Consider the following 72,089-nt stretch of genomic DNA (forward strand, 5'->3'; position numbering starts at 1 on the left):
TAGCTTTAATTAGTTAGTTAATTAGCTTAGTTCATTCGGACTCTCCTTTGTGAGAGCGCAATGTAATAATGTGTATGTCTTCCAACCCCATGCCTTTTTTCTTTTTATTTAACTACTTATGATGGTTAGATTAGGGACATCACGTTTTGTTTAGCATTCTCCATATTTGCATCCACTTGTCTTGCATGCACCGAGGCTCAGCTCATCATTCTAATTGCATCGTTAGTTTAAATACATTCTTTGAATACGTGCTTAGACCGCATGCTATTTAATTGATTCATATGCCATATTAGTAGCCGAGCCTATTAGTTACATTTTCGCATGTGTTGCATTTAGTCATATTACATTGGTTAGGATCATGTATTTTTCTAACTCATGTTTTTCTTGGCTTGGAATACCAGGTGATCCTTTACTCGCTTTAGCATTATTGCGTAAATGTGATTGTTTCCATGTCTAGCATGCTTGCCATGAGGCTAAGTGCTTAATTGCTATAAATTGCCTGAATGCCTGTGGATGAAGCCTTATTGCTTGGATTGGAATAATTTGAGTAATGTTTATATGCAATCACTTTTGCAAGTGATACATATTTCGAAACAATTTTCAAAACAAACATGACTCGAAATATTCCAATTCTTGCGAGTTAGTCTATACTTGTGTGTGCGCATCACATAGTAAATACTAACTTAATTACCGGAACAAGAGCATATAATGTATATAAAATTCATATCATGATTAGTAGAAGCTGATCTTTGATTGGGCGAGCGGGGGTGCTCAAATGTATTCATGACCTTCCCCTCTCGTACCTAAGTTCCCAAGCTGAGATAATCTTGGTCATGATGGACACGTGGCCTTTGGCACGAGTCATGGGTTTCCTCAATTTTTCAAAAAATATTTAGGTGGCGACTTTGTATTTGGCATAGCAGTCCAATTTTGACATTTTTCATTCAAAATCAATTTTTTGAACGATTTTCCGAATTTGGACTCTTTGGTATTTATCAATTTCAGATTGCACTTATGAGATTAGATTCAGAACTGCGGGAGTCCAAACTGTGGGACTTATTTCGACCTCTTGAAAGGGGGGGTGCGAAAAAGTCGGGCTACAGGACCATACAATGCTAAATGGTTTAATCTCTTCGGGGGTTCATTACCAAGGCATTACCTCTCTTTCATGCCCAAAACAACTTCTTGTTTGACACTATTCTCCATTTAACAGACTTAACTATCATTTTTGGATTAAAATGACTAAGGAATAGAAAAGTAATTAAAAGACGTAATCAAATTGGAATAAAATGGAGTAAGATAATAAAATGGTTTGGGGTTCAATCGGGCGTTAATTGAACCCATTGAGTCTTGAGTCATTTCATACTTGTTAGTGATAAAAACGGTTCAAAAGTTGATGTCAACCGCATCCATTGATCAATATCATGATAGAGAGAAGGTTCATGAGTCTTTCATTGTGCATTTATTGAAATTGTATCCCTTGGTTCATAAGTCATCATGTAATGAATTTGCGCCAATTGATGGCTTGCGAATTGAGCCTCCCCCTCCTTTGAGCTGTTTGATGATAAGGAGAGGCACAGTGGACAAACATCTCCTGAGAATGCTCTGTTTGTGCTCTGTTTGTTTTCTGTTGCAACAGGAGAAACAAAACATTAGTGGCCGAGAGGCCACCTTTACTGGGCAACATGCCACTACTAGTAGACACATGGCCACCACTTCTGGCCTGCCGGCCACCTTCTTTAGCCAGGCAGTGCCACTTCCTTCACAGAGCAGAGCGGAGGTTGAGCTGTAAAAATAGTGCAGAGGCATTCTCGGGGAAGAAATTCATGTGCATGCATAAGCCATTTCCTTGCTCCTCAGGACCCATTACATTTGTTAATAGTAATATGTTGTATAACTTGTAATTAATTACTTAGTTAACTGGTTCTTTAATGTAACTAATTAGTTAGTTTAGTTGGTTAATTTGTATTTAATTAGCTAGAATAGTTAGTTAAATGCGGCATTGTAATAATTAGTTAAGTAGCTCAGCTAGTTCATTTATTCGGACCCTCTTGTGCGAGGGCCAATATGTAATAATGTGTATGTCTTCCAATCACACGTCTTTCTCCCTTTTATTTATTTGCTAATGATGGATAGTATAGCACATCACATTTTGTTTAGCACTTTCCATGCTTGCATCCATCAGTCTTGTATGCATTAGGCTCGGCGCATCATTCTAACAAAGCATTGTTATTAATTACATCTTTGAAAATGTGCTCAAACTGCATGCTATCAAATTTATTTACATGCCATGTTAGTAGCCAAGCCTATTGATTGCATATTGCATGTGTTGCATTGGTCAATATAGTTAGAGCATGCATTTTTCTAACTCTTTTCTTTTAGCTCACCTTGGAGTACTAGGTGAGAACTTATTGCTTTAGCATATTGCATGTGTGTGATTGTTGCCATGTCAAGTATAAATACCATGAGGCTAAGTGCTTAATGGATATACTTGCTTAAATGCCTGTGGATGAAGGCTAATTGCTTAAACTGGCATAATTTGAGTAATGTACATATGAGATCACTTTTTCAAGTGGTAAATATTCAAACAAACATGAAATCAAAGTGTTCCAATTTTTGCAAATTAATCTATACTTGTATACTTCACATAGTAACAATAGCCTAATAATCAGAACAAGAGCATATAACGTAAATAAGAATCACATCATAATTAGTAGAGGCCGATCTTTGATCGGGCGAGTGGAGTGCTCAATTCATGACCTTCCCTCTCGTATCTAAGTTCCTGAGTCGAGACACTTTGGTGATGACAGACACGTGGCCATTGGCACGAGTCATGGGTTTCCTAAATTTCCCAAAAACATTTAGGTGGCGACTCTGAAATCTGACAATGCAGTCCATTTTTGGCATTTTTTTATTCAAAATCGATTTTTCAAAAGATTTGTCGAATTTGGACTCTTTTGTGTTTCTCTATTTCACATTGCACTTGTAAGATCAGATTCAGAACCACAGAAGTCAGAACTGTAGGGCAATCGTATCCGAAAGGAGCATGAAAAGTAGGCTACACCCATGTCTTGGGTAATTTTAGACCTTGAAGAACATGAACTTGCGTATTATTTAAGAGTAACGGTGAGTGGGGTTGAGTTGTGTTAGTGCGCTTTGGTGTGAGGTACTTAGTTTGTTATTCTTTTTAGTATTTTTTTCATTAGTAGTGATGTGTAGTTTTCATACTTAGTTCATGACACTAGTTAGACTTTTTCTACTCTATTCGTGGATTACATTATTCCGTTTTCAGGTGAGCAGTTGCATGCTACATACTTTTATAAATGTTCCCCTACCCTGAACTGTTGGAAAATTAAATTGTTGTTTCAATACTAAACTATTTTGATAATTATTATATTATCAATGGAATTAAATTATTTTTGAACCATGTGTAAACTTGGCATACTGTGAACTATTTGTTATGGTCTCATGTTCATAATGGTGAACTACCATGTTTAGCGACAATGGATTGTATTGATTATTGGGACCATCTGTATTTAAAAGTCCAGGAAAATTATTCCACTGTGTGTGGTGACTCTAGCCACAAGGGAACAGATCCAGGTTGAGCTGTGATGACTCTAGTGCTCAACGATTGTAAAGAAACGATCTGGGCCAGGCTAGGTGATCTTCAATCGGATCGTCTTAGAGAAAAGGCCCAGGTTGCCACCCTAAGGAAGACTTTGGGTTCGATATTGGATCCAATAGGGTTATTGCCTTGAGAATTATGTGGTGTGTTACTTGTTATTCTTGATACCTAGAAAATTATTGATGATCATGTTGTAATCTGTTTTAAGTGAAGAATGTCATTTGTTATGTTCTTGAAAGACATGAGTATTTAAACCATTGAATTGTAGAACCTTCTTTTTGAAACATATTGCTTTTATCAAAACTGTATGCCAATCTAGTGTCTCTGTTATATATCTTATTTTGGAATTGAACCTTGTTTTTCAAAACTGTATTTACTATCCATGCTTCTACTCACTGAGTTATCAACTGACTTAGTTGTTTATCATTTCCAAGTGATAGAAGGACTTAGAGTGGACTCATGGCGTAGCAGGGACTCAATTGTAAGGACCTCTAGGACATTCATTTATTTTGTTTTAGCTTGTTATGTCAGTTTTATGCATACATTGTGGTTAGGTTTTATTTAGAATTATTTTATTTTGTGGGCAGTTTGTGTTCCATTTAATACATATTTTTGAAAGTTGGTTATGACTAGTTTTACCATTTATACTTGTGACATGTCACTGGATTAGGTTTTGATTTGTTTATTTCTGGACTATCGTTACATTTATTCTTTGTAATATTGGGTTTGTGTTTAGGTTTACATGTGCCTTGGGCTAAGTCCCTGTGGGCCATGGCTAGTAATGCCTAGATTTGGGGTGTGACAACATTCATCAATCCTAGATATTGAATCTATAGCATGTGACAGATATATAGGAACGAACAAAGATGATTTCATACCCTAACGGCTACAAATTTCCTAGACATTCCTTGGTTACAACAAAGCGGGTCGAAGCCCAATATAAATAAAGCCCTAGGCTTGTACAAAACGAATTACAAAACATAAATGAGTATGCAGCTCCACTGTCCTCCCAAGATATCCCCTTGGCGGAGACATACCATCAGTACCTGAAAGTTGTTTCCATATAGGGTGAGCCAAAGCCTAGTAGAGATAAGTTTAATGATCTGTATGATGCTTAACAAAGCCATATAATGAATGCACATGAACGCCAATGCCAAAACATGTGTTTTTTTCTTTTTAAAACAATGTAGTGCCATAGTTCAATTCACAATTAACAAACTATTGCTTCTAAAACAGAAACCAAGGCAGTAAATACACTCACTGAGAATCTCTAAGTACGTGGCTCCAACTAAGCTATACAAGAATTACCAAAACCATTTTATCGGTACTAACCGGAAGGATCGGTACCTAATCGCATGAGTTTCTAGACTTTCACCAAGGACACAAAGACTAAAATAAATAATCACACCCACACCCCCTAACCAGATTCACCAAAGTATTCACCATTTTTCTCAAAACAATTCTTTCCAATGCACAGGTAATAAGCCAACGACTTAAGTGTAAATGCATGAGTAAATAGGTTTCAATTAACCTAGTTCACGTGCAATTTCTACAACAAACAATATTATCATCCACTGATAGCCAAAACATATATCTCTATTCAAAAGATATATTACAAGAGACTAATATAAATTCCAGAATTTCAATACAGGAGTGACAATCACATGTTCAATCCTTTCTATCCAACTCAACAAGAACTATAACATTATTTCAAGATTTCATCAATTTCCTTTTTTGTCCAAAGCCAATAATTCCCATGAATTTCCATAATTTCAAAAAAGTTTTCAGAAGATTCTACTTTTTTATTTTTCATATTTTAATGTTTTCAATGAATTTTTTTAATATTTTAAGCATTTTCTTTAATTTTTAGACACACCTAACATTAATAAACTTAAAAAATATAATATTTGTGAAAAAACTCTTTAAAAAATACACTAAATACCAAAAAAAAAACTAAAATTCAGTACATTTTTCATATTTTTGTGTATTTATTAATTTTTTAAAATAATTTTTCACAAATATTTTACTATTTACATACATCTAAGTAAGGTGCATCTACAAAAGTAAAAAAATTGATTAAAATTTTAAAAATATTCACTACAAACAAAAAAAAATACGAAAAATAAAAAACTCAATTTTCAGAAAACTGAAACAAAACACTTTTTTTTTTTCAAAAAGCCTCATTTATGAGCAAATCCCATAATTGCCAATACTACTCATCAACAAAGCCATTCCAACAATATTTTAAAGAAAACCATTCCAAACCCCCCATTTTATAAATCAATTTAAACCTAAAACAATCTCAAATCAAACCCGAATCCCTCAAAGTGCTACACTATTCGAGGAGCACATAATGAAGCTAAATATCATGCAAAAATATTTTAAAAAATCCCTACCTCAAAAGTAGAAGAGAAGAGGAACAAATCCCAAAATTTGACGAAGACGAAACACAAACTTTTTCAAATCAAAACGACATCCTCTTCGTGCTCTATCTTTTATGCCAAAGCACGAATATCAAGAAAACCACGAATTGAGAGAGATCAGAAGTTTTGTGCAAGTTTGAGTGAAAGATGAGAGAAAAGGTGGGTTCGGCTACTTTATATATATAGAGAGAGAGAGATCAAAAAAGTGAGAAAAAAAACTTTTTCCCGTAGCTTTATACAAATAGACCGCTCAAGGGAACAAAACACTGCCCGAACGTCAGACACAACACATCGCTCGAGTGACCAAAACTAGGCTCGAGCAAAGAAACCAAATTCCCAAAAGACTATCCCTGCAGAACAGACCACTCGAGCGAACAAAACACTACTCGAGTGCAGAATACAAACTCTCAATAATTCAGACTACAAACAGACCGCTTAAGCAACCAAACCACCGCCCATGTGAAAAAAGCCCTACTCTTAGAAGTTCAGACTGCAAGCTCAGAATCTGGGAGATACGAAAGATCGCTCAAGCGACCAACCCACTGCTCGAATGAACCTAAGAACAAACAGACAAAATCTCCATAGAAATACTCAAAATCCCACATGTTCAAAACAACTCAAACAAATCCCAAACTCAACTCAGACTACACATTGACTAAAATAGATGCCAGAAATACCAATAGATACAAAACTCATAACCAAAGAGTGTAAGAGGATCAGATCTTAACCTGGGCCGTTATAAAACATTAAAGAAATCCCTACCTCGAAAACAAGAAGAAGAAAGGGCTATCAACATCCAAACTGACGGAGACGAAACTCAAACTTTTTATGATTAAAACGCTCCACTCCTCGAGCTCTACCTTAAATTCCGAAACACTATGGTGGAGAAATTCACGAATTATAGTAGATTGGAAGATTATGGAAGAAATCTAGTAAAATGTGAGAGCTTTTGTGTTTTAGATATTTGTAGAGAGAGAGAGAGAGAGAGAGAGAGAGAGAGATCAGAAAAGTGATTATAAAGTGACTTTTCCCGCAGCTTTATACAAACAGACCGCTCGAGCGAACAAAACACCACTCAAGCGTCAAACACAACATATTGCTTGAGTGACCAAAACTAGGCTCAAGTAAAGGAACCAAACTTCCAGAAGATTGTCCCTGTAGAATAGACCGCTCGAACGAACAAAATACCAATCAAGCTAAGAACCCCCTATTTCCAGAAGTTTAAACTGCAAACTCAGAAACTGAGAGAAATCAAAGACTACTCGAGCAACAAAAACACTACTCGAGCGAACTCACACTCAAACAATCAAAACCACCCTAGAAAACTCAAAACCAAACCTATTTGAACATATTCAAACAAATCCAATTCTCAACTCCCAAGACAATCTTAAGATGAAAATAAATTACAATAAAATTAGCAGATACAAAACCATATCAGAGAGTACAAAAGGATCAAGTCTTAACTTGGGCTGCTATAAACCATATCAAATCTAGTATCTATACCTAGTAACTAGTCAAAATTCTTTCTATCATGGTAAAAGTAAAAGATCATGGAAGGGAATATGATCCTACCATTGACAAAATTGATAGGCTCATGTTTTTCCATAATACATTGGAAACTCTTCTCCAACATTCAGAACCAGGAATCTTTTATGATGGGAAGAGAGTTATTGTGGTAGAAAGGAAAAAGCTTTAATTGAACCATCTAAGTTAGGAGAAGATAAAGCAAAGGAACTACTCAATATGCTTCAAGAAGAGATAATTGAAGAACCAGACATCTCTGTAGTCGTTTGGGGACGAACTCTACAAAATCAAGAGTAGAGCCTGAATTCATTATGAATCAATACAGGATATTGACTTTTGCATTTCTAAAAAATAGGTAGAAGTTCACATGACAAATCAAGCCAAATAAAGGCAAGAATCCTTCAGAATAGTCACATGGAGAACAAAACCAAGAAAGGCTCACATGACAAAAAGAAGAAACCAAAAGAGAATTCACATGATGGATATAGCCAAGCAGACACAACAAAGTGGATCTCATAATGAATAAAGACAAGGGAGTCACGTGCTGAATAAAACCAAAGTGGTGAAAATACTGCTACTAAAGTTGTTAGTTTCAATAAATAAGAACGTAAAAGGTTTCTTGTCTTGTTATAAGAATTTTATCTTTTAATTTTATGCATTTTAATTTCGCAATTGAAGTCCACTCTTTGCCTATAAAAGGGTGTGGCTGCGACTTGTAGAAGTAAAGTCAAGAAGCAGAATTTTGTAAGTGAGCAAGAGTGTTATCTCTATCGTACTTATAATCTCTGTAGTTTTTCAAATATTCAATAAAAGTTTTCCATTTCTATATACACTTTTTCTACTGTCTTTTAATTTTCTGGCGGTCTAAGAATAATGATACAAGCAGAAGTAATATTCATCAAGAATAAGAGATTACACTTTCTACTCGTTGAAAGACTTGAAAACTATTCGCAGTAGACAAAATAAGGTGAGTATGAAAAAACAAAATCTTAAGATAATTTTTTAAATAATCAATATTTTGTATTTTAATTTCAAATATTATTATTGTGAAAAAAAATTCACGTCATTTATAAAAAACAAATATATATATATATATATATATAATTTTATTTCACATCATCATGCCTAATCATTAATGCACCATTAGAAATTATAAAACTGGCATTAATGCACCATTAGAAATTATAAAACTGGTGGGATGTAGCATCACCCTTCTTTTATTTCCAATGTCCCAGCTATGAATCAAAATAGTATGAACTAAAATGGTGTCGGTTATGCCTTGAAGTGATCGTGGGATTGGTCTATGTCAATTGGCATAGGATTTTTTCAGAAAATTATAAAAAAGGAGGATCCTTTCCGATCACTATTTTCGATGGATGGGGTTGTTTTGATCTGTAGAGTCTACCACGGTTTTTTTTTTTTTTTTTTTTTTTAATACAAACGATCAATTTGTCAGGAATTTTGTATATTTTATTCACAAAAAAAATAAAAATAAAAATAAATAAATAAATTAGATCAATCTAATAACTATAACTAGTTCAATTTATCATATTTGGCATAAAAAAATATATGGTTATTTTATTTTATTTTATTTTTGTCCTCTATTTTTTTGTGAAATATGAAATAAATTGTACTAGCCATAGTTATCGGATCGACTTAATTTTTTATATAGATGAAATGCATGAAATACCTAACAAAATGAACAGTTCGAATTTTCAAAATGAGATCCATAATGAACCCCACAAGTCGAAACATTCCCGTCTGGTCCAAAACAGTGACTGGAGAGGATCCTCTACCATACCAAAAAAAAAAAAAAAAAACTCTTAAGATTTGAGTTTTGCAATAAAATAAACTTTAAATTTTAAATTTTAAATTTTATTAATTTAAATTTTAAACTTTTCATTGTCTTCAATTTAAACTATTTGTTATTTTCATTAAGTAAAATTGATAGAAAAATATATATATTTTAGTCATTAAAATCAATGAAAAATGCATTGGAGATATTCTATGTATATCTATATTACATTTAATGATTAAGAGCTCTTTTTTTCATTAGTTTTATTGAATAAAAATAGGCTAATGGTTTAGATTTAAAACAAAGTAAAAGATTATAGTTTAAATTGACAAAATTAAAAAAAATTATAATTTATTTTATTATAAAACTAAAATCTTCAAATTTTTTTTTTTTTTTTACTTTTTATCATAACACTTCTGATTTTTAGATTATTGTCGAAAATGTTATATGATTCAGTGATTATGAATTTTTTAAGATAATGAGACAAATAATCCTTAGTCGTGTTAAATTACGATGGATCAATCTTAATTATGACTTCTAGAACCGTTTGATTATAAGACGAATAAGTGGACAGTTAGAAGATCTTCAATAATGGCCAAGCTAAAAAGCTTGTCAAGTCAAAAAAAAATAATTAAAATTAAAAATAGGCCTTACAAAATGTCATCTCCAATGGTGAATTAAACCCATTACCAAAAAATGGTAAAATTAAACTGTGTCAAAGTTGGCTCAAAATTTGGCAAATTTATTTCTTGCCACATCAAATTTTATTTATATAATTCAATTGATTTATTTTATCGGAGTCGCAACTTTCACAAACCAAAACTCACAATAAGTTATTTTAAAACAACAAAAAATTCCACAAATTGCAAAACTAAATAATGTTAAAAAGTATAATTACAAAAGTTTAATTATATTGATAATCACAATTTATCTATCTTTAAAAAAATATATAAAAATATAAAAATATATATATAAAAAAGAAAAAAGAGAGAGATACTTATATGAATCAATGATAGGACAGGTTTTGATTGATCTAGAGTGGATTGTGCATAAATTACTTGTATAATAGTGACTTGGAATTTGATTTGTGCCGAAATAAAAAGTAAACATTGGAGGGGTATAACCAAAATATAGCTCTTTTACACAGTAGCCGCTAAAATATGACTTTGGCAAAATCATTTTAACTTTGACAAGTGAAGATGCTCTAAGAAGGTGATTATGAAGTAAATAATGATTTATTTATGAAAGATGGCGTAAGAAAATGACGACCAATATCAAATAAAATTTGAATTTCTCAATGCTCTTTCAGCACCATTTTATGTTTTCACAATTATCTTTGTCTTCTTTAATAAGAATAGTACCTCAATAATAATCACTAACCATCAGTTTAAAGGATTTCTTTTTTGAAATGAAACTTTCTGAAGTGCTTTTACAAGAAAATGACTACAACTGTGAACTAATCGAAATTACGAGATAAAGTGATCTTCTAATTATAACTTAAAATGATGTTAATTATGAGACAAATTGGTATTGTACATATCCTTTATCAATCACTTTTTAGATCAAAATGAACTTTATAGCTCACAATTTTAAAGTTGTGTTGTTAACCCTAGAAATTGACCTTTTTAGTAGAGTGGTATATATCCCTTACGGCTTATGGAGGGCTGGTTTGAGCTTTTCCCTTTAGACAAATAATTCAATACAATGCAATTTATATTTTGTAAGAAAGTGGAAATGTAGGTGCTTACAAAGTAAATCACTTGAATGCAATTTAAGAAAGGTGGTTGTGCCACCCACCACCACCACCGTGCATTAGTTTAACTTTATTGTACAACGTGTTTTAAATTTCTCAAAGAAATTGGATATCTCAATACTAAAAGGTCATGAAGAATCAAGTAATAGTGTTTTTTTTTTTTTTGTAAAATTTATAAATATATATATATATATATATAAGCAAAGATGTAAATTCAAGAAAATATTATGTTCTATCTTTATATTATGCTCTATCTTTATCATAATATATATATATATATATATTTTTTCTTGGTGGATTTACACGTCGATCTTATGAACTAGACTTTTAATAAGTCATACTTCAACTTATTTATCAATGTAAAATATATTTAAGAAATAAATTTCAAGTACTTATACTTCTCACATCAAATTTCAATACAAACTAATAAAAATAAATTTAAAATAAATCAAAATTCACAAATAAAGTCAAAATATTCTAATTATTTATCACTCTGATAAATTTCTCAATATCATGACTATCACCAAATAATCATTCTACAAACACAAAATATACATCTAAAAAGTCTTAAAAAAAATCCATTATTATTTGCCAAATAAATAAAAAAACTACTTTCGACTTATAAGCAAATAAGTCAAGTCTATGGACCTTGCTGACTATTATTTGTAATTCTTTCTCCTCTAATTTGACTCTGTGAAAAAGAATTGCCTTTGGGTTGTTGGTATAATAAACTGTCTATGGTATAGTCAATTTATGATTAACTTTATTGATGGACCATATCCTATAATATATATATATATATATAGGTGTGTATTATATTTAAATATATGAGATTTATGATAAAAATTATGATATTTGTAGGGTTGATTATCACAAATATCATACCTAAAACCTTGCTGACTCTTATTTGTAATTTTTCTTCCCTCTAATTTGACTCTATGAAAAAGAATTACCTTTGGGTTGTAGGTATAATAAACTGGGTGCTTACCCTATGTTTAAATTTTAAACGTGTCAGGAAAAAATAATAATAATAAAATAATAAATGTGATAAAAGTTAAAAAAAATTATTTTTTATTTTTTATTTTTAATTAGTTTTGTTACATAAATTTCTTAACATATTTAAAATTCAAAAACAATTTTTTAAGCACATAGATGTTAAGTTGTCGAGTGTGCTCGTCAATGTAAGGCCCTATTGAAGGAACTCCTTCAGGACAATCATGCCAATAAATTTATGATTCATTTTATTGATGGACCATAGCCTATATAATATATATATATATGTGTGTGTGTATTATATTTAAATTACCACATTTGTGATAAAAATTATGATATTTATAGTATTGATTATCACAAATGTCATAACTAAATCACTTTTAGTCATAATTAAATAAAACATAATTGTCCATAACTAAACACTCCAAAAATATAGCCAAAGACTTTACAATGAGTAACATCACAATAAGTCATAACTATCAATATAATAAGTAAATAGTTACACCACAATAAGTCATAAGTATATTGTAGAAATTCCCATTGGGACATGGGGATGCCTTTCCTACAAAACCAGTCTATTCCCCGAAACAAGAGTCGTGGTGCGAGTAAAATTTGTATTTTGAGTAAAAGAATTTTTATTTGGGCATTCCGACAAAAAGTATAAAGGGCAAATTTTATTTTACTTCTCTGTGATTTAGGCTGGGTATGATATACCCTCGTGACGTTTGGAAATAATCACATAACTCCCGTGTGATTTTTAGACCAAAGCGCACATGTAATTTCTATTAATTATAGCAGTAAATTGACAGTTATACTCTATCCTTTCATTTAAACAAAACCTACATATATTGTTCACAGTTCACAGAGCTCTAGAGAGAGAGAGAGAGAGAGAGAGCAACAATGATGAGGGGCCAATAATCAATAAACCTCAAAAATCAAATTCACAACTTTTTGATTAAACAAAATTTTTTGACAAAAATGGTGGAATTGGAGTGCCGTGTAAAGATTCAAGCGCTGAGGAACGATATCCAAATTCTCTTTCAATTTACTACTCATTCCAATTGGTGAAACATTTCTTCAATTACAATCCCTTTAAACTCAGATACATTTCGATATGGTTTGAATTTCATGAAAGCAAGGGCGAAAACGGGAAGAAGAAGAAGAAGAATAATATGATAGCCTAGCAAAGCTCATCGGTAAACACCACGAACTGGGTTGAATTGTTGAAAACCCCGAAGTAGGAGGAGTAATTGGAGAATCTAAATCAAACCTAGTGGGCAAGAGAAAGAAAGCAGGGATTCATCATTTGGGTTCATCATTCCAAGGTAAGAAAATTAATAGGTTTTTTTTTTGTTTGTTTGTTTGGTTGAAGAGAGAGAATCGGAAGGAAAATGTTTGAGTTTGGATGGGTAGAGAGAGATATATAAGGTGGGTATTGCTGACAAAGAGAGTTGGGATAAAAATCTTGAAAGGTAGCGGAAAGTGATTGCCTCTTCTTCCTCTCATCCGTTGTCCAGTTGGGCCATTTGTTGTTCACAACGCTAGAGTTGGATGCAAATATAGAGAGAGAAAGTGACATATAGATACATAGTTTTCCAAAATAGAAAGGAGAACAGAAGAGAAGAACAGAAAAGAGAAACAATAAAGAAAGAAGAAGGAAGAAGAATGGTATTTTTAGTAAATTTGAAGATGAATGAGGGGCAAATTAGTCTTAAAGATTCACTTACTCTCATTCTAGACACATGAGCCTCACCTTCTGTTAACTTAGATGAAAAAGCTAACAATGCGCTTTGGTTCAAAAACCACATGGGGGTTATATGGCAATTTCCAAATGTCAGGGGGTTAACCGCACAAGGCCCAAACCACAGGAGGGTAAAGTGAAATTTGCCCAAGTTTAAATTGGAATTTTTCTTAACCAAAGATTCAAACACTCAAATACTTTGTTCAAAGGAACAAGCTCAAGTAAAATGACTAAAGCAGCTTTCCTTATATATATATATATATCATATATTCGGTCAAACCCTAACAGTCTCTCTCTCTCTCTCTCTCTCTCTCTCTCTCTCTCTCTCTCTTCTCTTCGCTCTACCTTTTCTTCCCTCTACTCTCTCTCTCTCTCCCTCATTCGCCTCCTATGTCGTCGCCTCCTTCTCTGCCACCGCGACCACCATTGTCGCTACCGCTACCTCTGTTGCCGCCCTCTCTGTTTTTTTTCCTCTTCTATTCACCAATCTTCATCGGTCATTAGCTCTTTGTCCTCTCAAATTTCCAAACCATTGCCCTCACAAACGCCAATACCTCATCTTCCTCCTCAGCCATCGAAGACAATGTTGTCTTCCCTGTTAACAATAATCTAGGGTTTATGGATCACAACTTAGAGGAGATCCACATCATGCTCTCTCTCTCTCTCTCTCTCTCTCTCTCTATCACACACACACACACACACACACACACACACACACACACACACACACACACATCTGAGAGCCAGATTGTGTGGCAAATCTAGAAGGTAGGGTTTGTAGGCGATGAGAACAATGTATTAGAAGTCGGATGGCTCTGGTAGTGACTAATTATGAGCCTCATACAATCGAAGATTGAGAACAAAGAAACGTTGCTCCATCACCAATAAGGATTGTCGCTGTAGTCAAGCATGGTGAAGATCTGGTCGGAGACTCGCTGGTTTTGATGGATCTGGTCAGAGACTCGTTAGATTTGATCAGAGATCTGGTTCAAGACTCGCTGGGTCGAGCACGGCAGAGATCCGGTTTAGCATAGGTCTATCTTCACTGCAAACCCACTCCTTCTCGCCATTTCCCATGGCCTCATCTATTTCTCTCTCCTTAACTCGTCATCTTTCGATGTTTTCAACCTATTCCCTAGAACTTCAAGAATTATCAAATTCCCAACTCATTCATTTGCCTTTAAGCTCCTCTAGTTTCTACATGAACTGGGTACAAACTCTTCATGCTCTCTTCTTTTTATGGGTCATTGTAACTGGATTTTTATGTTCCTTGGAGTGGTTTAGTCTCCTCAGATACGATTCCATACCATTCAAACTCCCGTGGTTCTGAATCTGGTTTCACAGGTGCGATGTGAAATAGAAAAAAATGAATAAGAGTCCATATCCAGCAAATCATTAGAAAATCTATTAATCACCAGAGATGCCAAAACTGGACTGCATTGCCAGATTTCAAAGTCGCCACCTAATATTTTTAGTAGAATTAGGAAACCTGTGACTCGTGCCAAAGGCCACTTGTCTGTCATAACCAAAGTTGTCTCAATTCGAGAACTTAGGTATGAAAGGGGAAGGTCATGAATTGAGCACCCCACTCACTCGATCAAAGATTAGCCTGTACAAAATCATGATATAAATTTTATGGACATTATATGCTCATATTCTGATTATTAATATGCTAACATTACTATGTGAAGCAAACAAGTATAAACTATATCACTTACTTTGGAATGCTTTGATTTCATACTTTTTTTAAAGAAGTTTTTGAATATGTGCAACTCAAAGAAAAAGCGAGCTCATATGTACAATAATCAAAGTCATTCCAATCTAAGCAAAATAACCTCCATCCACATGCATTCTGTAGATATCTCATTTTTGACTGCCCGCAAGACGTAGGCGCTTGGTTAGATACACTTGATGATAAAAGTTGGATTGTGAATTCACAGCGATTCGGATTCAATCAGGCTCTCGAAATAACATCAAATTTTCAACATTTACCTTGTAAAAACTTGTGAGTTTCATTTTTGAACCTTTTTCCACTCTGAGTTGAGTTTGGACTAAAAAACAGGGGAGGCCATCAAGGCCCGGCTGTGACTATGGATGGCCGACCAGCCCTCAATGGCAATGAACACTATTCTGGGCGAGAGCCCACCAGTTGCCCATTTTTGAATATATTTATCGCCTTTTGAGCTCGAATTCTATAAAAACTAAGCTCTGAGATTGTTTTGAGGGTTGAACAAGAATTTAGAAACCATATATACACCTTGAGAGCTCCTCTCTCCTCCTTCTTCTATTGCAAGCAACCTTTTAGCTAACCTAGCTTCTTTGTATCATCTCTATACTCCATATACAACCTTGTCTTACCACCTTAGAGTCTTGGTCGATCTTGGAGAAGCATAATTCAAGCTTGAGAGTGAGTTGAAACCAAGTTTGGACCATCAACAACAACCTTATCCCTTGAAAGGTATAAGCTTGTTTTCTTCTCTCTTACTTTCATTTCTTTCATTTGCTTCATAGTTCTCACTGTTTTGTATTGTTTTGAGTCTATTTGAAGTGTTCAAGGTTGGGTTTGAAGAGCTACCTTCTACACCTTTACTTATACCTCAAACCCTTCTTTTTCCACTCTCTTTTCTTGATATTTGCACTGATTTTCAGAGTTTTAGAAAGGCTAAAAATCATGTTTTGAGGTTTCAAAAATGGAGGAGTTAGTCATCCCTTCTTTTTCTTGCTTACTAGCCTTCATTCCTCTCTTTATTGTTTAGCCTCTATTTTTCATGTGTTAAGGACTATTTTAGGGTTGTCCAAGCCTTTTAAATTGGTTCATACTTTGTTTAGTTCATTTGTGGTCTCACAAGTTAGGATACATAACTTTTTGCATGTTGTTCTAAGCAATCCTTTGCTTATATCCATGTTTAAGAGTCTAGGTGTGAAACCCCGAGTTTTTCGAAGGCAGTATGTAGTTGAATTTCGGGGATGAAATTGTTTTAAGGGGGATAGGTTGTGAAGCCCCTAAAAATGTATTCGCTTTAAAAAAAATATATAATGTTTAAGTATTTGCTTAAAGCCCCTCAGTTACTAGACTTATTTCGAACTAGTGTTCATTTAATCCAACTAGTGTTCATTTAATGCCAACTAGTGTCTTTTCATAATCCAACTAGTGTCTTTTCATAATCCAACTAAGTGTTTATTAGTGGGCTTTAATGAACCAATAAATCCTAACTTGTCTTTTCAATTCCAACTAGTGGGCTTTTATGCCATGTTACACCAAGTTTGCCTATAAATTTAGCTCACCTCTTAACTTCTTTCTATGGTTCTTCCCATATCTCTCTCCATTTGTTATATAGAGTTTAGATTAAGAATGTTTAAAGTGAGAGTAAGCATTTTCATAAAGGAGGAGAGTTGTAGGTTTTGTGAAACCTTACATACCTTATGGCTTAGAATTTGGAGATTCATGGAGAAAGGTCGAGATTCGAGTGTTGGAGACGAAGGAGATTGATTTGAGGTAATTTGGGTGGTATACAATATGCTTCCTCTAAATCTCTTTATAAAGAGTTTATGTTAATTACTTTCAATTTGTAATCCTCTTGATTATTGTGATCATTTGATAAATCCTGTGAATCATTGTCTGTTGACACGTTTGAGTACTCTGGTCATTTGATAAATTCTATGAAGTTGTTCTGTGTAGTTAATGTTGATTTGTCTGGCTAAATGACGCGGAAATGCTCCGTACATGGATCGAGTAGACCTTGCCAATAGCTTGGACCAATAACGCAGATAAGCATTTGTGCTTGGGTGAGGTGGGTGAGGCTGGTCATTGGTCATGTACCGAGTAGGACCGGGTATTTGGTTCTAGATAAATTATCATATGTCGAGCTGACTTGTTTGTGCCATTTGGTAAATTGTTTGATTACCGAATCTAATCGGTTGTGTAATTGTTGGATCTCTGCTAATTTATTTTCTGTCTGATCCTTGTTATTCCTGTTGTATTGTATACTTCCCGAATTAAATTATTTTTCAGGCGTGGAGCAAATTTAGTGGCGATTGGAGTTGAAGCATCTAAAGAGATTGTTTGAGTTGGAGATTCTTTTAATCCACAACTATATATTATTTTTGGAGATTTGTATAATTTATGTTTTGGAGACATTTGAGTTAATTATTTGTGGAGATGATTTGTATATTTGGGATTATGAGTTATCTACGATTATAAATTTGAGGTTGATTTGATTTATTAACAACCCGGAAGTCGGGGCGTTACAAATGGTATCAGAGCGTAGGGATTAGGTCTTACATGGGATTTGTTGGGTGATTATAATTGGGTTCAGTAATTGAGGTTAAAAAAAAACATGATTGATATTTGAGATAAAAAAAATAAAATAAAAAAAATAAATAAAAATAAAAAAATTGGTTGTTTATATCAAAGTGCGCAACGAAAGTGCATTATCTGAAGAGGTTGTAGTTATTAAACTTTGGAGTATAAGAGATTGTTAATTTCGAGGACGAAATTTGTTTAAAGGGGATAGATTGTGAAACCCCGAGTTTTTCAAAGGCAGTATGTAGTTGAATTTCGGGGACGAAATTGTTTTAAGGGGGATAGGTTATAAAGCCCCTGAAAATGTATTCGCTTTAAAAAAAAATATATTGTTTAAGTATTTGCTTAAAGCCCCTTAGTTACTAGACTTATTTCGAACTAGTGTTCATTTAATCCGACTAGTGTTCATTTAATGCCAACTAGTGTCTTTTCATAACCCAACTAGTGTCTTTTCATAATCCAACTAAGTGTTTATTAGTGGGCTTTAATGAACCAATATATCCTAACTTGTCTTTTCAATTCCAACTAGTGGGCATTTATGCCATGTTACACCAAGTTTGCCTATAAATGTAGCTCACCTCTCAACTTCTTTCTATGGTTTTTCCCATATCTCTCTCCATTTGTTATATAGAGTTTAGATTAAGAATGTTTAAAGTGAGAGTAAGCATTTTCATAAAGGAAGAGAGTTGTAGATTTTGTGAAACCTTACATACCTTATGGCTTAGAATTTGGAGATTCATGGAGAAAGATTGAGATTCGAGTGTTGGCGACGAAGGAGATTGATTTGAGGTAATTTGGGTGGTATACAATATACTTCCTCTAAATCTCTTCACAAAGAGTTTATGTTAATTACTTTCAATTTGTAATCCTCTTGATTATTGTGATCATTTGATAAATCTTGTAAATCATTGTCTGTTGACACATTTGAGTACTCTGGTCATTTGATAAATTCTATGAAGTTGTTCTGTGTAGTTAATGTTGATTTGTTTGGCTAAATGACGTGGAAATGCTCCGTACATGGATCGAGTAGACCTTACCAATAGCTTGGACCAATAGCCCAGATAAGCGTTTGTGCTTAGGTGAGGTGGGTGAGGCTGGTCATTGGTCATGTACTGAGTAGGATCGGGTATTTGGTTCTGGATAAATTATCATATGTCGAGTGGACTTGTTTGTGTCATTTGGTAAATTGTTTGATTATCGAATCTAATTGGTTGTGTAATTGTTGGATCTCTGTTAATTTATTTTCTATTTAAGCCTTGTTATTCCTGTTATATTGTATACTTCCCGAATTAAATTATTTTTCAGGCGTGGAGCAAATTTAGTGGTGGTTGGAGTTGAAGCATCTAAAGAGATTGTTTGAGTTGGAGATTCTTTTAATCCACAACTATATATTATTTTTGGAGATTTGTATAATTTATGTTTTGGAGACACTTGAGTTAATTATTTGTGGAGATGATTTGTATATTTGGGATTATGAGTTATCTGCGATTATAAATTTGAGGTTGATTTAATTTATTAACGAGGTTGATTTGATTTATTAACGACCCGGAAGTCGGGCCGTTACACTAGGTTTTAACAATTAATCCACCATCCATCTCTTCCATGCTTGAAAATGATTTCAACCGATCGAGATTGTTCAAAACATGTAAGAAAGACTCCTACTTAATGGCTTAATCTTTTCGAAGATTCATTGCCAATAGTATAGTCTTTCTCTCATGCTTTAGAAGAATCTCTCGTTTGACATTACTTCTTGTTTAGAGGACTTTGACATTACCATGGACAAATGGACTACAAAATGGCAAGGCTTAATAAAATTAGTTTAAAACTTGGATCAACACACATAAAGAACATGGCTTAAAATAGCTTGGACTTGGCCGGACGTTGTCCCAAGTAACTTGTGTCAAGAATTGTCACATGCTAATCCATGGCATTTTGATGATTCTTGACGCGTTGCAACCTCCCTCTTTGAGTTCATGCTATGACAAGATGGAGGGTGGTTTTTTTCTTTGCATTTTATTGACTTTTGTCCAAAATTGCATCCGAGACCATCAAGCAATCATGTTACTCATTGATGGCTTTAGAATCAATTTCAACCTTCTCTCGAGGCTTTCCCATGACAGAGAAGGAAGAAAGGACAAACAATGCTTGAGAATGCTCTGTCTGCACTGGTTTCACCTCAAAACACAAAAACAGAGCTTTGCACCAAATTGATGCATGACCGGCTATCTGTAGGCTCGGCCGGCCATCATTAATGAATGGCCGACCCTCAGTCTATGGCCAGCAGTGCAGTTTTGCAGAAAACAGAGGCAGTGGCTAAAGGTGAAACAAAGTTGGCTTGGGCAAACAGAGTAGTTTTCAGGCGCTGCACACGCAACCTTCATCCATCTTCCATTACGCTCTTACCAAATGCATTTAATTGTTTCATTAGTATTATTATCATAGTTGTGAATAAATCTTGTTATAATTAATTAGTTAGTTAATTAATTAGTTCAAATTCATTTTGTAATTAGTTAGTTAAACTAGAATAGTTAATTGATTCAATTGTTGTAAAAAAAAATTAAAATAAATAAAAATAAATAAAAAAAAGTGGTTAATTAGCTTAGTTAAGTTAATTATTATTCATTTATTTGGTTTTGTAATAGTTAGCTTATTTTGGACTTTCGGACATTAATTCGCACCCTCCTGCGTGAGGGATCAAATGTTGTAATAATGTGTATGTCTTCTAACCCCACGTCTTTCTCCCTTTTATTTACCGACTTATGATGGTTAGATTAGGGATATCATGTTTCAATTAGCATATCGCATGTATGCATTCATTCATTTGTCTTACATGTACTGAGGCTCGGTTCATCATTCTAACTGCATTGTCGTTTCAATACTTCTTTGAATACGTGCTTAAACGCATGTTATCAAATCGATTCATATGCCATATTTAGTAGCCGAGCCTATCTAATTGCATATCGCATGCGTTGCATTAGCCATCTTGTATAGTTAGATACCATACATATTTTTTCTAACTCTTATGTTTATCTTAGCTTGGAGTATTAGGTGAGTTTTTTTTTTTTTTTTTTTTTTGTGCTTCAGCATACTTGCATAAGTGTAAGTGACTGTCATGACTAGCATGTTTGCCATGAGGCTAAGTGCTCACTTGTTAAACTATTTGAATGCTTGTGGATGAAGGCTTGTTGCTTGAATTGGAATGATTCGATGAATGTACGTTTAAGCCCACTTTGTCAAGTGGCAAATTCACAAACTTTAAGCCCACTTTGTTAAATAGCAAATTCAAACTCTTTTTTTGAAAACAAACATGAAATTGAATTGTTCCAATTCGGGAAAACTAGTCTATACCTTATGTGCATGCGCATCACATAGTAAATGCTAGCCTAAATAAACCAAAACAAGAGTATATAATGTTGATAAAAATCATATCATGATTAGTAGAGGCCGATCTTTGATCAGGCGAGTGGGGTGCTCAATTCATGACCTTCTCCTCTCATATCTAAGTTCCCAAGCTGAGACAATCTTTGTGATGACGGACATGTGGCCTTTGGCACGAGTCATGGATTTCCTAAATTTTTCAAAAATATTTAAATGGCGACTCTATATCTGGCAAAGCAGTCCAATTTTGGTATTTTTGAGTCAAAATCGATTTTCCAAAAAGATTTGCCGAATTTAGACTCTTTGGTGTTTGTCAATTTCACATTGCACTTGTGAGATTAGATTCAGAACCGCGGGAGTCCGAACTGTAGGGCTTATTCTGAGCTTCTGAAAAGGGGATGCGAAAAAAGCCGAGCTACAAATTCATAGATATTTTAAGTAAGCAAGTAGTCTCATGGTAGTATGCTCGACATGGTAACAAAGGCACACGTGTAGTATGCTAAAGCAAAAATGCTTACCCAAAACTTGTCCGAGGCAAGCCAAAGAATATAAGATAGTTAGGACAATGCATGATCCTAAAGAAATGCACATGACTAATGTAACACATGCACGGTGCAACTACTTGATTCAACTATGACATGTCATATGGATCCACTCAAAGCATGCGGTACCATGCGTATTCAAGTAAGAAATAATCAATGATATCAAGTATGATGAGTCGAACCTTAATGCATGCAAAAATGGATACAAATCATGGTAGTGATAAAAGAAAATATGATGCTAAACAAACTATGGTAAGCATGTAAATAAAAGGAAGAAAGAAATGGAGGTTGGAAGACATACATCAACTGTTACAAATTTGCCCTATTACAAGAGGATCTGAATGTCCTAAATTAACTAATTATCACAAAACACAAATGAATGAACTAATTATTACAAATATGAATTTCAAAGTGATTAATTTAAAGGAATTGAATAAGAGACGAGGACCCACGTGTGCACAAGTGAGAACGTCCTCTAGAAACCTCTCTGCTTGCTGCCAGAAATTGCCCTGTTAGCAGTTAGAAAATAGTTCTGTTTTGACCTCAGGATCTGCTCTGCCTTAACTGAAAAACCACCACTGTCGTACAAAAGAGTTGGTCAGTCAGCCTGATTAACTGGTTGGCCACACAAGATGATGGCCGACCAGCCACTGCTTTTGGAGAAAGACCTATTGTAACAAAACTGGAACATAGCAAAAATAGAGAGTTTCCAAAGGATGTTCATCCCTCATGTTCCCTCCGGTTATGAAGATTTTCAAGGAGAAAGTAGGTTTGCTCTATAAATCATCAAACATCCCAAGGGTATTTAAATGATGATGAATGAAGCAACGATAGGGAAATTAATGAATACAAAGCTAAGGAAAATTAAGAAAAGGAAGCATTCAAAGAGATGACATGAAACTTATTCTATCTCATGGAAAATAAGACTAAGTGAGTACTCAAGTTTAAAGAGAAGAAAGCCATTCTTGAAAATAAAGCTTACGAACAAGAGGTTATATCATTGAGGGAAGCAAAGAGACTCTTTTCCTACTCATGGAAGATGGATTGAAATCCATTTCCATGCTTCAAAAAGGAACTAGAAGATAGTCTCTATACTTCCGATGAAAGAGCTCTCATATGGCTTCAAAGCAATATCAAAGCAAGACGTAAATGAATGAAAGCTATAAAAAGTTGTTGTATGCTCATCTTCCTACTCATAGAATATGGATGAGACATCCATTTTCATGCTTCAAAGAGGGAACTAGAAGAGAGCTTACAACAGCTTTAAAGAATAGAGATAGATTCAAAAATTAAGCTATCTATTTAAAGCTTTAAACACATATATTCAATCCATATTCACACAAAAACTACCTAAAACAGTGCTGAAATCAATCTAAATGGGCGAAGAAAAATATAAAAAGCATAGAGAAAAACAAAGAGAACAACACTAGTGGATAATCCTATAGAAGGGTGGCTAACCTTCTACTTTCAACGAGGTTTAAATCACATTTTAAGCTTAAAATAACTCTAAAAATCAGCATTTAAACAAAGAATGACGAACAAGAGAGCAGAAGAAAAGGTAATGGAAGGAATTCAAAGGTTAACCTCTTGAAAAGAGAAAGAGCTTCTTGATTTACAAACTTCAATCCAAACACCCTCAAGTATCTAAAATAAGGTTCAAAACTTCAGCAAAAAGCTTCAAGTTGGAGCTTTAATGATGTATCTATAGTATATCTACATTCAAGAGGGTAAAGAAAAGCTTTGGGCAATCTTCTAAGCCTTTGGGAAATTATTCTAACCCTAAACTCTGAGGTGAGGTAGTCTTTTTATAGATTTTCAATCGCCTTCTAATAGAAATATCTTCCAAAGAGAGCAGTTGGCCAAATCTCGTGCATGGAAGCAGCTTGTGCTACAAAAATATCTTCTTCGCCGAACATGGCTGGCCGGCCAAAAAGATATACAACTGGCCCAAATAATGTGGCATGCCGACCATCAGTCAGCATGCTGCTCTCTAAGTGGTCAGGTGAGAAAAAAGAGGTTTTGATCCAAATGGGGTGCAAGGTTTAGGTTTGAAGCTCAAAACTGAATTCTTTTGCTAAAGATTTGAAAGATTGCACAATATAACGTTTCATCATCGAGTGTTCGGAATGAAGCGCCCACATCTTAAGAATAGTCAAAAATGGAGTGTCTATAGTCATCAAACCATGCTTTTGTTTATGACTTTGGGCTTGATCTTTGGAAACAATTTTGGGTATTGATTATCATCAAGAAAGTGTGTCCTATAATGGTTTTGTGAGGTTCAATTCTACAAGTTACATATATATGGCTTGTAATAGGCAAGTTTCAAGAAAATATGCATGTATGACACATTCTTACTATATGAAAGCCACTTTTTATTATTTGATTATTTGTTATTTACACTTTTGCTTATTTGGTATTAAAAGCGCAGGTAATTTGGATTAGAATTTTGTTTTTTTAGCATCAATTTTGACTATATTTTATTTAATTGAAAGCCATTTTAATCTGCTCATATTTACTTTTAGGTCCTCCCCCAAAAGCTTCCATTGATGATGATGATTGTTAGGTTTTTATAATTGCAATCTTGTTTCACAAAACTCTTTTCAGTTGTAATTTTATTCACTCTTTTGTTTCAATGAGGTTATGAGTGTTTAGATGCAAATCCAACCTGAATTGGGCCTTGTAGAGGAGTTTGTGATCTTAATCCTTTCATGTTTGCTACCAAAGAAAAGGATCATCTTGTATTTTTGTAGATCGTCTGAACTTCTAGGAAAAAGTTTTACCGCTCAAGCAGTTAAAGTTGCGCTCGAGCAGTCAGCCTATATGTTTCGCGCTGCCTTTAGTCACACCGCTCAAGCAGTGAAATGTGCGCTCAAGCGGTCTTCACAATTCAGTTTACTATAAAGTGCGTTGTTTGCTTTGTTTTAGGGTTTGTGCTGTCCAACTTTTCAGAGAGGAAGAAAAACAAAGTATTTTATATTGGAGGGTGCTTTATGAGTATTTCTTTGATAATTTAAGAGTGATCAATGGATCCATGAACTTTATATAAACATCATCAAGGGGTTTGTTAGGTTTCTTTTATTCACAAAAGAGAGAGTTGTTCTTCGGTCTATTTAGGAGAACTTGGGCTTGAAGTTTTGATGGATTCCGGAGTGGCTTATCATCGTGGATTCAACATCGGTGTTGTGGATTCAACATTGGACAAGATAATTCCGAGGTGAAGACGGTGGTAGATGAGGCACATTGAGATCGATTTAATTCGGGCGTGAATTCGCTAGGTAATTAAGAATACACTTGTGTAATTCTTTTTTGTCTTTTTAGTGGATTGTTTTGTGACTTTGGCCCGTGATTTTTTTTATCACAATGAGAGACGCTCCAATTGTGATTTTTTCATGTTAAATCGTTATGTCAATTTATCTTTGATTGTTTGATTAAGATTATTATTTATTGTTTAAAAATTGAAACATAATCACAAATCAATATCTCAGAGACTTCTAAATTTTTCAATGATGATGATGAAGAAATAGAACCACACAAATGTACAACAGATAGAGAAAGAAAATAGGTTTAGCTCAGTATTGGCCTGTGTTAGATTTAAACAAATAGAGTTTGAACATATATAATCAAAATTTCAACAAATAGAATTTTGACAGATATAATTCAAGCAAAAAAATAATCAGATAATAAAATTTTCATAGATAGATCTAAACAGATAAATGAAAATTTTGAACAGATAATATAATTTGTATAGATATTTGAACATATAGTCAAAAAATTTAAACAGATAGAAAATAATTTAAACAGATAAATATAAATTTAAACAGATAAAAAAAAAGTCAATAGATAAATTAAAGGGTAAAATTAGGACTAAATATCTTTCAAAATAAACAAAAAGAGTTTTCATCAAACTATTTCAGATAGGGTGAACTTCGCACTAATAAAAAAAAAATTCACTATGCCTAATAAGTTGTACATCCTTAGTTTGGATTTATCACCAATACTCTCTTTTTATTTTTGTATATGTTATTTTTTTTATTATTATTTTTGTATTGTTAAAGTCAATTACAGCCTGTTTTTTATTTTATGTTTTCATTTTTTAGAAAATATTTTTCAAATTTTGGAGAAATTTCTTAAAAATATCCCAATTTTTAAGAAATGTCGAAAAGTCGTCTTTAAATTTTTTTAAATAGTTTAACAAAATAACAATAATGGTGCTTTTGAATTTTTTCATTTTTTTCCAAAAAAAAATTTCCACAAAAATAATGCATATGCAATTGAACTCAAGAAGATGTCCTTTAAAAAGTGTTACATATGCAATTCAAGCAATATTTATAAAACCCAACATTAAAACCAAGACCTTTGGATCCTATAAGATTGCAACATATCATCAAACTACAAAATCAACAATACATAAACGCCATCTTAATATAAGTTTTATTAACTTTCTGTTTGTAAATTAAAATCAAAATTTATTGATGTGGATCTTTTACCACCATTAATAGAATAACGGTATCCATTTAATTTATAAAATGGTGAGGATCTATCTATATCCATATTATAGGGACATTCAAGAATTATGACTAATTGAATTGAGTGTAAATTACACATTTAATCTTTATAGTTTGATAAAAAATTTACTTTAACCCCTGTAATTTTAAATTAAACAATTAGTTCTTTACATTTTAAATCTAATTTCAATTTTGTCATTATGTTAAAGTTGGAGGTTAAAATTAATTATTTTGAGACACTTGTTAATTTCTTAAGGTGTACGTATAGAAAATATTAACGAAAATTCAAATGAAATGATCAAATTAAATTGAATTTAAAATGTATGGATTAAATTATTTAAATTAAAACTGTAATGATTAAAGTGAAATTTAAGTCAAATGACATTAATATATATATATATATATATAGAGAGAGAGAGAGAGAGAGAGAGAGAGAGAGAGAGAGAGAGAGAGAGAGAGAGATTGTAGTTTACCCTTGAATTCACCCTAGTTGATTTGTTTAGTTATCTTCAATTAGGAGCCTTTGTAGCTTAACAGTCTGTTTGGATTGAGTGATTTGATGAAAATAATAATATAAGAGATTTTTTTTATTTTATTTTATTTTTTTATGTTTGGTTTACAAGTTAAGTGAGAAATTATGAGAAAGCTTTCTTACTAAACCTATTTCATTTCTCACCAAAAGTGATGAGATTTGATAAGAGAGAAACAAGTTGATTGGTTGCAAAAATATTTATAGGATAAATTACTATAAACTCCCTTAAACTATGACTCGTTTTCCCTTTACCCCTTTATTTCAAAACTCAATAATTAAGCTCCTCAAAATATTATCTCATTACAGTTAACACTTGTTTGTTAGGATTATATTAGAAATTTATAGCAAATCGGATCATGTGTAAAATACATGACACATTTATTGAATTTTTAGAATAATAATAACCGTTATTGATTGTTTTAAAATGATAATACTCTGCTTTAGTGATTTCATTTACACTCTATCTCTCTTACTTTAGTGGCAAAGTGCAAATAAGATCACCAGATAAGTACATTATTTCTCTAAAAATTTAATAAATGTGTCATGGGTTTTATACATTATTTGATTTTTTTATAAATTTCAAATAGAATCATAACAAAATGGGTTAACTATAATGAGATAATACTTTGAGGGGGTTACCTGTTGAGTTTTGAAATTCAGTAGAGGCAAAATGTAAATAGGTCATAGTTTAAACCTTTACTGTAATTTACTCACATTTATAATACTAAAATTGTCTCTTAAAATACAAAACAAGAAAAAGAAATTTTACTTATATTTCTATCTCACATACTTCACTTTCTTACTTATCTAAATATGAGAATGGAAAAATAAAACAACCCTTTCTCACCTTTAATTATTCTAAAATTAAACTAAACGAACCCTTTCTCACCTTACCATCCAAATGGAACGAAAAAAAATAATAATAATTTATTAATTAATGACTAGGTTTGTTTCCTTGTGAGCATTCCATACCTCATGGGAAGGTGCAGGACTAAGCCCACTCTAATCAACCAACTCTTTGAGAGTGAGAAAATTACAACAAAAAAACAAACATCGGAGCTTCAACATCGGACAATATTACACCCATGTGCTTCTGTCTGTTTTCTCAGCAAATTTTGAGCCGTTAATAAGTTTCCAAGAAAATTAGTCTGACATTCTCTGTGCTTCCAAACAATATCAATGTGATTCCTTTTTCAAGCAGTTCTCTTCTGTGGTGGTGGTGCATACTAGGCGATGATGATGTGCACTCTCTCTCTATACACAGGCCCTGATCTCTCTCCAGTGTATCATTGTTATAGTCATTGGTCCCGTTTAGTAGAGCTGTAAGAAAGTGATTATAACTTATACCTTAACGGCTTATAACTCATAACTGTAAATATAAGCTGATTTTTGACTTATAAATTAAGCTTCTCCTCCCCCACTTAAATAATAAGTTGATTTTTGACTTATAAAAAGCTATAAACTGTATTATTAAGCTGAACCAAACACATCAAAATAGCTTAAATTAAACTAAAAACTGAAATAAATTGAAAATAAGTCCTACCAAACAGGGCCATTATCCTGTCTGTCTCCAATATAATCCAATTTAACCCAAATCATGATTGTTATTAGTTAATATTTTGTGGAAACCCATTAATAGATTCATCTCAATATTTATAATGTAGGTCTATTTTAATTTAATTTGCTGTTTTTAAATCTTTATATATATTGAAATGCGAAAGGTAAGTAAACTAGCATGTGCAATTAAAAAGATTACGTAAATATTATGAAATTTTCAATCGAGGCAGTTGATAGGTTTTTTTTTTTTTTTTTTTTAATATTGAATCTATGGCATAACTGCTCTTATGGGCATTTTCAAAAATTAAAAAATTTACATATCTATGCCAACTTGGTTCTGGACTTTATATAATAATATAAATATTTTGAAATTTTAGAATTATGAAAATTTTATAACAAAAAGTGGTATTGAAAAATCGAGTTATATATGAATGTAAACTCTTTAGCCATTTTTATCTATGAATGTCAGCTTATTGTTAAACAATGAAAAAACAATTATGTGCTTACGCAATTGTTATATTTTAAGCTTTCTCAATTTCGCTTTTGTGATGAAAGAGAAATTAATTGAAAAGCAAACTTGCCACACATGAGAACTCTATGTGAAAGTTGAAGAGTTTGGTTATTCTCTTAGGTGAAAAGCACAAAGGCACGCAAAGCATGCATTCTGAGAAAGTTTTGAATATAAGATGTTAGAGGCCAACAAGCAACATTCACACAATCACCAAGTTGCTCCACAATTCCGAATCTGGAAAACCAGGGGTATGAACTACCTGTTGGGTATCCAAACAACTTTCAGCAGACAGCTTGGGGAGGAGGGGACAGCTCCCCCCGCAAAGCACCGCGAGATTTTACCCTATATAATGTAAAATCTACATGCTTCTTGTAATGTTATATAATATAAAATCTACAAGCTTGTAATGTTCTCCACTCGGATTGCACCGAAATTGATATTTATGGGCTTCTAATGTTAGTTTGGACCCTACAAATTTTACCCTATATAATGTGACAGTGTATACATTTTGGCCATGTTTGATTCACAAAATTAATAGTGAAGGTATTAATAATCCATTAAAATTGATGTGGTATTTACTATCTAATTGGATCAGTAGGATAAATTATCCCTTTGTCCATTGTTTGATTTGCAATGCATAAAAAAACATATGAATGTAGGATTACAACTATATTTATCTTCTTTTTCAATCTTACCATCCATCAATATTTCTTAACAATCTTTACTTTATTAAAATTTCTTCATAAACGTGGTTTTGAAAAAAATTATAAATAAATAAATAAAAGCAAAATAAAAATACAAAATACAAACGTCATGTTTGGTTTTTTTTTTAATTTTTTTAAAAAAATATAAATTAATTTGATAAAAATAAATATCTAAAAATATTTTTAAATTTCTAAAAATTATTTTTATCCTTCTAAAATATAAAATTATATAAAAGTAATAAGTGTTTTAATTTTTAATCAAGGGTTAAAGAGCCTTTTTATTTTATTTCCCAGCTCAGAATATATAATCTCACCATTACCCCATTATTAATAATCCTATAAATTTATTGGATTATTTATCCATTGTTTAGGATGTCCTAAATAAGTTTACTTTTTAACTTTTTATAAAAAGATGTGTAAAAAAGTAGAGAGAAAATGTCAATTGATATGACCCAAAAAAGATAAAAAAGATAAAAAGATAGACTAAAATAGGTTATGCCAAACAAGTTTTGAAACAAAATTTTAAAACAAATACAAGATTATTGGACTCACGGATTAATAATTTCAATCTCATACTTTAATCCTGTTAATCAAACATGCCCTTTGGGTAAAAGTGTAAAAATGGCCCGTGGATTGTGGGCGGCCCGAAGCCCGCCTGGGCTCGGGGTAGGCCCGGGCCCGGGCCCGAGCCCAACCAGAAACCCTGGGCCATCATTTTGAAGTCCGGCTCGAGACCCAGTGTTTTTTTTTGTGAAAAATAATAAAATTTTGATACAAAAAATATAAAAAAAAAACAAAAAAACAAAAAAAATTGCTCAAGTTCACCCAAAGCCCGCCGCCAGGCCCACCAGCCCAAGGCCCGAATACCCTCTACACCTAGACTTAGGCCTAATTTTCTGGCCCGATCCGAATTTTGACGGGAATTCGCGAGGCCCAACATGGGCTGAGCTGAGCCGGACCAAATTTACACCCTTAATTTTAAGGTTAAAGAAAAAGAGACTACTGCAATTTTTTCAGTGAGGGAAAAGGAAGGAAGAATGTCTATAATTCTATAATCAATATGGTGGGACTCTCGAGGATGTAAGCACGTTGTCAAATCTCGTATGTCTGTGTTTTAATAATATCATTTTTTCTATGATTCATAATTTTCAAGATCCATAGCGTTTGAGGATTGACCGCGTAGTTAAATCTCAACACTACCCTTCCAAACTTCTAATTTTTTACCTAACTCATGCTATTTTTAACTTATTTCTCAAAATTGAAAATTATTTGATTGAACAGTATTTTCAAAACACTACTTGAAAACTCTATTGTATTAACTTCAAACAATATCTTAAAAATTATATTGCTTGCAATACAATAGAGTTTTCAGGACACGGTTTGAAGTTGTGTTTTTGAAAACACTGTTACACCTTTGAGAAACAAGTTAAAACCACATGTATTTCGAAAATATGATAGCGATTTGTGAAAAAGAATAACACCATTCAAAAAAACATATCAGCTGCCACCAATCGAAACGATTAATAAACATCATTCAGTAAAATTGGCGCTTCACACCAAGAGGATTGCCTGAAATCCAGTCTCCATTGAACTGTAACTAAATTCCTAGTTTGATGTTTAGACAAATAAATCTTTCTTACAAAAGAATAGAGCCAAAACCAATCCTTAAAAAGATCAAAAAAAGAAAAAAAAAAAATTACTTGAATATAGTAATGAACATCACCATTTCCTAATGGGTTTTTCCTCTTATCTCCAGAATGAAGTGATTCTACAGTCCTTTTCACACATGATTCGTCCTATCTGTGGGATCAGTGGCTCTGGAAGGTGGAGAACAAGTAAGCAGAGCCCTCTCAGCCCTCCAAAAATCCCCCAATTGTCGCTCAACTTCCACGGTACTGAAATTCAGCACATGTTGCTATTGTTCCTTGTGCTTATATGATCCATATGTACCAAAGCCTATCAATTTCCGTTTCACTCAACCTGCTCACCGATCAAATCAAGACCAACCAACAAGAACGATATCCCCTGAAAGAGCAAGAAATAGAAATGGATACCCTGAGCAGACAATAGACTCCTTGCAGAAGCTGTGAGTAGAAGGAATGCCAATGCCAACTCTTTTGTATATATCCGATTATGCTTCTTCTTCCGAGAAGCCCTATGCTCCAGCAATTTGATTTCCTCTTGCATTTCTCCGAATTCAGGCACTGACACGCCCCTCTGATGCTTTGGCTCTTTCTCAGCCAAGGACACAAGATCGCCCTCAGATGATCGGCCTGATTTCTTGGTCACAACCCACTCGTATGCACTTCCTAGTTGGAACAGGCCAGAGATCATGGCATTGAACTTTGTGACCGACATGGTGTTTTCGAAGAGGAGGTAGGGAACGATGAAAGGAAATGATTTTGGGGCTGGTAGGATATTGAGGAATGACATAGTAGCCGGGACATAACATACAACCCATGCTGGAAGCTCAGCTTCTGGGATGAACATTGTCATGGGAAGAATTATGCAAAAAAGAGTGAATGAATAAAAGGGTAGTATAAGTTTTCTTAGGAGGAAGAAGAGGAAAATCATATTCGCTTTCTTCCAAATGCTGATCTGCATAGGCACCAATGGAAACAGAATATGTCAGCAATTACAATCCAGCTCATTTTGTTGAGCATATAGGCTCTGATTGGATGAAGGATTTGAGGGGAGGATTTATAAAAATCGAAAGGAAAAGACAATGAAAAAGTGACAAAAAAGTAACTCTTGTTTCGTTCACTTTTCCCTTCACAAATCTGTCAAATCTTTAATCCAAACACAGCTACAGATTGTGCTCACAGCAAATTCAAACAAGTGTTTCATTTTATTAGCTCAATACCTTTGATTTGATAATGGCTGGCAAACACAGTCGAAACAACTGCATTGGCCCAGAATGCCATCTATGCTGTTGTTTCCGGTAAGCTTCATAAGATTCAGGTAATTCACATTGGCACTGAGAACGGATCAGAACAAAAGTTACTTTTCGATTCACAAAATACTTAAAGCGGAAAATATTAACGCAGTAATATACCTCCACGTCATTAAGGAAGACGAATTTCCATCCATGGAGATGAGCCCGGACAGCAATGTCCATGTCCTCGACAGTGGTTCTCTCTAACCATCCACCGGACTCCTCTAAAGCCTTTATCCTCCACACACCGGCAGTCCCATTGAACCCGAAGAAATTGAGGAAAACTCCATTCACTTGCTGCTCTACCTCAAAATGAAAAGCTAAATTAATGTTCTGCAACCTTGTTAGAAGGTTTTCGTCCTTATTCACAAATGACCACCTCGCTTGAACAAGCCCTAGTTCCTCGTTATCCTACAATGTGTGCCCAAATGGAAGATTGGTTCACTTGGCTTAATTGCAGTGAACTTTGACATAGATAAGTAACCAAGTTCTTTAATTTCCACATTCACACAAGCACAAAGTATTGAATTGTCATGGAAATGCAGTGCAATTCATGAAATAGTAAACCAAACAACGTAGAACCCAATTTTAATACCTTGAAATGGGGAACTGTTCTTTGAAGAAAATCAGGGTTGGGTTGAAAATCTGCATCGAAAATGGCAACAAATTCATAGTCTTTGACATAGCTGCAATTCATGGCAGACTTGAGATTACCAGCTTTGTATCCGTCGCGGATTACTCGGTGCCGATAGAGAATGTTGGCACCCTCTTGCTGCCATTTATGAACCTCCTCTCTGATCAGCAGTTGGGTTGCTGGGTCGTCCGAATCATCAAGAATTTGAATTAGCAGTTTCGAATTGGGCCAATCTAAATTGCACACGGCAGCAATAGATTGCTGATAAACCTGATATAATGTATAAGTTAACAACTCTAAATTCAGACAAAAAAGCAAAATTCTACACGCACGCACACAAAAAAAAAAAAAAAAAAAGCATCAAAGAATCAAATGGGTATTCCTGAATTTACCTCCTTTTCATTGCACATAGGAATCTGAACAAGAACCATGGGGAAGAAACCCCCCTCGCCGGACTCGAGATCGTCTGAACCGGCTTTTGGAACCGGTTTGATCTTCTTTAATCGGATCCATAAACAACCCAAACAAAGAACTAACCTATCCAAACTCTGAACAAGGAAGAGCAATATACAGACATGGGTAAGGAATTGAAGAGGTGGAGCTAGATAATTCAACCGAATCAAAACCCACAAGGAATACAAGGAATCAAACATGCCCAGAACAGATAAATAATCTATATGAAGATTTGGAGCACCAAAATGCCAACCCTTGTAATACGCAGCTACCTCAAACCCTAGTAACAAAACAGAGATCCACAGAAACACTTTTATGCAAGAATAGATGCGAGCTCTGACGGTGAAGTTCTCGGCGAATCTGTCGGTGCCGGTGTCTGCGTCGGTGTCGGTTTTTCCGGAGGCGATGCGGCGGCGGACGGCGGAGGCAATGGAGGATAAACAGCCGGCGGCCCGGTGGGCCTTGAGGAGGAGGACCCAAGTGAGCTGTTTGGCGTTCTTGTTTCTGGCTTTGTGGTTCGGGGAATGGGTTAGGAAATCGTGGTCAGAGGGGGATTGGAGCTCGACCATGGACCAGTTGATGGGGTTCTCCATCTTCACCACCACCGGCGTCCCCCTGGTGGTCTCTTTCGACCACCAATCGAACGACGGTGCCATTTTTAGCCTCTGATCTCAAAAACCCACTTCACAAAAAACTTGAAATGGATTGAAATTGTATCAATAATGGTAAAAACCCACGAGTGGAAAAGGGCTATGATTTTGAACCCATTTGCGGATGAGAGAGAAAACAACAGAGAAGAGAATGGACAAAGAAAGGGGAGAGAGAAAGAAACTTGAAAAGGATGACGCGTGGGTTAGGAATGGAAGCTATGCGTCTTCCATTCATAGCGATCGGATATCACTTATAGGAAGAAAACTAACTTGTTAGAGAGAGAGAGAGAGAGAGAAGAGAGAATATAACAGAGAGAGACAGAGAGGAAGAATGGAATGCAAGAGCAATTACTTGGAAGATGAGTCCAAAAGAGCTCCCATTTTAATTACAGCTTGCAAAATGCTTAAAGATCAGAATTGTAAAAGAAATTTGAAAATAGTCCCACCATAATTGGGCAGTAATTCAACACCGGAGTTCGAAAAATTAAAAGTTCAAATGACTTGAAATCTTAAAATCACGTCATTTTATGATTTTTTTTTTATTTTTTTAACGATAAGATAATATTTTTCGTACCATTCGAATCATTCGAGCCTCAATTTTTTAGGTTACGGAACATTTTTGAAAGTTATTATAACTTATAACCTAACAGCTTAGAGTTTATAATTGTGAATACAAACTGATTTTTTACTTATAAATTAAGTTTTTCCTCCTCACTCAAAGAATAAGTTGATTTTTGACTTACAAAAAGTTATAAGTTGTATTGTTAAGCTGAACCAAAAATATCAAAATAGCTTAAATTAAGCTAAAAGTTGAAATAAGCTGAAAATAAGTCCTACCAAACAGGGCCAATAAAAATTATGGAAACAGCTCAACACTTCTAATTTGATTTTGATTCCTAAATCAAAAAATTCAAAAAACATAAAAAGTAATGTTACAAATTATGAAAAAAAATATCATAAAAATGATCATAAAAATTTTTTCACCATTAAACTATACATATAAAAAAATAATACACACTAATTAAGAAATAAAAAATTTTCATAAAATATTTCATGATATTTTTTACATAATTCCTAATATTTTTAAACATGAATGTATCATCATCACCAAAACTCTCTTTCATTTATCATTTTTTGTCTCTTATTTCCATTTTATAAAAAATTAAAAATAAATTAAAAAAAAAACCCACAACAACAAAAAAATTTTAATTTAATAATAACAGTGCTGAGACTCTCCCAACACCCCATCTTTACGTGGGGTTATGTGATAGCAAGATAACAATAAAAAAAAAAAAAAAATTCAACCAATAAAAAAACAGTGAAAATGGTAGGTCACCTCCAGGGCTCAGTCATTTTTCTTTAAATAATAAATATTGGTTTGACATGTTTAGAAAAAATTAAAAAATTATTATTATATTAAAATTATATTATCTTTTTAAATCACATCACATTTCTTACGTATCACTTTAAATTTAATTTGTATTTTATAAAAAATTAAAAAATAAAATTATTTAGATCATTTCAACTAATTCCTAAATTTAGGGTTGGTTTGGAATGTTCTAAAAAAGTGTACTTTTTGACTTATTGACTTATATGGGCTGGGTTTGGGTTGGATTTGATGTGATGTGTTAGAGAGATGATGTGATTTAAATAAGATGATATGACTTAAATAGAATAGTGACTTTTAACTTTTTGTATTATTTAATATATGTCAAACTTGACCTTAGAAAACAGAACAAATACAGAGAGAGAGAGAGAGAGAGAGAGAGCGAGTTCTGGAAACAAATACAAATGCTTGTGCTCTGTCGTTTCTTGAACAATCTTTTCAACAACTCGACTTTTCTTTTTTTTCTTTTTTTTTTTAAACATGACACAATTAACAACCTAAGCCCCTGTATTTTTGGGGGTCTGCGTCACAGAGTAAAAACAGAGAAAAAGAAACATCTAAATCTAGATAAATATATTAACCATAATGCTTGGGACCCCTTTTGGGGTCATCTCCTCATCCCCTTTTGTCACGTGGTGGGGGTGATTGGAGGAGAAGGAAAAAAAAGAAAAAGAAAAAAAAAATGTAATCAATGAGAGAGAGATTGGGTCAAAAGGGGTGGAAGGAAAAAGGGGATGAATCATTGTTGATATATTAAAAGCAAAAATAATGAGCGAAGATTTTGAATTTATACATGTCCTGATGGGTTTTTTATTATTAATTTTTTTAAAGAATAATGTTAAAAATTTTATAAAATTTATATTAAATATTTTATATGGATATAAGATTAACATTTTTATCAAAATTTTTATTAAATGTTTCATAAGAATGTGAACCTAGACAATATAGGTCCTACACTCATATAAAATTTCATATCTATATGAAATATTTAATAAAAATTTTGATAAAAATTTTAAAATTTCTATCATTTTTTTTTTCAAATTTGATTTGAATTATTTGGTGGAACTTTATTGGATGGGAATGGAATTGGGTGGAGGCATGAAGAGGAAATCATGGCGTTCGGTGGGTAAATAATGACTGAGTCTGAATTGGCAAATAATAAATATATAAATAAATAAAATATATATATATATATATATATTAGTATAAATAATAGTTTTACGAGATTAGAAAGGGTCTTTGAAACCGGGGTATGCATGCTGGTTATGAAAAAATGATGATTGGGCAGCATTATTTACGCTTAACCAAACACAGTTTTACATACCAAAATTTGCCACATCACCCGCCTTAAAACCGTACGACGCTGTACATATACAATACACAATATACCTTTACTTTTTGGTTTAAGCTTGTTTCATTTGGAAGTCTAATTTTTTAAGAAAAAATCATGATAGATCCGAAGAGGGAAACACGAGGTATTAACGTTTCGGCATGAGTTATTTTGATTAAATTAGTTAATAAAAATAAAATAAATTAATTTAATTAATAAGATAAAATATTAAATTTAAAATATAATTATTTTATTTTTTCTTTCACAATTATCAAATCAATTATAAAAAAAAAATTAAAATTTATCCTAAACACAATTTTTTTTAACCAAATTAAAATAATCAAAAAAACCATACTAAATGAGCTCATCCCAAACGAGGGCTTAGGATAATATTAGACATCTTGAAGCTAATAATATAATTTTTTGTACTTATTGGATGAAAAAAAACAAAAAAACAAAAAACAAAAAAACATTTCTGACAATTTTATCCTTACATTTTTTGGGATTTATTGTCTTTTTGTTTTTATTCTCAGACACTGTCATCGACCACTGTCGACTACGGTTGTGTTATCAGTCACTAAAAATATCACTGGCGGCGACAATCGGTAGTAGTGGTGGACAGATAGGTGATGTGTGGACAAATACTGTACCCCATTGTGACGTTCCGATTGAGTTTCATTTCGATTTTATTTTGATAATCCGAACCGTCAATCAAACATGCATAACTCCATGATCAAGCCATAATTATTTTTTAAAAATTATCAAAGTTATATTAACTATTTATCTTTTTTAAACATAAATGCTTGTTACGGGTTATAGATGTCTAATGGACTTTGAATTTTTTTTATTTTTTTAATTGTTGATCTACTCGATGAACTCTACAATCTGAACGATTTAAATCGTAATAAAAAGATTCAAAAAATGCTTTCACGGACTAACAATATGGCATTGTGTCTATAAAAGCATAACACCCTCCCCATGTTTATGGTTAACTAGAGAAATAGGTGACATGTAAACAAATAAATTGGCATGCGGATATATAGGGAACATATTGGTGACACAGATAAATAGGTATAGGTAATATAATCTTTCTAATTAATATTTTTTTTATTATCACAAAAGAATAGAGTTTGGACCAATTATTCTAACAGTTTCAAAATTCGACTTTTAGCATGAGTGTCCAATTTTTAATATATTTTACTTTTAAATTCATTTATTATTAAGATCTGTATAATTTAAATATATTTAAAAATTAACATATTTGTGAAGATATTTTTTTAAAACACTAAAAATAAAAAATGAACAAAATATTTTTTTAGCCAACTTTTTTCAAATTTCTTTTTTAAAAAAAAGTCATAATTTTTAAATATATTTAGATTGAGTGCATTTAAAAATTTGATTAAAATATGAAAAAAATTTACTAATGAAAAAAAAATACAAAAAACAAAAAACAAAAACTCAAAAAAAAAAAAAAAAAACAAAACAAAATAAAACAAAACGAAACGAAAATAGTTTTGCGGCTTTATACATTGAGCATCTAAATCTTATTATTTGAAAAATAATAATAATAATCTAAACACAATTTATTTTATACTTTTTTACAATAAATTCAATATTAACAATTGTGAACCCTCATGAGAGAGATACCAAAAAGAATAATCATCACAATTTAACATTGTTATAATTTGACATGAAAACCATTAATTCAATTTGAAAAAATCGTTCTCAAAATTTAGCACTATTAGAATTGCTTCTATCTAGTGACACTGCACACATATTGCATATGAAATTGAAATTGAATAACACAATTTTATTTTGTTATTTGCTACAAATTAAGTTGCTTATACATTAATTTTCAATCACTGCCTGGCCGAATTGGGATAGCATTCCTCATCCAGTTCTATGTATTGATATGAGTTTTTAAAAATAATTTTTAAAAAAAAGCCATCTTAAACTATCATCATCATCAACAACAACAATGAAAGTGAATGCATTGCTGGCAATTCATGCATGAGCAACAACGTTTATATGGTTAAGGTTTAATGGGGTTCACAACATTTTTATGTGAATCATTTAAAGAACTAGTTGAATTTGACATGAATCAAGAAGTTTCATTTGTGTCCTGAGAACATTTTCACTCAAATTACAAGAGAAAAAGGTAATGTCAAAAAAAAAAGAAAAAATTCAAATATATAAATTTGACATCTCTTAAAAAGAAACTCTCCACCCTATATATCTAGTTTATTGTTTTATTATATTTTTATAGGATGGTTCATGTCTGGGCTAATAAAAACAATCTCAAGCTGGAAAAGGTGGGATGGATAGCGGAAAATCTGTAAATTAATCTATTGATATTGGAAGAACCAAAGAAGTCTTCCAATATATCATTTTTTCGGTCCAATGGAATTCATTGGTAGGAATTGAACTCCCTAAAATCGCTGACCATTCACACAATACGATTTTGTCACTTCCTCGACACTTTCATCACCAATTTGTGCTTTAGCGGTCTAGATATAGACCGTTGTTCATATCATTCACCGTTTGGTGCTAATATACATCATATATGTACAGAAATACATGTAACTATATGTATATATGCTATTGAATGATAGTGAAATTTGTCTCACAACCTGATTTCTATTCTTTCTCTCCCTCTTTACCTATTTTTTTTTATTATTTCTCTTTTTATTAAAAACAAAAAAAAAAAAGGTTTGTTTGGCAGTCACATAGTGAAATTTCACTATATTATACTACATGATTAATTTTGTCACCTCTTTCCGTAAGTAAATGTTCAATAATAGTTAGATAATAGGGAAAGGTGAAATTTCAATTTGATTATTAACCGAAAATTTTTATGTTCTGAAAATAATAAAATTTTTCTAACTTAACATGTTGAAATTTTATTCGTTGGAGAGTTGGTGAAAAATTTTCATCAAAGAATTTCATTATGCTAAGTTGGTGAAATTTCAATTTGCTGGAGAGTCGCCAAAGAGAGGATTGACAATGGTCACCAAAAAGTTGTTGCCGATAGTCAAAAATGGTCGTTGAGGTGGAGGTCAAAAGTGACAGTAACAGTGGTATTTGAAGTGAAGGAATAATAAAACTAAACTAGGAATAATTGTGTTCAATAAAAAAAAATAATGTTAAACTAATAAATATATTTTAATTATACTTAAATTAATATAAAACATTTTTTATTGAATAAAAATTTCAATTTAAGAAATTCAGACTTAGATATATGATAAATAATTGGCAGTGGCTTGTCTCCAGTCCAAAATCGGACTGGAGTGTACTATTAGACCTCTGTGGACCCACTACGGAGCTAACATCAATGATTCGAATCGTTCAATGTGTAGAACTCGTCGAGTAGTTCATCTCTGCAAAAAATCACAGTGATTAAATATTGATAGTCATTTAATCAAACAACAATGATTCATCCCCCCTTTCCCCCCACCCCCTTTGACCCCCTCTTTCTCTCATTGGTTACATTTTCTTTTTTCTTTTTCTTTTTTTTCCTACTCCTCCAATCATCACCCGCCATGTGGCAAAGGAGGTGAGGGGGTGACTCCCAAAAGGGGGTCCCAAGCATTATTCTTTAATCAAATCAAATATGTGTCAACTATAATTATAATTATAAAAGTAAATTGTTCATACATTTTGGATAACATGATTTTTTAACATGATTTTGTTCATACATTTTGGATCTGATCAAGTAGTTCTTGATATCCGATTAACATGATTTTTTACAGAGATAAAATACTCGATAAATTTTACATTTTCAACATTTTGGATCGTCGAAATGAATTCAAAATAGATCTACAATATGCTGAACTGCACTGTCCAATTACGGTTCGTTTGGGAAGTGGGTTGGCTTATTAGCTTTTTGACTTTTTTGGCTATTTTAGCCTGAGGCTAAAAAGCCTGGCTTAGGAAGGACTTTTGGCTTTTTTGACTTTTTTGTGAGAGAAAGAATGTAATGATTATGAGTTTGATGTGATATTTTGTCTTATTGGGCTAAAAAGCCTATTTTATTTTTTGTTGCTAAAATAGTCAAAAAAAAACCCCATGTTGGGCTTCTCAAATGAAGCCTAACTAGGTACAGGCCAAATCCTAAATAATTCATAATACTAGTTACATTTGGATTTATATATACTAGCGGTAACCGTGTGATAAACGGAAAAAAAACAATATATATTTTGTGTGATAAATAAATCATTTTAATTTTGAATTATGTTTTAATTACGGCAAGCCATAATGTTAGGCCATCATGGTAGATGTTAACAATAATTAACTCACAAAATTTCACAATAAAATTTGATATGCATAAAAATTTATTAATTATGAAGATTGTTGGGGGTAATAGTATCACAATCACTTGATAGCATAAATAATTTATATCAAACTATAACGTCATGCGAGAAAAGAGAGAGGAGGAAAAGAAAAAAAAAAAAGAAAAAAAGAAGAAAAAGAAAAGAAAGAGCATTGAAAGAGATAAACTCTATAAACTCCAAAAATTGATCATAAATTTACTTAGACTTTTAAGTTAATGGTGTGTATTTAACCTTATTATTGTGGCACCAAATTATGAATAAATCTCAATCTTTAATTATAATTTCTATGTAGTTTTTTGAATTTTTTTAATATGAGTTTGTTACCCTGCTCATAGAAAAAAAAAAAACTTCTCAAGCAAATGAATAAATCATCAATTGATCATATTAGTAACTCTCTGTCTTTAATCTCATCTATCAATGACACATGCATATCATGTGAGTATAATTCCTTCTCCATAATCATTTTCTTCATTGCTTGAATAATACTTGCACAGTTCTTACAATATTTAAGGGGAAAAAATCAAAATAGGAACTTAGTAGGATTATAAAAATTATAGTTTTAATCCATTTTATTTATATAAAAAAAAAATTGATGACAAACAATTTGAATTGTATTTAAAGAAATATAATAAATGATAGCTTTAATCATTATATACTAACAAATAAATTATATAGGCTACTCAACAAAACAATGGTCGAATGCAACTAAAGTCATAGAAATTAAATTAAATCATATGAGCTCTAAATTGATAGTATAATCTAGAAAAATTAATTAATAATAATAAAGAGAGATTGACAAATATGTAGTACATCCCTACCATCTTTGTGTTCTATTCATTAATTTCATATGTCGTATGAAAGTGTTACTCATATGGATCCTTCAATAAAATAAATATCAAGAAAACAAATTTGTTAAGAAATTAATTCTAAACTTCATTATTAGAAAAACAAAATTTTCAAAGAGAGACTACATTGATATGGGATTGAAGAAATACTATAACCAAAAAAAAAAAAAAACACACACACACACACACATAACAATGATCTAATGCAAACTATTTAAATAGTTAAAAGAAATAACATCAAATTATTACCTTAAATAAATATAGTGACAAAAATTTATTTTGCAAGATTTTTGTACTGCCTCCTCTTATGTAGCCTTCGTCATCCTATCATTAATACTCTTCTTATTCTAAGCCAACATAGTCTTCTTATTCATCTGTATGAATTCATAACAAATTCTTAAATAATTTTCAAACAATATGGAATTACATTCTAATAATATAATTTCTTTGCACCCAAAAGTATGCAATCAACAACTAAATAGAGAAAATCTAACCAAATCTAAGTACAATTTATTCAAAACATAAAATGATTTGAACATAAAGGCACATATGAATAACATCCTAAATCATTTGAAAATATGGACATTCAAAGTACTCTTGTGCTTTTGCTTCTTCATCTTAAGAAATTAAACTATGGAAAGTCAAAGATAAAGGAGAAAAAAAAATAAAACAAAAGCGATAAGTATTGATTGGAAAAAAAAAAAAAAAATCATTTATCTTTATCACTTAATCCATAATAACGAATAATAAAAATTATGTGCAGAAGATTAAGAATTTAAAAGGAGATACGAAATTATAGATAAGAACAAATCATATCCTTATTTAAATTTTATTATTTCAAAATTTTTAATTTTTAATATATGTGATAGAGAGAGAGAAAAAATAGAAGTAAATCCAAATAAAGATTTAGATAATGCTTTTGGTAGATATAGATTAACAAATCATATTCTTATTTATATCTAAATTTCATTATTTCAACTTTTTAAATTTTTATTTGAATTTTTATTATATTAAAAAAGTAGAAATTAAAGAAATGAGGTAGGGAGACTTCAGAAACTGCCACGTAAGAGAGAGAATTTCGAAATATTAGTATTGAGATTTTGAAGAATTTTAAGAATACATTACATTTGTTTATATATAGATATAGATAGATAGATATAGATGGGTTCGTTTGGGAAGAAGGTTTGTGGCTAAAATAGTCACAAAAGATAAAATAAGCTATTTTAGCCACAACAAACAAAACATCACATCCAATCCATAATCATTACACTCTTCTCTAAAAAAAAAAAAAATCAAAAAGTCAAAAACTCTTCTCAAACCAAACTTTTTAACCTAAATTAATATAGTCAAAAAAATCAAAAAACTAAAAATCAACCCATTTCCCAAACCAACCCAATATAGATAGGTAGATGTTTATATGTACAAATTTATTTTGTACGGTTGTTGCATAACAGTGAGCAAACGCACTCTAGACGTGCGTGGTGGTGTTTGTGGTGTCTTATAGGTTTCGTTTGGGATATGAGTTTATTTTTTAATTTTTTAGGTATTTTAGTTTGGGATTAAAAAATCTCATTTGAGATTGACTTTTTAATTTTTTTTATTTTTATAAAAGAAAAAATAAAATAATTATAATTTTGATGTGACATTTTATCTTATTAAACTAAAAATCATATTTTGTTTTTTTTTTTTTTTTTTCTATTTTAACCAAAAAAATCCAAAATCTTCAATGCCAAACGAAGACATAGTACTTAAATAAATTGCAAATGGTCTAAAATGACCTTGTCCCTTCAATGAGAGCCACCGACAATTTATGACAGAAGCATGAATATTATTGAAGAATAATAACTCAAGGTAGTGTGTGAACTTCATAAGAGTTTAGCTCCAAAAAAAAAAAAAAAACTTCATAAGAGTTTGATTTATAAATATTGTGATCTCAGGTTTGACTTTTTTTTAGATTTAGTTAATCCGTTGACAACATATGTAATTGATAGAATAAATTTTTTAGGTCCGAACAATATTTACCGTTAAAAATGTAGATTCGAATTTTTATCTATATGTGAATTCAAAATTTATTGTTACATGATTGATTGAGTATCCTAACACCACTTTAAAATAACATTTAGGATTTTGACTCTTTAAAACTTAATTCCACTAAATTATTGTTGTCGAAGAATAATTTTATAAAATCATCTGAAGAAGATAATGGCTTATTAATTATTAATTAAAAAAGAAAAAACGTAATAATTTTACTGGGCCCCATAAAATACACTTTTACAACCGATGGTTGTTGTTGTTTTTGTTGCTTTAAGACATGTTGTTATCCTCTTTGAACATTTGTCGGATATGTAGCAAAGATTTATGACGATGAGCTGTGGCGGATGTCACGCCCATGAAATGAGTTTCTTTATTGATCACGTGACGTGTCAAGGAAGCGGTTAAAATATGAATGTCTCCCATTTCAATTTTTTTTTTGGAAAAAATAATTCATGCTCTCTAATGCATCTTTTTTAAATTTCACGTAAAAATAAAAGTAAGAAAAAATATTTAAAAAAAATTTAGAGTTTAATCCTTATAACAAAATAAATTTTAAAATTTAAATTTATTTTTAATTTAAACCATTCTTCATTTCTGTTATGTAAAATTGATGGAAAAAAATAATTTTAGCTATTAAATTAATGTAGATATATATAAAATGGCTAAAATATTATTTTTCGTTGAATTTAATGATTAAAATATTTATTTTTCTATCAATTTTACTTAACAAAAATAGTCATATGACTTACATTGAAGACAAATAAAAAAATTAGGGTATAAATCGATAAAATTAAAAACTCAAGATTTATTTTGTTATAAGAGTCAAACTTTGGGATTTTTTGTAATCTTTCCAAAAAATTAAATCCAAGTTCAAGAGTCTGTTAGGCATTAGGTCTAATGATTAATCTTATTTGGTGAGAAGAACACATTGAAAAGTCGTAGAAAGTTGCATGTGGGTGGCGAATGGTGGCTTACAACGGTTGCCAGCGACGGCAGCTAGTGGCAATGAATTAAACAGATAGCTCAATAGATTGTTGACACATCTATATATATTAGGATATTTGAATAGATAGTTGCACATATAAGTAACACATGTACATTTGAACATATAGTTAGACACATTTGCATAAATAATAGCACAGATAGGTGACACGGGTACATATTTGAACAAATAGTTAGACATTTGAATATATAGTTGCACAAATAGGTGACACATATATAGAGTTGAACAAATTATTGGACAAATAATTGACACATGTACAAGTTAGTAACATTTGATTAAATAGGTAGATAGTTAATCTTTTGAACAGATAGTATGTCCTTTTAACCCAAAAGGATTTGAACATGCGCTTATAAGCCTAATAATTTCATAAATGAATAGCCTGAGTAATATATATATATATATATATATTAATCTAATTTTTCAAATTTTAATAATTTTAAATTTATCTTTTTAGCTCAAACTATTTCTGAAATGGTGTTTGATGCATTTTGCTTGCTTTAGATTTTTCAAAAATAAACTTTTAGTTTTCAATTCACATTTTCTTATTTTTAGTGATTTTTTTAAACCTTTTTAATAAAAAAAAAATTTTACTTTTTCACTTAATTTAATTTAATTTAAATATGCTCAAAATTACAAAATTTGTACAAATGTTTTTAAAAATTGATTAAATACAATAAAATATAAAAATGCACTAAATATATATATATATATATATTAAGGAAAATTGTTTAAAAGTTCAACCTAAAGAGGACATAAGGCATTACGTCCAGTGGATTGGTGAGACGACAACTTTTTATGAAATAGTTTGGTGAGAAGTCTTTTTATTACTTTGAAGGACATTTTATTTCCAATTTTATTCATTATCTATTAGTTGAATTTTTTTGATTATTTGTTTAATTGTTTGACTATATGTTCAAAAAAATTTATATGCTTAATTTTTTGGCTATCTCTTTAAAACAAAAAATTATCTGTTTAATTTTTTAACTATCTGTTCAATTTTTTTTCCTTATTTGTTCAAATATCTATCCAAATTTTATTATTTGTTCAATTTGTTTTGCTTACCTATTTAAATCTATCCACTATATGTTCAAATTTTGAATAAATCTGTTCAACAACTGAGAGGGGAGATTTGCGCCGTTAGTACGGCTGAGCTAAGATGGGACGGATCTGTTTTGCTCGGTCTTAAAAACTGGTTGACCGGCGTGAATCAAGCCCAGCCGAGCTGTGACTCGCGAATATTCGGTAGTGCACACAACCAAGTGGCGAGACCGGGCTACGGATAGCTCGGGCAGAACTATGAACAAGCGAGGGTTGGAACGTCTCTGTCCAGTGAGCCGAGATGGGCAGCTTCCAGAGAACCTCGGATGAAGGTAGAACGGACGGAGGCCGGCATGCCTCGCGACCGGTATGCCACGTCAAACCGGTCAACTCCAGCCCGGCCCATGAGCATCACCCCGCCGCCCCTTTTGCCAAGGGGCAGTCCGGTGGGGCACAGCGCGATTGGGCACCTGTAGTGATAGTTCTTCGTGGGAGATAGGCCGGTCGTGGTACCGCAGTCAGGTGTACCACCTAGGCCAATGGCACGAGGGAAGGGACATCTGCTCCACGCATGCCTCAGTGCCGTTAGGCAGTTCTGAGTGTACTGATGGGAGGACTAAGCCTTTACACGCGTAAGGTGGTGAGAGGCGAGCACTGCCACCTGTCTTGGAAAGGACAGCAGAGGTAGTGCGCGCATAATCTTGAGGCTGCATGGCCAGCCTTGAAATAGGGAGGAGGACGAACGTTAGAGGTATGCAACTTCTTCCCTCAAAAGAAAATACTCTCTCTCTATCTGTCTTCTCCTTCTTCAAGTGGACTGACTTGATCGTCGGAGGATCTATCCGGCAAACCACCGCCGGGCAGTTCACCGTTTCTGTGTTACCAGGTAGACGCCGTCAAGAGAAGCTTGGAGTACAAGGAGTACGGAAAGCAGAGGATATTTCGCCCCCGTACAATTGGCGCCATCTGTGGGAAGTTTTTGATACTCAACCCTTGTTCTTAAAGCTTCTTCAACCATTTCCATGGCCAACAACGGCGAAGCCCCGCTGTCCGTCGTCGATGGCTTCACACTTGAGTACGTCCGCTTGAGAGAAGGTCCTCCGAATATTCCAGCCATGGCGGGACTAGAGACCTCTTCGCGAAGTACGCGAGACAAACGCGGAAGGAGTGCTGACCGCTCGCAGAGTCCTGAGGGCCGCCGACGCCGGGGGGAGTCCCATGCGCAGCGCCTGGAGCACAAACTCAAGGACCAAGACGCCGTCATTCGCAGGATGGCGGCGGAGATAGAGCTGCTGAAACGCCAGATTAAAGGGAAGGGTGTTGCTGGAGAAGGCAACCTCAGTGAGCGCACCCCGTCCCCTCGTTGCAGCAGTCGCCGCCAGGGGAGGACCCACTTTCTCTCCATCACCAGGAACTATGGGGTTGGCGGCTCCGACCAAGGAGAGGGCAGGTCCCTCTCTCGCGACAGCACATACCGCCCCTCACGCCCGACGCCGACGTCAGGATCTTCTTTCTCCACACGTTCCAGGGACTTGAGGGATGTATTGGAGGAGAGGGCGCGCTGTCGAGAGGCTCGGAGAGTGCCAGCATTGCAGAGGTTAAGTGCCCCAGTTCGTTACAGTGAGGAAGTGGCGATGCTAGCCCCCAAAGTGATGGCCCCTGTGCTGGTGGACAAAGAGATGGCGCGACTTACAGCCACACCGCTGTCTCCGGAGATTGAGAGTACGCCACTCCCCGTCGGATTCCACCAGCCAAAGTTCATTTTGTACGACGGCAGGACGGATCCATACATGCATGTGAGCCATTACCGGCAAGTAATGGCTGGACATCGGCGAAATGACGCCTTGATGTGCCTCATATTCCCAGCAAGCTTGGGAGAGCTGGGTTTGAAATGGTTCGAAACGCTCCCGGAGGGGAGTATTGAGGGGTGGCAGCAACTGGCGGAAGTCTTCGTCACCAGATTCAAAACCAACACACAAACGCCGAAGGAGGTCGACCATCTCCTGGGCGTCAAGATGGAATCTAGATGTTCGTTGAAAGCATACAATGCGAAATACTGGGAAACTTACAATGAGATCCTCGACTGCCCCACCAATCTGGCGATCACTCAGTACAAACGGGGTCTCCCAGTCGAACATAGGCTGCGAGATTCACTCACGATGCATCAACCTACAACCATGGAGTCATTGATGCAGCGGATCAATGAGCACATTCGTGTGGAGGATGACGCCGCCTCCACGACCGAGAAGGCTAATCCGGTCGTGGCAGACAAAAGGGTTGCGGGGAAAGTTCACGCGGTTGGGCAGGAGGATAGCCGCCCACACAACCGGTCGAAAGACCAACGCCATGGTTCAAACCGTGATGACAGAAACAAGGGCCGCCGAAACAACCGGGCTGACCCTCCCCGTGATGCAGCGGAGGATGCCAAAAGAAAATTGAAGGCGAGGACTGGGATCGCCACGGTGTTTAAAATCCATATCTACCGCATTTTGAGCGAGATTCGTGGTGAACCCTTCGTCCGTTGGCCGGCCAAGTTGGGGAGTGCGCAGAGGGGCTTCAATTCAAAATATCGTTGCACCTTTCATGAAGAACGGGGGCACCGAACAGAGGACTGCTTGCCGCTCAAGCAACACTTAGAGGAGTTGGTGGTGGCGGGGCATCTTGACCAATACATAAATAGGGGCATCAAAGCCACGCCGGCGGACCAAGCCGAGCCAAACGGCCTGGCCGCTCTAGAAGCGCCTCCGCAAGGTGTAATCAACATCATCCACGAAATCATTGAACCGGCCAGAGTCTGCGAGCTGAGAGGGATGATCAAGAAGGCCGAGCACATGAGGGAAGTGCTCTCTGTTCAGCTCGCTGTGAATAAAGGAAAGACCAAAGAAAGAGATATCCTTTCATTCTCAACCAAGGACTTGGAAAGAGTTCAGATGCCACACAATGATGCTTTAGTAGTCACTCCCCGCGTCAAAGACTTTGACATCAAGAGAATCTTGATCGACCAGGGGAGTTCGGTAGAAATCATGTATTATGACGCGTTCAAACAAATGAAGTTGGAAGACAAGGACTTGGCCCCCGCAACGTCCTCTTTAGTCGGCTTCAACTCACAGCCAGATTGGCCAATCGGAAAGATTATTTTGCCGGTCAAAGCGGATCGGTCGTAAAGCAAGTAGAGTTTTGGATGCTTAAAGTTCCATCAACTTACAACTTGATCTTAGGCCGGGGATGGCTGCACGCCATGCAAGTAGTTGCTTCGACCTTCCACCAAGTCATGCGCTTTTCGGCACCGAGCGGACAAATAGAGGAAGTTTGGGGGGACCAGGTGATGGCGAAACAATGCTTCGTTGCGGTAAATGGCAGCCGAGCGGCCAAAGGGTTCGTCCAAATGATTGAAGGGCCCGAGGGGAAAGAGGTCCTTGAAGACGTAGGAAGGAAGGCCGAGGAAAAGTCGGTCGAAGATTTGATGGAAGTGCGCATTGACGAGAACGATCCAACTAAATTCTTCCTCTTGGGCTCATCCTTGTCAAGCGCCGAGCGGATGAATTATGTCAACTTCTTGGTTTCCAATTTGGAGGCCTTTGCCTAGACGCCTTACGACATGCCTAGCATCGACCCGAGCTTCATTTGTCATCAGTTGAATGTCTTCCCTAATGCACGGCCAGTCATTCAAAGGGCACGCCGCTCAGCCTTGCACCATGCTAAAGTGGTCGCAGAGGAAGTAAAGAATTTGTTGGAAGCTGGGGCCATAGAGGAGGTGCAGTACCCTCGGTGGATATCCAACACGGTGGTTGTTCCGAAGAAGAACGACAAGTGGCGAGTCTGCGTTGATTACAAAACTGTCAACCGAGCTTGCCCCAAAGATAGCTTTCCCCTCCCTCGAATTGACCAGCTGGTGGATTTAACCGCTGGCCATCAGAAGTTTAGCTTCCTAGACGCATATCGCGGCTACCACCAGATAGCCATGTATGAACCGGACAGAGAGATCACCTCGTTCACAACCCCCAGAGGCTTATATTGCTACAAAGTCATGCCGTTCGGACTAAAGAACGCCGGGGCGACCTTTCAGAGGATGGTAACGAAAATGTTCGCTCCTCTTCTGGGCCGAACAATGGAGGCCTATATCGACGACATGGTGGTGAAGAGTAAGGAGAAGTCTCAGCACCTCGCCGACCTTGCAGAGATGTTCGCCATACTTAAGCTCCATAAGCTTCGCTTGAACACCACAAAGTGCGCCTTCGGAGTTGGCACCGGAAAGTTTCTAGGTTTTCTGGTCACAAATCGAGGGATTGAAACTGACCCATCACAGATCAAGGCCATACAAGATCTGGAGCGTCCCAACTCCACGAAGGACGTGCAACATCTTACCGGGATGGCAGTCGCATTGAACAGATTCATCAGCCGGTCTTCTGATAGTTGCAGGCCCTTCTTTAAAACTCTGATGTCCAAGTTCTTCTGGGATGACGAGTGCGACCACGCACTAGCAGACCTGAAAGCGTATCTCTCTTCAGCCCCTATTTTGGTCACGCCTCAGGCAGGCGAAGAGTTGTACCTCTACTTGGCTGTCTCTCAACACGCAGTCAGCGCGGTATTGGTGCGTGCTGAAGGCATCCAGCACCTACCGATCTTCTATGTAAGCAAGACTCTTCTCCCAGCCAAAACGAGATATCTGCCCTTGGAGAAATTGGCGCTGGCCCTAATGATAGCATCAAGAAAGCTGGCACACTATTTTCATGCCCATACAATAGTTGTGTTAACCGAGTTCCCGCTTAAAGTGCTTTTTGAAAAGGCAGACTTCACTGGGAGGATTTTGAAATGGGCCATGGAATTAAGACAATATGACATCAAGTTCCGACCGCGCACCGCAATCAAGGCTCAAGCACTTGCCGACTTTGTGGCGGAATTTGCCCCTAGGATGCATCCAGTATGCCCGGTTGATTTGGTTGGTGCGAATTTAGCACAACCCATGGTTCTGGCCACAGAAACGAATGTAGGACCGCAAGTAGGAAAAGTGACGAGCACGACTGGACTAACAAAGTCCGACGATGATGAGCCCAACCAAGACAAGGAAAGGGGCCAGAATGAACCGATCGGAGACTTGGAAATGAGAAGCTCATAGAACCCCTCTGATTGCTGGAAGCTGTTTATTGGCGAAATGTGGAAGCTCTTCGTTGATGGGGCGTCCAACAGACATGGGACCGGGCTGGGCATCGTGCTAAACTCGCCGAACGGGCTGATCATCGAGCAGGCAATTACACTTGGCTTCCCAGCATCCAACAACGAGGCTGAGTATGAAGCTCTCCTTGCCGGACTAAGAAGCGTGCTGAGAATGAAAGCCACAGCCCTTATGGTATTTAGCGATTCCAAGTTGGTGGTCAATCAAGTCTCAGGGGAGTATGAAGCAAAGGACGAAAGAATAGCCAAGTATCAGGCGCTGGTACGCGCAGAGATCAAGAAGTTCACAGCAATAAGGTTGGAATAAATCGACCGCGAGGAAAACAGCGCGGCTGATGAATTGGCCGGACTTGCTTCTGCCCAGACAGCTTTTCCTAACCCCTTGATGATAGAATTTTTGCCAAGGCCAAGCATTGAGGAACCAGAACCAGCCGAGGTACTTTGCATCGACTTAGGCCCTTCTTGGATGGACCCTATCATCGCCTTCCTGAAAGATAGAATTCTACCAGAAGGAAAAAAGGCAACACATAAGATCCGGGCAAAGTAAGAGCGGTTCTGGCTCTCCCCGTCCGGGGACTTGTACAAGAAATCTTTCACCGGCCCGTATTTGAAATGCGTCCACCCCACCAAGGTGGAGGCTTTCCTTTATGAGACACATGAGGGCATCTGTGGCAGCCATACTAGGGGCAAATCCTTGGCTTACCGAGCAATTTCTCAGGGTTATTGGTGGCCGCGCATACAGGCAGATGCACAAAAATATGTTCGCAGGTGCGAGAAGTGTCAGAAGTTCGCCCACCAGATCCACCAGCCGGCCAGAGATTTGCTCCCTCTCACAAGTCCTTGGCCATTCGCGCTTTGGGCCGGACATTGTTGGGCCACTCCCAGCTGCACCGGGCAACCATAAGTTCTTCATAGCCGCCACCGACTATTTCACCAAGTGGGTGGAGGCCAAGCCACTAGCAACCATAAGGGAAAAAGACGCGAAGAAGTTTGTATGGCAAAACGTGATCACCCGTTTCGGTATACCCAAGGCCCTCATCTCGGATAATGGCGCACAATTTGATGGTAAACTCTTTCGCGGATTTTGCGAAGAGTTGAAGATCGAGTTCTACAATTCGACGCCGGCCTATCCTCAGTCAAATGGTCAAGCAGAGGCTTCAAACAAGACCATCCTGGACGGGCTGAAGAAGCGGCTTGAGAAGGCTAAGGGCAAATGGGCTGAAGAACTCCCTAATGTGCTCTGGGCATACCGCACTACGCCAAGGCGGTCAACCGGGGAAACACCATTTGCTTTGGCCTACGGCATGGAGGCCGTTATCCCGTTGGAAATTGGCATGCCAACCATCCGCTCTGAAAATTTCCATCCAGATCTGAATAGTGAAGCAGTGGCATTGGAGTTGGACCTTGTTGAAGAAAAGAGGGAGCAAGCATTGATCCACATAGCGGCTTATCAACAAGAACTCTCCAAAAAATACAACAAGGCTGTGCACCCCAGGATGTTCAAGATCGGGGACTGGGTATTAAGAAAGGTGTTTGGCAACACAGTGGTCCCTGGCGAGGGAAAGCTCGGTACAAATTGGGAAGGACCATACAAGGTGATTGGTCTTGCTGGTAAAGGGGCGTACCATCTGGAAGATATAGATGGCAAGGCTGTCCCCAGGCCATGGAATACGGCCAACCTTAAGATCTTTTACTTTTGAGAAGTAATTTGCTTGTGTTGTTTAGCTTTTTTAGACCTTTAGCCTTTTGGCACTTAATGTAAAGGATATCAATGCTTTTGTAATGAAAAATAGCCCTCCTGTTGTTTGGAATCACATCTTTGTACAAAGGATTCGCAAGGGCAGTTATGAATACTAGGGGCAAGAGACCGACCTGAATGGGACCGGGCTGATTCTCTTTTGCTGGAATGAACGCAGACCGCACGAACACATTGTCCAACAATTTAATTGGCGTATAGCCCCATTCGCATTAGGGCCGAGATGGCTTTTCTCGCCCGGTTTAAATGTTGGCGTCATGACCAACTCAACTGAAACATTGGTGTTTTGCCCAGTGTAGTGGCCGAGCTGATTTTGCTCGGCCCAGTGGACATATTGGTGTCTTGCCCAATATGGAAAACGAGCGGCATTTGCTCAGCAGAATCCGGAATGTTGGAATTTTACCTAAACCAAAAAGAAGCCGAGCTGCATTTGCTCGGCCTAAAAGAAATGTTGGCGGCATACCCAACTTAAAAAGCGAGCTGGTTTTGCTCGGTCACGACGAGATCACATGAAATTTAGAAACGAATGAAGGCCGAGCAGATTTTGCTCGGACGAGTTAAAATATCAGTTTATTTGTGAGTTCATGGAACCGAACTACTACTGATTAGCAAACGTTTGAGGTGATTTTAGTTCGTCAAATTGTACGGCACAGCCGATCTGGCAGTTGTGAATTGTCATCAATTGAATTAAGAAATCCATGCAGACGCAGGCCGAACAGAAATAGAAGATGAGTGAGCAAAAAGTAGAAAGTCTTCATTGATAATGGAAATTTAAGTACAAGACGGGGGGAACATAGCCCGGTTACATAAAAAAAAAAAAACAACAAACAACAAAAAAGGGTCAATCCAAATCTTTGCTCGGTCTCTTCCACATTTTGCTCGGGCAAGATTTCTTCGGCGTCATCGTCAGTTCCTTCCGCCACGATAACACCCCGATCAGCCTCTTCCTCTGCACCTAGAGATGCTTCGGGAGGATTTTGTTCGGCTAGTTTCGCGGTGGCGGCAGCTTCCTCGGCCTCTTTCCTTACATCCATGATGAGCCGGTTTTGGGTGGCCTTGGAGTACGCCTGCATGTAGACCGGGATATAGGCAGCAGGCGGATTGATGAACATGTTAGAATCCTAACCAAGACCAACTTTCTCCACGGCAGCTTTCCAGCCGCATTGGAAAAAGATGTCCTTGGTCGCTTGGACCTGCAGTTCGTAGGTCTTCTCGCCCTGCGCGTATCCCCGGTCCTCTGCATCATCTACGGCCTTGTCCTTCTCGGCTTTGTGCGCATCGCGCAGTTTCCTCAGCTCGGCGAGATACCGAGCCTTCGTCGACTTCATGGCCCGAAGTTTGTCCTCGTTAGCTCGGTCAACCTTCTGGCTCAGGATATCTTGCTCGGCCTCAACTGCTTCCTGCGCTGCTTTAAGCTTTGCTATCTCCTCCTTTTGAGCCTTATTCTCGGCTATGGCATCCCGCAGGCTCTGCCGTACTTTTATCATCCGGTCGTGGGCCAAGTAGTTCTTTTGCGCGGCCTGAAAACAAGTGAGAGTTCTTCAGTATTCGAAAAACCGCGCAAAAACCGAGCAAACAGTTTGACGTAAAAAAAAAAAATAATAAAAAAAAAAAATAAAAAAAATAGAGAACTTACCAGCACTATGGATTCGCCGCCAAGCGGAGGACCTTGAGGTCGGAAAGCTCGTCATGTTTTTTCATATCGACGGGCAAGATCAACCCCTTGGTCAAATTGAAACCAAGCGAGTAGTCCTTGTCCGCATATACAGAGTCTTCAGCAGAAACTGCTCGGCCCTGGTATTTGAACTCTGGTGCCCAGACCGGGGGGGCTGGGCCCTTGGATTTGCTGGTCCGCGGTTGCTCGGTCTGGTCCTCGAGCTCGGTAGAGATGTGATCGGTGGAGTCTTCATCCGCCAGACACGGCCCGGTTTTCTCGTTCCTCGGCCGTTTCTTGGACCGCCCAGCCGGTTGCTCGCTAGCAAGTGCCAGCACTGCCTCGTCTCCCTGCACGGCGGGTGTGGAGGATGTCCCACCGGTTGCCTCTAGGTTTTGGGGCTCGTCTTCTTCCCCGGTGATCAAGGACTTGATGGCCCTGATTTTCGCCATTTCCTACTTGGCGATGAGTGGAATGAGCCTGATCGGTGGTAGGTTTGGATCCGGTTCTGGGGTTGGTGCACGCAAAAAATCGGTAACCTGGCTCCTACGCGGCGCAGTGTAATGGTAGGTCTGATTGAAGCCGAGCAATTTCGAAGCGTCCCTCTCCTCGGCAGGATGGCCCAGCAGGACTCTGATGGCCTCTTGGTTGGCCCGGTAGTAGTCTGCTGCTAGGTACTTATCTGCAAAAAGAAGACAAGTGTTAGATCGGCATGGAAAATAATTGATACATAAAGAAAATAGCGCGGTCAGCCGAGTGACTCATCGGCACTACCAAAATCCTTTCTAATATACCATCCCGGTATGGGTGCCTCGGTGTCCTCATAGCGACCAGACACCCACAGGAAGTCGTCGTCGTTGGTCTCCTTGTCCGGTTTACCCTCTATTAATTTTGCTCGGCCCTTCTTCACTTTGAGGTACCAGCAAAACCCGCTCTTATTTCTACTAAGACTATACTAATGGAAAATTTCTGCCAAACCGAGATTAAGACCGAGCCTCCGGTTCAGTTCGGCGACCCCGTTTATTATTTTGTATGTGTTATTTGAAACTTGGGTCGGGCAAAGCCTTGTCTGCCTCAAAAACTCACAGATCAAAGGCTAGACCGGGAAGCGGAGCCCTCCCTCTACTATTGACACGACCGTAAAGGGGCACCGGTTTAGATCTCCCCAAGGGGTGTCTCCCTTTTTGGCGAGCTCTAAGATGACGTCGTCTGGGATGTTGTAATCCCCGCGAAACTCGGCCATCGCACCGAGCGAGCTAACCATATAGCGGTACTTCCCCATCTATCTCGGTCTTATTTGATATAATGTATATCTCGGTCAAAAATGTTGGTGGGTCTGCTCGGACCTTGAGCTCCACCAATTAGTGCTGGACTGGATTGGTCGGTCCTATTTGTTCTGCATGATTAAAAAATAATTCCAAGGGTTAGCACGGCATAGATTACGCGGCCCCTATGGGAATTGGCTCAGTGAAGGGATCATTGGTATTTGGTTGGTTCGACTCCTACTTCAGTTATGCTACTTGGTCGATTTCCTAGGTCGGTTCTAATTCTCCGAAGTTGTCTCGGTCAAAGTTATAGCTCGGGCGGTCCTACTTGACGAGCTAACCCGGTCAAGGCCCAAGTAACGACCTCAAGTTTTCGCCCGGTTCAGTACTGTTACCAGTTTTAATCGGTAGTTCGGCTCGGTTACAACCTCTACGAGAAGTCACAAACTAGTTTTTGCTCGGCCGACGTGTCATTTACGGATCTAAACGAGCGTTTTGCTCAGTTCTACCCAGATTCAAACTGTTCATCCCAGAGATAGGACGAACTCGTTCGAACCCAGGAGAAACAATCCATTCCTACTATTCTTGTGTGCCCTAGGGTGTGCAAGATCTAAGCAAGGGAAAGCAACTCTAATGGCCCCGAAAACAAACAAAAATACGAAGCATAAGTGACACAGGAATGAAGAACATGTATGGAAAAACTTTGAGAAGTAGAAGCAAGAGATGCAACCGGGGGGGTAGTGTGACTTACCAGAAGGACGGGTGCGAGGGTGAACGCGACCTCGAGAGCTCGATCGTGGCCTTCGAAAGGATTTGAAATGGGGGATATGGCACAGAAACAGCAATGGCAGTGGTTCGAAAGCTTGGGAGGTTTAAGGCTTGTGTGGAAGAGAAGGGGAAAAGTGAAGGGTTTTAGGCCCTTCGTTGGAATACAAAAGAGGGGGAAAGGAACCCCAAACGGCTGTGCCGTTTGAATTTTGCGCGTGCAGAACAACTGGCTGTACGACCCAGTGGCGTAAAGCCACGTGGCACTGGAAACGCGGCTGTCAGTACGGCTGTACGACCTTTGATGAGACGGCGGAGGAAATGGCCGACCAAACGGGACAGCTCGGCGATAGATATGCCCCCGATCATGTTCGGCTTGGTGATGGCGCAACTCATCCGTTAGCTCGGTCACGATGGTAACCCCAGTCACGACTAGGTCGGATGGGGTTAAGGGGCAATTGAGAGGGGAGATTTGCGTCGTTAGTACGGCCGAGCTAAGATGGGACGGATCTGTTTTGCTCGGTCTTAAAGACCGGTTGACCGACGTGAATCAAGCCCGACCGAGCTGTGACTCGTAAATATTCGGCAGTGCACAAAGCCAAGTGGCGAGATCGGGCTACGGATAGCTCAGGCTGAACTATGAACAAGCGAGGGTTGGCACGTCTCTGTCCGGTGAGCCGAGATGGACAGCTTCCAGAGAACCTCGGATGAAGGTAGAACGGACGGAGGCCGGCATGCCTCGCGACCGGTATGCCACGTCAAACCGGTCAACTCCAGCCCGGCCCATGAGCATCACCCCGCTGCCCCTTTTGCCAAGGGGCAGTCCGGTGGGGCACAGCGCGGTTGGGCACCTGTAGTGATAGTTCTTCGTGGGAGATATGCCGGTCGTGGTACTGCGGTCAGGTGTGCCACCTGGGCCAATGGCACGAGGGAAGGGACATCTGCTCCACGCATGCCTCAGTGCCGTTAGGCAGTTCTGAGTGTACTGATGGGAGGACTAAGCCTTTACACGCGTAAGGTGGTGAGAGGCGAGCACTGCCACCTGTCTTGGGAAGGACAGCAGAGGTAGTGCGCGCATAATCTTGAGGTTGCATAGCCAGCCTTGAAATAGGGAGGAGGACGAACGTTAGAGGTATGCAACTTCTTCCCCCAAAAGAAAATACTCTCTCTCTATCTGTCTTCTCCTTCTTCAAGTGGACTGACTTGATCGTCGGAGGATCTATCCGGCAAACCGCCGCCGGGCAGCTCACCGTTTCTGTGTTACCAAGTAGACGGCGTCAAGAGAAGCTTGGAGTACAAGGAGTACGGAAAGCAGAGGATATTTCACCCCCGTACAACAACAATAACAAAATTCATTTTTTCTATCTGTTGAATTGATATGTTCAATCTTGGTGCTGCAATTGGAGCTTGCACCATGTCGAAGAAGTGACAGTCCACTTAGATCATGCCATCGTCCGAGTCCTCCACCGGATGCACGCCGTTTCTGCTATTATCGCCGCTCGTTATGACCAAGTTCTATCACTAGTGACAGCAGATGAAGAAAACCTCGGCGACGGAGAGTTGAAACAAAAGTCGTCGAATGAGAAGAAGATGAGGAGGGCGAGGTTTACGGATGGGCAGATTGCAGTGATGGTGGAGTATGCGGCAATGGAGCTAGGATAGGGCCTTCACACTAACCTATCGGCTTATCAGTGACCAGCGACTCGTTCTTCGTCGGCTAAAGACAGCGGTGGTGCTGGGCAGGTGGACTTCAACGGTCCTGATGGTGGATATGGTGGCAATGGTGGCAAACAATTTAAGTAAGGCCTAGATTTTAAAGAGGAAGGGAGGGAGAGAGAGAGAGAGAGAGAGAGAGAGAGAGAGAGAGAGGATTTCTTAGGGTTTTGGGTTTCGTTTTATGTCTATAGAGAGAGAAAGAGAGATAGAGATGGAAGGTGGTTTATATGGCGAAAAAAAAGGATGGGTAATTTGGTCATTTCGTTTCAATATGACCTTATGGACATAGTATTTTAGAGTCTGGACTTTTGACCAAACAAAATTCAAATTTAGATTTATGAACCGAGTGCCCTATATTTTATAGTTTTTATATTCAATTAATTTTTGAAAAACTTTTGCACAAATTTTGTACTTTTTAAGTGTATCTACATTACGTGAATCTAAAGATTTGAAAGAAAAAAAAAAGATTAAAACATTAAAAAAAAAAACCACTAAAAATAAATAACAAATACGAATTAAAAACTTAAAAAACTATTTTTGAAAAGTCTAAACCAAACAAAGTATTTTTTGAAAACATGATTCAACTTCAAAATTTTACTTTAAAAGACAAGCTCATAAAATAATTTAAGTTTGAAAATAAGTTTAAGATAACTTAGGATACATAATGGGTGTTTTGGAAGTGGATTTTTTTGTAGGTTTTTTTAGTTGTAGAATATTATTGGAGAATTTTTTTTGTGGTTGGCAAGATAGTTGGATTTTTTTGTGGTTGAATGTGATGTTTGTGAGATAAAAAATGAAATGATTATGGGGTTTGATGTGATATTTTGTTTGGATTGATTTTTTTTGGTTTTGTAACCAATTTGTCTTTTAGTGGAAAAAAAACAAAAAAAAAAAAAAAAACCAAAATGCAAACTTTCCAAACAATTAAAGAGAAAATTGTTGAAAAATCCAAGCTAAAGAGGGTATAAGGTATATGTGCAGTTGATAATTTTTTTGTTGGTGAGAGGTCCACTATTTGTGAAATAATTTGGTGAAAAGTCCTTTTGTTTGTTTTGAAGAATATTTTGTTTCTAATTTTACTCTTTAATTTATCTATTGACTTTTTTTTATCTGTTCAAATATTTTTCTATTTGTCCAAATTATTTTGACTATTTAAATCTATCTGTTGAATTTTTTTCTTGATATGTTCAATGTTTTCCCCTATATATTCAAATTCTGTGGGTTTCTTTCTATATGTTCAAATTCTGTACGTTTCTCTTTGTTCTTATCTAGTGAAACACTATTTGTTGAAAATCTCTGTCATAATTTTTTTTATTTGTTGCAACCATTAACATCAACAACAATAATAACAAACAAATAGGTTCTCAAAAACAAAAACAAAAACAAGAACAAAAAAAAAAAAAAAAAAAAAGAAAGAAAGAAAGAGAGAAAATTTCAGATTTTTTTAAATTTTATTATCTGTTGATTTTTTTTCCCTAAATTTTGTTTGTTTTACTATTTGTTCAAATTTTGAACAGATCTATTACAGACTGTTCAAGAACAAAAAATATATATATATCTAATCACTTATAAATTTTTTTATTTGGTTCATCATCAACAACTAATGAATTTTTTTATATGTTTCATCAACAACAACAACAACAACACAGATATATATATATATATAGGGCCTTTTGGGAAGTGGGTTATAATCCACTTCTCAGATTATAACCCACTTCTCTCTCTCACACAAAAAGCAGCTTTTAATCAGCTTTTAACCAAAAAGTAACTTTTAACCATCTTCCCAAATAGCCCTATACATATATATATATATATATATATATATAATATATAGAGAGAGAGAGAAAGAGATAGAGAGAGAGAGATAGTGGAGAGGAAACTGGATTTGTTGGTTTGGTTTGCTTGCTTTTAGATTGGTCCATGGCGGATGTTGTTCCATAGCCACGTCTCCCCTATCGACTCTGACCACCCTGACATCAACTTTGCCGGTGGTGAAGACGCGGTAGTGGTGGTGGATCTGATTTTAGCTCCCTGAACATTGAAAAAACCAAAATCAAGCACTTAGTGTTGAAAATTATCACACAGAGTGCACACGTACATATGATAATGTGTATATATTTTGCGTGTAAATATGAATTGTAAAGAAGAGAAATGGTAACAACACATAGATCACTAGCACAATGGTGAGTCAGGAATTCGAAGGACCAAAGTTCTGTCGCCGTATAGCCTCTTCAACAAAAAAATTGGCAATGATATCTCTCAAATCTTCTTTAACCACATCAGCCACCACTCTGATATGTTGGATTTAATAAAAGCAACATAGAGTGACAGTCAATAAACGATACATGAAGTTGATGAAGATAGAATTGAGGATCACTCAATCGAAATTGGATCGATTAGAATGCAAGAGCAAGGTGTCATTGATAATAAGACTGAGATTAGAGAGTCAGGAGAAGTGGGGTTTCCATCGAAGGCATGATAAACTGTAGAAAGAGAAAGTGAAAACAAAGAAGAGAGAGAGAGAGAGAGAGAGAGAGATTGAATAGATCCATACCCACTATCGCCGTCTCTTCCTTCGTCATCGTGGGTGGTGCCCTATATAGGAGGGCCGCTAACGTCGACGACTTTGATGTGGCCGTCATCACCAAAATCGATGATGAACTAGATAGTCTCTCTATCTTCAAAGCTCTTAAATAGCAAGAACAATTAGTGAAGACGATAAACGATACCAAACGAACAAAGAGGAGGAGAAGGAGGAGATGAAAACGATGAAGATGAAGAATTCAATGAAGTTCATGACAACAACGATGGTGACACTGAGTTAGTAATGAGCAGATGAGGTAATTCAGTAAGTTACCGCCAATTGAAACTTCTCAATCTGAAACCCTAGTCGCGACTTCTTCATCTCTCTTTTCGTTTGAGAATGATCGGTAACAACACATAGATTTTAATTGAAAAAGATAGAGGGCTTCAGCATCAGTGGAAACAACGGTAGTGGTGGACAATGGAGGAAGAGGGTTTCGACAACGATGACATGATTAGGGTTTCAACAACAGCACACAGATCTTAATTAAAGAAAAAAGAGGGATTTGACATTGGGGGAAAGGATGGTAGCGGTGAACGGCGAAGGATAGAGGCTTCGACAGTGGTGAACGATGGAGGAGGAGGGCTTCGGCGATGGCAAAATTGGTGCGATGGTTTTAGAGAGAGAGAGAGGAAACACGATTTGGGCTCTCTCATTTTGGTGTGGATCGGTGAAGCTGATAGGATATATATGGGTAATTTGGTCATTTTGCAAAATCATGTCCTTATGGACATAATTGTTTAGCGCGTGCACCATTGGGCTAAAAAAAAATCCAAGGTTGGGTTTTTCACCTGAACGCCCTAAATTTTATTTTGAGCCAACTTGCATTTAGTAAAATTTCTACATATTCCACTATTGAGAATTATTTATTTATTTATTGTATTTAAGATGTTGTAGTGTTTGGGTCTGCTTGGTAGAACTTTTCTCAAGTTAAAAATTGATAATTAGTGAGTATAAATTATGTTAAAAACATCACTCTTCTAATTTCCAGATAATTAGTATTTCTAATTTATTTAAATCAATTTTAGATAATTAGAATCACAGGGAGCATCCATATTTTAAACAAATTTCATAGAGTGTATTTGTAATTTACCAAAAGTAAAATAAAATAAAAATGACAGTTTGGTTTTTGTCACATACCTATCTATCCCTTAATATAGGGATTTGTTGGAGATGATCAACCGACAAACATAGTTACCAAGACCTCAAGATAGGGTCCAACTATGATTGCAATTAGGATAAATTACAAATACACTATCTGAAATTTGCCAAAAATTCAATTTGGCTCATATGATTTTTGAAATTATATCCTACTCTTGAAGTTTCTAAATGGGTTAATTGGTGAAAAATCTAATTTAAAGAAGGTGTAAGGTGTTAGGTCCGCTAGGTTTTTTTTTTTTTTTTTTTTCGGTGAGAAGTATACTACTTGTTGTGAAATATTGTGGCGAGAAGTGCGTTTTGTTATTTTAGATGACATTTTGTTTTTAATTTTATTTTTTTAATTTTTATTAAGGCCTATCTTTTGAAATTTTTATTCTATCCGTTGAAATTCTATGTGGGTGAATTTTCTATCTATTGAAATTCTATATATGTGAAATTCTATTTGTTGAAATTCTTACATAAATTTTTATTTGTTCAAATTTTATCTGTTTAAATTTTTATTTGTAAAATTTGATCTGTCTCTCTCCAATCTCCCTCATCTTGATTTTGATTCATTCTCTTCCTACCTCTACTGTCAATCTCTTCAATCTTCGTTGACAGCACAACCTCTCTCTCACATCCTACTTTTATATTTGGTATCGCTCATGTCAGGACCTGGTGAACCCAATGATGGTGTAGAGATGGATTAGTGCACTTCCCTCAAAGATCAGATGCCATCGTTCTGGTCCGGAGGCTAAGTCTAGACCATGAAGAAATTCGACAGCTGCACGAATAAGAAACCACTGGCAACGCCACCTCGTCGTTTGAACTCGCTCTTAGGTGATTCAACTCTTCATCAGCCTCAACTTTGTTGGTGTTGCGATGCCGTCGATGGAGCTTTCAAACTCTCTTTTTCTTTTTTTTTCTCCTTTCACTTTTCTCTCATCCTCTTCTCTGTTTCCAACCCCATCTTCGTCGTTGCTTCACCATTGTGATGTCTTGGATCTGCCTTGAGAGTGCTTATTCAGGCCATTCGTTTTATTTTCTTGAGTCTTGAGTTTCGTGTAGTGTCATTGGCAATTCGTTCCGACCATACTTAATCTTTCTTAACGTTTCCCGAGTTAGAATTTTTGAGTTGTGGGCGTCAAGACGAAATCGAGAAATATAAGAGTACCTTTGGAAAATTTTGGCCGAAATAGGTGCCTCCACATGTGCAGCATGGGAAGCTTGCACGTGCAGTTTTGTGCAGGAGAAACATGAGGTAGAGTTGGGATGCCAAGTAAAGATCCACATCTACAAACTACACGTACGGCGAGAACCTCCACATGTACGGCTTTCCATGTTTCTGTCTTGATTTTTAGACCCAAAACACTCAAATTTGATCCTGCTCTTTCTTTTTGGTCACTTTTCTTATTTCTATCTCTCTCTCTCTCTCTAAACCCCCTTTTCTCTCTACTAACACACCCAAACCCACACTTCTTCTCAAATCCACTAGAATCTATTGAGATTTAGATAGTAGTTCTTAAGACCATTTTGACGAGCGTTTCGAGAGTTGTTTTGACCAATGGAGATCAAATTTTAACATCATCGAATGTTGGAGCTTTTCTCTCTTTTTCTCTTCCAAACTTGAGGTTGGGATTTTCTTAACGTTGTGTATGTTATTTAGCTATGTTATGTGATGTTCTTGATAGTTATAAGTGTTTGGGAAATTAGGGTTTTGATTATATATGTATTAATGCATAAATTAAGGGGTAAACTCTCAAACTTTGCCTTTTTTACAAAGTAGCATTATTTTGAGTAATTTATAATGTTAAATTTGTGAAAAATGTGTTTAGAGAGAGAAACCCTTAATTTTCTAAAAAACCCAGAAAGTGGAAATGTAAAATTGGAATTGTGTTAATGAAATTCTTGAGGTATTGTGCATATTGAACAAGTATATTGAAAGAGGTGAGATTTTTTAAATGTATATTCAACTATGGAATTGATGGAAATGAATTATTAAAATTTTCTCTATATATTGCTTATTTCAAAATGTTGAGATAGAAATAATTGACTTGGCTATCAGTGGATGATAGCATTGAATGTTGTAGAAAATGTCTATAAACTAGGTAAATTGGAACATTTACAAATTTATGCATGCCATTGATCATCATACGATTTTATAACTTAATTTTCGCATTGCATTGAAGAAATACTTTTGAAATTGTTTTTATGAAGAATGATTAAATTTTATTGAGAAAATTCGTTAAATACCTTGGCGAATCCGGTTAGGAGGTGTAGATTGTTGAGATTTAATTTGGCTTTAAGTCCATAGTGAAAGTCCAAAAATACGCACGGAATAGGTCCCAATTTCTTTCCAGTTAAGAATTGGTAAAATGGTTTTGGCAGTGCTCGATTAGACTATTTGCAGACATCAGCCTAGGGATTACCATAGTCATATTTACTGCCCCATATTTTGTGGAAATGAGTGAAATATTACTTATTGCTTTGAACAAGTGCATGGAATATTCACCCCCCCCCCCCCAAAAAAAAAAAAGGTGCATGGCATGAGGTCTAAAAGTGAAAAAATTATGTTTTTGACCATAGCATCTCATTGCAATCACCTCATCATGTTATTAAGTATTATGTATTTCATTAAGATTATCTCTGCTGGGCTTTATGCGCATCCCTGTGTGGAAACAATCTTTTAGGTATTGATGATGTACCTCCGCCAAGATGAGGGCGGAGAGGATTGTGGAGCATGAAGCTCATTTCTATTTTTGTTTATTTTGAAAGCCAAAGGCTTTATATGTATTGGGTTCGAAAACTACTTTCATTGTAACCGTCCGCCTTGGAACTTGTAGTCTTTAGGGCATGAAAGTTTATTTATTTAACCTCTATGTTTGTAATCACATGCTATAAATTCATGTCTTACGAATGATGAATGAATCAATGCATGTGATCCCCTTTTTTTTTTGCGTAAATCTTACTTTGGAAATCATGAATGAAATAGAGAAATTGAGAATGTTGTTGATTTATGAACTATCTAGGGTACTTACTGCTTTCACATGTTAATTACATTGATAATGAGAATAGTATTGAATTCATAGGTGAATCTCAATGAATCATTTTTATAAATTTGGAGGCGTTATAGCCACCTCACCGTTTGAATTCGCTCTTGGGAAGGTGTTTCGCAACTGATGAAGTCATCTCAAAACAAGGGTAGTAATCTCTTGTGTAGGGTGATTCAACTCTTCACCAGCCTTAACTCCACTGGAGTTCTGATGCCATCGACAGAGCTTGAGAAACCTAACAAGGACAGTAGAATTGAAAAAGTATGAACTAAAGCAGAACAAGAGTGACAAAAATAAAATAAAAATAAAAATAAAATTGTATCTCTCTTTATACGTGGTTGTGTTAATCCAATCAAGCCTCATTTGGTGGACAAAATTCCTTCTGTGGATTCTAATTTCAAAGCCATTTACCTTGAATTGAACAGATAAAAAAAAAAAGATTTTAACAAATAAGACCTCTATATATATATTTGTGTATGTATGACGGCGGCAAAACCACGGGAAGCTGTACCAATGACGGCAAGAGAAAATGAGGAGAAGGAAGATGAAAAGAGAGAAGATCAGGCTGAAGATAGAAAGAGTGAGTATGGTAAAATAGGGAGTTAAGGAAAGAGAAGAGAGGAGTGCGAGGGTTTATGAATGAAGAGAGAGAGAGAGAGAGAGAGAGAGAGAGAGAGAGAGAGAGAGAGAGAGAGAGAGAGAGAGAATGTGTGTGTGTGTGATAGTGTTGACGAAAAACACCAAACAGATAGAACAAAAAATAGAGAGGCATATACGATATATATATATATATATACATGGGTAGTTTGGTTGCTTTGTAGAAGAATGTCTTTATGGACTTAATAGTTTAACGTATGGACTTTTGGATAAAAGAAATCTAAATTTGGATTTATGGGCTGAGTGCCCTTTTTAATTTCATAACAAGTAATCATTTTTATTAATAAATTATCAAATCAATTAGCAGTTTTTAATGATATCAGAAATTTATTTGAATTAATAATTCAGGTAATTTTATCATTGTATAAGAGAGTAGTTAGAAATTTTATTTTTTCAGTTAATTTTATTAAATAAAAAATTATAACAAGGAATTATATTTAACCACATGGAAACTACAACAAAAAACATTTTTGGCGACGTTTTTTAGCAACCAAACAAAAATTTGGTCGCCAAAGATACATAATTGGTGACATAATATTTATGGTCTCTAAAAACTAAATTTTTGATGACGAATTTAAATTTTTGGTCGCTGTTGAGTTTGGTACCAAGCAAAAATTCTGCGCAGCAGCACTAAAAAATTTCAGCGACCAAATTAATTTATGGCAATGGAAATTTTGGTTGCCAATTGTATTTGTTTGGGGACAAACATTGTTTAGTCGCCGAAAATCTGAATGATATTTATGGAAACCGAATTAATTTGATCCCTAATAAATTATTTGTCTTTGCCCTAATTTTATATTGCCAAAAATAGTTAACTGAACATTATGGGTGAATAAAGAAACAATTGACCATCACTTTACCATCTCATTTTCTTAATCCATTAGAAACGGCACAACACAGGTATGCTCTTCTTCTTCTTCTTCTTCTTCTTCTTCTTCTCTTTCTCCATCTCCCTTTCTCCATCTCCCTCTCTGTCTCCATTTTGCTCTCTCGCACCGCCGAATGCGAAAGGCATAGCAGCGCTGCGCGGCGCCTATCGCAACCCTCTCTTTAGGTCGTTGCCCTCTTCTCTTCTCTGTCTCTGATATTCTGAATGTATTCTTTCTCTTTCTCTCTCTCTCTCTCTCTCTCTCTCTCCCCCTCTTGCTCTCTCACGCCGTTGAAGATGAACGGCATAGCAGCACTGGGCAGTAGCAGATCACAACCCTTTCTTTGGGTAGTTGCCCTCTTCTCTTCTCTATCTCTGATATTCTGAATGTATTCTCTCTCCCACTCTCTCTTCCTCTTGCTCTCTCATGCCGCCAAATGAGAATGTCACATCAGCGTTGGGCGGCGCCGATCACGACCCTTTCTTTGGGTCGTTGCCCTTTTCTCTTCTCTGTCTCTGATTTTACAAAATTTTCATCTTCACTTTCTCAACCCCAACTAAAACCCACAGCAACACAAATATATCTCCTCATTATCTACAAATCCCAACTCTTCTAATTCATAAAAGAGAATACATGCCTTTGAATTCTCTCTCTCCCCCTACTCTTAAGAAGAGAGTTGTGGTTTTTCTAAGTCATTCAAAATCACAAAGGAGACCAACTACCCACTAAGAAAAACTTTACTCAAAAATAAAAAATAAAAAGTACAGACAACAAGATGATCTTCTTTTATAGTGAAAACCTTTTTTGTTTTTTTTCTAATAAAAATGAAACAGAGAAGAGAAAGAATGGTAGAGAGAAAAGAAGAACACCGAGGGAAAGAGAAGTAAACATAACAAGACAACAAAAGGAAGGGAGAGAGAGGAAGAAGTAAGAGATTTATATCATATATTTGGAGTTTTTGTATATTTGAATTGAAGTGTTGCGTTGGCCAAATACTCCCATGTTTGTTTTTATTTTGGAGTTAAGGTTGGTGTATTCGCGTGTTTTACCATCCATGACTTTTCCTTTTCCTTTTTTTTTTTTTTACCAACATCATGTGTAAACCACCACACCAAAGAAAATAAATAAATAAAAAAACCCACAAAATAGTGGATGGAAAAACACATGAATACAACAACCTCTTCTCTTCTCTTCCCTATGAGGAATTCGTAAACAGTTTGAAATTGGTCATTTAAGAGTTTAAAATTAATATTTATATTCATAGAAGTAGTGCTTTTTATATACAAACAAAGTTTCATTTTTTTGCTTGTAATTTTTGCGTGTAGATTTTGACTTGTATGATGCCATGTCATGCCATTGCTTTAATTTATATTTATTTTTGCTTCAATCCAAGTTTCCAATCTATGTACATGACACTAAACTGACGAAATTAGAAACATGCTTTTGGCGCTTAGGTTGGGAATACTTGATTCAATTGTTGTCTAGATTAGAAGTATAATAATTTATTTAGATGTGTAGATCACATTTTGATTCGATATATAGTAATATATGTAGGACAATCTTCACTGTATTTAAATTAATTAAATTCTGTTGTGTACTAAACAACAACCAGAATATAAAGAAATAAAGGAAAGGAGAGAATTTGTTTGATTACAAAAATCAAACTCAAAATAAAAATAAAAATAAATAAATAAAAACAGATTTTATTTTGTTACAAAAACAAAATTAAAATATGATTTAAATAAATAATAAAACACTGAAAATAAATTAAATAACTTACTTGATTTAATTTCTTCGAAATATAATCTGATCAAGTCCAGTGTTTGACACTGTGTCCTTAAGACAGATTCGTCCTCTCCACGGTGCTTTCAGAAATTGGACGTCTATCTCCCAAGATGAAATGATCTACTACAAACAATAGCAGCACTACAAATTGTTTGCTTTACGAACACACTAAGTGTTTACACTCTTTCTTTCAGAAAATAAATGCAGCAAAATGCAGAGATTTATATCAGAGGATGGAGTATGAAAATTGGAGTAAAATCCAAATGGGAGGTTAGTCTATTTATAGATGTAAAGGTGGCTATTGGTTTTGAGTTGAACAGGTATGAAACCTATTGGTTTTGAATTCAACCAGATTTGAATCTGTTGGGTTATATTTCGAACAGATAACAAAACGGGAAGGGCCCTGTTTAGGTGTGCAATAATACCAGACTGGTTTATTTCGGGAAGGGCCCTGTTTGGATGTATAGTAAAACCAAACCAGTTTAATTTTGAATTATGGATATTATTTTATCAAAAAATAAAATTAAATTCAAATGTTTTTGGCCTAAAAAGATTAGTATTGGGCCGAACAAGCCCAACCCAACCTCACACCACGCATCCGCGCCCAAGCCCAGGCCCAGCCCGCCCGACCGGACGGACAGCGGCGGCGCGCGTGCGTGTGTGGTGATTTTTGGGTCCAATGAGTCTAGCCCATTTTGCCCATAACCTCTCCCTCTAAAACACTTGGGTACCCCTTGGGGCACACCCCAAGTACCAAACCCAAGCTTTATAAACCCATTCAAAACCTCCCACCAAATCAATGTGAGACAAGCCATTTTACAACCTTAAGGAATTTCCACCAAAACTCCATTTTCATAGAGCACACTTTGGCTTCAATTTCCCATTCACTCGGTAATGGTTTTGAGCAACCAAATATACCACGTGAATCACAACGCGGCATAGAATGCGTTACCACTTTGACCCGTGAAAATCGACGCACGGGGCCCACCTAAAAAATAGACCGAACTTAGGATAAAATTCTGGTTTTACCCAGAATTTATAACCATTTCCAACAATCCCCCACATGAATGGAATTTGATGACAACGGAAATGCAACAATATGCAGATTTATCGAAAGAGTATAAGTTGAAAATATCTTGCATCAGGATAGGTAGTTTTCGGCCTTGAACCTTCCCTAGTGATAACCTATCGGACTTACTGGCTAACCAATGGACGCGATGCCTTTAATTGTTCAGCCGTTTGTGTAAGTCAAGACAATAGATTTCACACAAAATATCTTCTAACACATCGTGGTTCTCACTGTTGTGTTCATTTTGGCCTTGAACGCGCCTGGTTTTCATAAATGTTTCTAGGGAATTTAGCCTCTTCATCCTCATAGAACCGGCCCCAGTTCAACACTCATATAGGTGATTCTTATTGTGAGTATCTCCTTATACTCGTCTTGATTTATGCCTCAATCAAGATATAAGTAATCATTAAAAGCAAAGCTTATCCTTATACCCCTGCATACAACATATGTTGCAGATATCACTCTCACCATAGGAATGGGTAGGAAATTTTTAATCCCTTGGTGATTTCTAACGAGCCATACATAATTTAGTTGTCCCTTTGAACTTAGTTCTTGGGATCCCCAGTCATATAAGTAGGGTTACCATTATGACGACTCTTATGTAATAGGCTTTAATCCCATCCTCTTCGATGAACTATACACTAGCTCTTTTGTCAAACCTTTTGTTAACGGATCCGCAATATTCTCTTTAGATTTTATATAATCTATTGAGATTATTCCGTTTGACAACAATTGTCTTACGGTATTATGTCGACGACGAATATGTCGTGACTTACCGTTATACATATGATTCTGTGCCCTGCCTATTGCAGATTGACTATCACAATGAATGCAAATAGCTGGCACAGGTTTTGGCCACATTGGAATGTCTTCTAAGAAGTGACGAAGCCATTCTGCTTCTTCTCCTGCTTTGTCCAAAGCAATGAACTCGGATTCCATTGTGGATCGTGCGATGCAAGTTTGTTTCGTGGATTTCCAAGAAAAAGCAGCGCCTCCTAGAGTAAAGACATATCCACTAGTGGATCTTGAATCTGTAGTATCCGATATCCAATTAGCATCACTATAACCTTCAAGTACTGCTGGATATCGAGTAAAGTTCAAACCATGATCACGCGTGAATCTTAGATATCTAAGAACCCGAATGATCGCTTTCCAATGGTCTTCTCCGGGGTTACTAGTGTACCTACTCAATTTACTAATAGCACAAGCTATATCAGGATGAGTACAATTCATTAGGTACATCAGGCTTCCAATGATTTGGGAGTATTTTAACTGAGACACTGCATCACCTTTATTTTTCGATAAACAAAGATTGACGTCTACAGGTGTTCTAGCTAAATTCATATCATCCTTGATAAATTTACCAATAATTTTCTCAATATAATGTGATTGAGATAATGCATATCCGTTAGATGTTTTAGTAATTTTCATTCTTAATATAACATCTGCGACCCTCATATCTTTCATATCAAATCTTTTGTTAAGCATTTGCTTAGTTGATTTAATCATGTTTTGACTGCTTCCAATGATAAGCATGTCATCCACATAAAGACAAACTATGACATATTCTTGGTCAGTGTTTTTAACATAGACGCATTTGTCACATTCGTTTATCTTAAACCCATTAGTAAGCATTGCATGATTAAATTTTTCATGCCATTGCTTAGGTGCTTGTTTTAATCCATAAAGGGATTTTACAAGTCGACAAACTTTCTTTTCTTGCCCTGATACTACAAACCCTTCGGGTTGCTCCATATAAATCTCTTCATTTAGATCACCGTTTAAGAAAGCTGTCTTAACATCCATTTGATGTATTTCTAAATTAAACAACGCTGCTATAGAAATAAGCATGCGAATGGATGTTATTCTTGTCACAGGGAAATATGTGTCAAAATAGTCCAGACCTTCCTTTTGTCTGTAACCTTTAACTACAAGTCTTGCTTTATACTTGTCAATTGAACCATCTGCTTTCATTTTTCTCTTGAATATCCATTTATATCCAAGAGGTTTAGAACCTGGTGGAAGATCCACCAATTCCCAAGTTTGATTTTGCATAATGGATTCAATTTCATTATGAA

The 72,089-nt window shown here is 35.8% G+C and overlaps 3 protein-coding genes across 3 annotated transcripts; 2 read left to right on the plus strand and 1 right to left on the minus strand.

Moving 5' to 3' along the window:
* Positions 1-31,419: 31,419 nt before the first annotated feature.
* Positions 31,420-34,948, minus strand: LOC145792732 (putative xyloglucan glycosyltransferase 12). Its single transcript, XM_082874082.1, has 5 exons — positions 33,848-34,948; positions 33,417-33,725; positions 32,942-33,232; positions 32,750-32,863; positions 31,420-32,484 (listed from the first exon to the last, which is right to left on the minus strand). The coding sequence occupies exons 1-5, from the start codon at positions 34,562-34,564 to the stop codon at positions 31,858-31,860; spliced, it is 2,058 nt and encodes a 685-aa protein (XP_082730208.1). The 5' UTR covers positions 34,565-34,948; the 3' UTR covers positions 31,420-31,857.
* Positions 34,949-48,541: 13,593 nt separating this feature from the next.
* Positions 48,542-49,690, plus strand: LOC145793384 (uncharacterized). Its single transcript, XM_082876202.1, has one exon. It carries the CDS (start codon positions 48,542-48,544, stop codon positions 49,688-49,690), a length of 1,149 nt encoding a protein of 382 aa, XP_082732328.1.
* A 3,312-nt stretch (positions 49,691-53,002) lies between these two features.
* On the plus strand, positions 53,003-53,398 carry LOC145793385 (uncharacterized). The gene has a single exon (XM_082876203.1). It carries the CDS (start codon positions 53,003-53,005, stop codon positions 53,396-53,398), a length of 396 nt encoding a protein of 131 aa, XP_082732329.1.
* The last annotated feature ends 18,691 nt before the right edge of the window (positions 53,399-72,089 follow it).

This window comes from Camellia sinensis, chromosome 6 (genome assembly GCF_055761805.1).
Source record: "Camellia sinensis isolate YWXY chromosome 6, ASM5576180v1, whole genome shotgun sequence".
In the NCBI taxonomy this organism is placed as follows: domain Eukaryota; kingdom Viridiplantae; phylum Streptophyta; class Magnoliopsida; order Ericales; family Theaceae; genus Camellia; species Camellia sinensis.

Bases quoted from the DNA above. Each gene is read 5' to 3' on its own strand.
- LOC145792732 (XM_082874082.1), bottom strand. From the start codon at position 34,564: ATGGCACCGTCGTTCGATTGGTGGTCGAAAGAGACCACCAGGGGGACG. The intron at 32,864-32,941 runs GTATATTACTGC...ATCCGTTCTCAG, and splicing joins TCTTCCTTAATGACGTGGAG to TGCCAATGTGAATTACCTGA. The intron at 32,485-32,749 runs GTATTGAGCTAA...GTGCCTATGCAG, and splicing joins CAGCCATTATCAAATCAAAG to ATCAGCATTTGGAAGAAAGC.
- LOC145793384 (XM_082876202.1), top strand. From the start codon at position 48,542: ATGGAATCTAGATGTTCGTTGAAAGCATACAATGCGAAATACTGGGAA.
- LOC145793385 (XM_082876203.1), top strand. From the start codon at position 53,003: ATGGAGGCCGTTATCCCGTTGGAAATTGGCATGCCAACCATCCGCTCT.